Genomic DNA, 72,089 nt, shown 5'->3' on the forward strand with positions numbered 1-72,089 from the left:
GTGAACATGCATTTACTCATCTCACTTGCACAAATACAGATTCAGTATTCCTCAAGATGAATGTGAACTGCAAACTCAGAATATTATGCAAACCTGCAATATGTTAAATTACAAAAATATACTTTAGCCTATGTATTTAATCTCACTTTATTAACCAATGTCAGGCGTAAATTTGCATTTCCATCAGCCTGAGGCTTCTTCATTTCACTTTTGGTGTGAAAAGGCCTTTACATTTGCCAAAAATATTAAAAAACAAACAAGCAAGCCCCGCCCAGACAGTAAAATAGTGTCAGCCTAGATCCGGCCCACATCTTGGACGTGTGGATTCAATGCATATAACCAGATGTGGGCCGGATCTGGGCCGAGATTGTGTACACAAAAGTAAAGTAAAGCATTACTTTCCATAAAAAGTAACTAATGAAATTAGTTACTTTTTTAGGGAGAAAAGCATTATTGAAATGCATTACTTTTAAAAAGAAATTTTCCGCAATACTGGTTATTGTTTTTTCTTGATAGAATATCTATTGAAAGTCATTTGAGAGGAGCAATTTAGATTATTTTAATTAGGACATTTAAAGACTTTTCAATACTAAAGCATCACGGAATCAGCTGGTGGACAAGAAAAGCCAAGCTAGTTTGGTATGAGCAATTAAAATATCAGCTTCAATCAGCCCTGTGGATTCTTCTCCGACTGCCCTGACCTTGCTTTTAGTCGACAAGAAAAAAACAAAAAAAGAGAGACAGCAGTGGAATTTTCCGGACCAGCTGGCAATGAAGCCTGTCTGCTGAAGCTGAATATATTGGCGGTCCCAAAGGATCCCCTCAGTATAACACTCCTGCTGCACTCTTATAAGAACACACTTGAAAAGGGACAGACACACAGACACAAAAATAATGCGCTTGCTTTGTTTTGTTGTTTTTCCTTTTGAGAGAAAGCGAGAAAATGTATTTATGTTGCCACATAAATATTTAAAACATTCCTTCAAAAATAATTCATACTCTGCAGGAGTAAACAATGTGGCATCTAACACGAAAGAGTGCGGGGAATCCAAAATAAACCTGAAAAGAGAAAGCAGGTAAACGTGTTTAAAATGCAGACTAGCATGGCAAGTAGTCAATTTTCACTACTTAAAAGTTAATTCTTGATTTCAGGAATTACAATTATACTAGTAAAAATATTCATTCTTGATATCAACAATGATGTCATCACTTGCAGAAATACATTTCAACAATGTAATTCTTGATATCTGTAATATCTGTAATCACAACTTAAATGTCACATAGGCTGCCATTCAAATTCAATTGTTGATATCAATTAATTTCTTATAGGTTTACATAGTTTCTTACTAGTAAAAATCATAATTTTTGTTATCAATAATAGTGTTTATTCTTTATATCAGCAATTGGATTGCAACTATAGTACAAATGTTTATTTTTAATATCAGTTATGCAATTGTCACTAATGAATGTGATTGTTGCTAGTAAGAAAGACATTTTAGATCATTTTAGATTTTCTGAAATTACTCTCCTAATTATTGATTTCAGAAATACATTTTCAGATATCAAGAAATGACAAGTGTAACATGTTGAAATACATTTACAGATTTCAAGAATTAGCATTTCAACTAGTGATAATTGAGTTCTTGATATCAGGAATTTATGTTTTTACTAGTAACCACATAATTCTATCAATAATGATTTTTACTAGTAAGTTTTGTATTTCTGATAGCCGATGTGAAACTGGAATTTCAACTAGTAAGAAACAACAACTGAATTTGAATGGCAGCCTATGGTGACATTTAACTACTGAAAATACAATTACAGATGTCAAGAATTGCATTTTAACTAGTGAAAATAGAACAGTTGATGTCAATAATTCATATCCTTGGAATTAATAAAAGTCAAAACGGCTTGCCATAGTCTCGTGGCATGAAATGAGTCGGTGACGTTACAACATGCAAACGCTAATAAGCAAACGCTTCCATTTTTTTTTTAAATGTTGGCCAAAAACATTCATCACAGTTAAACTATTCTCTGAGGTGTATCCGGGCAACATCATTTGCAAGTTTTCACATTTAAGCATCTAATTACCTTGGCAATGGTGCAGTGGGAGCGCATGACTTGAAATTTTATATTTAAGTTGATTTTCATCACGCTTCCTGGGAAAACAAGAGCTTAGTGCTGGCAGAGTCTCCGTCGGCCTCCAAGACAAAATACAATTCCGACTTAGTGACCTGATAAATTGCTGAAGCAGTGTTGTCTGAGCAGAGCTTTCTATTTCTCAGAGACTTAAATTAAACTCATTTCTCACTTTGATGTTGTTACATCATTTCCATGCATCACGTTCTGAAGGGAACGAGGAAATTAAGTCAATGGACTCATATTTATCACGATATTACCTTAAATATACTTAACAAGAGACGAGTGAATATTCCCTTTTATTCTTTTAAGGAAAGTGTTGTGGAATTGTATTACATTACAACATTATGAAGTACATAATTACTTATTAAATAAATCAACCAAAAAAATCAGCAAAATCAGATCAAATAAAAATAGAAAAATTCTTTTGAAAGCTCTTTTAAAGGAATCTTAATGCTTAAAATAGGAAGAATCCAACTGTGAGTGCAAAACAGATACTATAATGCTGTTCGAGATTCATTTCTTGATTATGTAACATTTGGCTGAACCTCACAAAAACATGAGAATATTTCAAGTCCATTGCTATTTTTTGCCTTGTGCCACATTTTAGCCCTAATTCCTCATTTTAATTTTTTATGATTCTCATAAAATTCGTATTACTGTAATGTAGTAAAAAAAAAAAAAAAAAAAAAAAAAGGTTTTATTGAAATCAAAATAAATTAGTTATGCTGTCTTTAATATATTCTGATTTTAAAATATATGGAAAACAATATTAAAGTATTTTTCGATGTTATTCCTTTTTATTTTATTCTTGTAAAATTAGTGTATTTTAGTACAAAATACAGCAGTACATTTTTTTTAAAATCAGAATAAAGGCAATATAACAAATTCTACCATGATGCACAAATACTTTCCCATTTTTTAAATAAATTATATTTTCACATTACAGTAATGAGAATGAGAATTATGATCATGATAATTGGTGGCAATATGTCAGAAAGCAAAAAAAAAATATTCCTTGCCCTAAAACAGGCTTTATTTTCTGCCTTTCAGTTTTTGATGAAGCATGTCCAGACGTGTTCTTGACAGGTTTTGTAACATAAACATTCCCTTTATTGTGAAACTAGAATCACATAATCCCTTTTGATTTCAACCCGCTGCTGAGAAACATTATGTGATGCTTTAAACTCTCTGTCCATGACGGCAGCATGCCAAGCTTGTGCAATACAGTGGCGTGGTCGAACTCGTCAAACACGTTATTGTCCTCTCCCGGGTCTTCAGCCAGGAGGTACATCTCTCCCGCGTGGATGTCCGTCATGTTGGGCCGACAGTGGAGCGGGTCAAAGCCCACCCATAACGTGTAGCGGTAGTCAGTGGAGCGGATGGAGTAGCCCATGACGCGGATGTCGGCGAGGTCGGGAAGGTCAGAGTTCTCCTGGATGGAGTCGGAGGGCCGAGGGAACTGGCTGAATGAGTAGGCTTCTCTGCGGGGGCGTCTTTCTGGGATGCGGATGAGATCGTCAAGGCTAAAGCCCTCGGTGCACAGCTCCATCTTAAAGGATGACGCGGGACAGCGGTGCAGGGGACGCAGTCCGGCCAGGTTCGACAGGGTGGGGAAAACATCCACCAGCTCCACCACGCTCTCAACTCCTTGACCTGAGAGGTGCAAAGAAGGACAAAAAGGCAAACTATGATGGAAATTCTCACTGTGAGATTCAGATGCATAGCATTATTCTGTAATGATTATGAGAACAAACCATTTTTACTCAAATTTCACAATTAATTATAAAGAAGAGGCAAGTAACACATTGAATTAAATGTGAAATTCGGAAGTAGAAGCACTGAAATAGTTTTTCTTGTAGCCTAAAACATACTCCAATAATCTTTATTTACAACTTCGAAAAATCTTTCTTTTTTTTTAAGTGTAAAAACAAAATGGTTAGCATCATATTCAGTGTAGACAGTTTTGATTCCTTATATATACACACACACATATATATATACACACACATATATATATACACACATATATATATATATATATATATATATATAATTCAATCTGAAATTATGGTATAAAATAAAACTGTATGAAATCAATGACTTATAAGCATTGATTATAAGCATAAAATGCAATATTGGATGATTATATACACTAACTTTAAAAAGTAAAAACAATAATATTGTGAAATTTTGTAGCAATTTAAACTAACTGTTATTCTATTTTAATACATTTTAAAATGTAACTTATTCCTGTGATGGCAAAGCTGGATTTTTAGCAGCCAGACTTCAGTGTACTGTTGGGGAAAGTTACTTTTAAAAGTAATGCGTTACAATATTGTGTTACTCCCTAAAAAAATAACTAATTGTCTTAGTTACTTTTTATGGAAAGTAGTGATACATTACATTTGTGTTACTTTTTCTCACCTGGGCTGGGCTTTCTTGTTTGTTTTTTAATAATAAAAATTCTATTTTTGGCAAATGTAAAGGCTTTTTCACAGCAAAAGTGAAATGAATAAACCTCAGGCTGAAGGAAATGAGAGGAAGAAGGAAAAGAATAGGACGCAGGAGAAGAAAGTTCAACACTTCAGCAATAATAACAAAAACTAAAACACAAATGTGATGTATATCTAAAGTTATTTTTGCTTATCCGTATGGTTGAATTGGATCATCGAAGGTCAGCAGCAAAGATATTGAGTAATAAAGTGAGATTAAATACATAAAGTGTATTTGTGTTATTTAACATTTAATAATTGCAGAATACTGTATCTGTTTTTGTGCAAGTGAGATAAGTTTGTGGAAACAGTCATGTTTTTTTTCAGGATTCTTTAATGAATAGAGACATTTGCTTTGCCTTGATTCTGGTTTCTAACAGTGACTCTTCTAATTGTGCAATTAACACAGAATTATAAAAATGAAGCTGAAATCGCGGTGACGGTCTGAGTACAGTCCACATTAAACAGCCAAAGGGCTCATAACATGTCTGTCTTTAAACTGTACACATTACTGCTAAAACATTTCTGTATGGAGTAAATTAATGTTGTCGTTGTTGTTTTTACTTATGAAACCCGAGTGTTGCCATAACAAACCATAAAATATAAATAAATGCATGAAATCCTCACACTGAATTCAGCCACTATTCTGGCCCCAGCTCAGAAATTTCCATGACATTTACTGATACGGTTACTGAATATAGCACAGTTTATTAGAGCAACAAGCGGCAACAATCCAGAGCCCACAGTGAGAGCAATAACTCTCAGGACTTATTAGCTTCTCTATGCTGTGGCATTATCATTACAGTCATTACTCCAGCTGCTTATGCTCAGTGTTTTCTAAAGATTGCCACAAATGTGCACTTGAGAGCTGAAAGCGAGAAACACCACCAGATGCGAGCGCTCTCGGTAAAACCTTTGCACTGCACAAAAGCAAAAATAAGAATCAAAGCTCTAAATGGGCCGATACTTTAGCCATAACATCGTTTCCAGTAAGTTGATATCACACGCTTGAGTGACTTCGGTTGGAGTCTCGGATTCTTGTGAAGGACCCTTGCGGTCTTTTGCGTGATGACAGCTGCTTTGAGTAACATTACCTTTGCCAAACTGCTCCCGTGTGCCCTGAAACACGTCGACGAAGGGGAACGTCTTCTCCCCGGGCCGAGAGAGAGGTGGGGTCACACCTGGCTTGTACACGATCAATGGCACTCGGGTGGCCACATCAAAGTTGCTGTATTTGGCCCACTCGCCGTGTTCTCCTAATGACCAACCTGAGAGAGAGAGAGAGAGTTAACCGTGAGAAAACTGCTCCCAGTCACACAGAGCGAGCAGTTCAAACGCTCTTTGAGGGCAGTTTCTCTCATTTAAGGTATTACATAATTGTGGCATAACGAATGAATGCAGAAACTAGAATTAAAAAGGAGTCAAATTTGACTCATTAGCTTATACAACATATGGGGTATTTCCAGAAACATTAGATATTGAAATAGCATCAATAATGTGCAATATGTGTTTAATTTATAGTATTTGGTAAGACTTTCATTTGTTAACAACTTTAGTTAACATGAGCTAAGAATAAACTGCACTTCTACAGCATCAATGTTAATCACAACACTTATTGATACATTTTTAATAGCAAAATTTGAATCTGTTAACATTAATGCACTGTGAACTAACATGAACATGAACATTTGTATTAACCAACATTAACAAAGGTTAATAAATGCTGTAAAAATATATTTACTAATTGTTAGTTCATGTAAGTCAATGAATTAACTATTGTTAACCAATTAGTAAATTGTTGCCATGCATTTATATATAAATGTTGCAGCTGCTTATTATAATTAATGTAATATTGTTATTGAAAAATGTAATAGTATAAAATGTTCTTAAAATATTACATTAGACATTATTATTATTATTATTAGTAGTAGTAGTAGTAGTATAGATCTTTTTAAGAGGTTATCTGTTTTGTTCATGTCAGGGATACTATTATTTTTATTGAAACATTTTGTAGCTTGAAATAAAATAAACGTTAACTTAAATAAAATTTTAAATAACTTTAACGTATTTTATCTCAGCTAGTTGCCAAGGCAACATTTGTCATTTTTATATAGTTTAATTGCTAAAACTTTAACTGAAATGGAAATATAAACATAAAATCCAATAAAAACTATAATAGTATCTCATTGATACTAAATCAAACCTGCTTCATGTTGCCAATGTTGAATTTCTTTGAAAAAATATTATCTTGCTGTCATTTCAATCCAGCATTGTGGGCCAATTCAATAAAAAAAAAAAAAATGCATTAAAAGTGAGCCTATTATATTCAGAATTATGCACTTGCACAACCTTGTATAAGAGCCACTTAATGCACTGCATGAATGTTTGCATTATGACAAGAAATAATAAAAAAACGTCAGCCATATGACGTTTAGCCAATTTATGCTAAATGAAACAAAAACGTGACAGCATCATTTCTGAAAAGAACTTGCCAGGATGTGAATTCAGAATAATATGGAAGCCAACAGATCAGACTGAAAATCTCAGCATTAATATAAACCAAACGCATCAATACTGCCATCTAATGGATGTACGGTAACACTTTACAATAAGGTTCATTAGTTAACTACCTTAGTTAACATGAACAATACTTCTTCAGCATTTATTAATCTTAGTTAATATTAATTTCAACATTTACTAATACATTATTAAAACCAAAGGTTGTATTGTTAACATTAGTTAATGCACTGTGAACTAGCATGAACAAACAATGAACAGCTGTATTTTTATTAACTAACATTAACAAAGATTAATAAATACTGTAGCAAATGTATTGCTCATTGTTAGTTAATACATTAACTGATGTTAACTAATGAACCTTATTGTAAAGTGTTACCGGATGTACAATCTAACAACAGGCTGAATTGATTCTTCAACAAACCGTGATCGGAGCTAAACACAACTATAGTGTTCTTGGCGAGGCCGAAATCATCAAGGGCTTGCAGAATTATTCCCACCTGAGCATCCACATATGACACCGAGGCAAAGTAGTGCTGCCGGATCTGCAGCTACAAGATGAGGAGGAAAAAAACAGATCAAATTAGCCATAACAAACCAATGATATACTAGTACAAAATATCTAAGTGTGACTGTTGTTTTTCTGCATGGTACCTGAAAGTCTTTAGGAATGGGGCCATAAGGAAAGCTCAGATTTAACGCCTGAACATCTTCCCTCTTGCGAATGTCAGTCCAGGGGTTGTAGGCCACATCAGGAAGTTTCTTAGGAACATCTGGGTCTGGAGCCAGAGTCATATTCTCAATAGGATAGAGCTTTAGGTACTCCTATAAAAATGCAATATTTCCCAGATTTAACAGCTGCTCATACAGTATGTCATATGCTTCTCTAAAAACAAACACACACCCGTGGGATTCTGAAAGGAATATGAGGCTTATAGAAACCAACAGCCAGGAAGAATGGATTCTGGGAGTCCTTCACAGAGTCCAGGAGTCGTACGGCCTCTGCTGTATTCTCCATGTCAGGAAGGGTTCCTAAAGGCATCTCGGACACATCCACGGGACACAGTAAATTACTGTGCAGTGTGCCATCTTTATCTTTGCAAACCTAACAGATGAATATAAGATACTGGTCATTGGTAATTGCGACTTTTTATCTCACAGTTCTGAGTTTATTTAAAAAAGGTCAGAATTGTGAGATATGCGAGGTGGAAACAAGTGAGAATTTCCAGATATAAACTTGCAATTTCTGTATTTATTTCTCACAATTCTGAGTTTATCTCACTAAATTGTTTCTATAGTGAGATACTGTGGAGAAAAGAAAGTCAGAATTGTGAGATTAAAAAAAAAAAAAAAATCAATTGCCCTTTTAATTGTTTTATTCTGTGGTGGAATAAAAATACACATTACCCGAGTCCATAGGAAATACACATTACAAGAATACCTATTTGTAACTCACTAAATACTACTTAATTTTTGTCCTTTTCTTATCAAGCTAACAAGTTGAATCATGCTCTCATGAACTTTACATTTAGAAATTAAGTATTCACATTTTTTAACCATATTAAATGTTATTTATATTTAAATGTGGCTAATTATTCTATATAATATATTTTACATTGAAGGTGATCCATGCTTTAACTTAAAGGGATATTTCACCCAAAATGGAAGTCAGTGGGTGCCATCAACTGTCTGCTTACAAACATTCTTCAGAATATCTTATTTTATGTTCAACAGAAGAAGGAAATTCAGGTTTGAATTTCCCTAACCCTAACCCTAACCATGATTTAAATGATGACAGAATATTACTTTTTTGGTGAACTAACCCTTTAAGTATAATGTCTAATAGCATCGAATAATTTCTTTACCATTTATTTTTTATTACATTAATTATTTTATTTACTTGTTGTACTTGTATCTGATACTACCTTAATTTGCACACAGACCATAGAAGCACAAGAAACTCTCAAAGGATTATGTGACAGATTAACCAGCAGGTGTCAGAATTGTATAAAAGAGAGAGAGATATGGGATATATATATATTATATATTATATTCAACATTATATATAGTAGTTTAATGTAGTATTGACACTAAAACTCTGTACATTTGAATTTTTCACACACAGTAACTATACACAATACATATTGTCACTATCCATGACACATATTGTTGCATTTTTTTATTGCAATATATTTTGACACGATATATTGTTACACCCCTAATATATATATATATATGTTTATGTATGTGTGTGAGTGGGTGTGTACAGCAGGACAGCATGGGTTTGAAAGCACAGACATTGAGGAAGTGTGTACACATATCCACACTACCTCACACACTAACCTTCCTCTTTTCATATTTAAAAGAGGGTGGATGATACGGCGGTACAGACCAGCTGTACGGGTAATCATCCGAGTGGTTGGAGGCAATGCCTTGAGGACGAGGACGAGCAAGTAAAAGAGAAACAATATTAGATAAACATCAAACCAGACAGTTAACACATGAAAGGGTCACAGGGCAACTCTCATCAAAAAGAAATGCCAAAACGAAAAAGAACAAAATTTGGCATATCAAAATCTACTTTTTTAGGATTTTGTGCATTTTGACATCATGCATACAGTACACCATGTGGTCTAGTTACCAGGATGGAAGACTTTTCCCACTGATAAAGTGGTGTATCCATTAGACTTGAAGTATTGAGGGAGTGTAGTGTAGTTCCCTGCATGAACTCTCCAGTATGAGTTGAAATCATACAGCTTTGTGGTGTCTGGTCTTCGACTTGTTAGGAAAGACACCCTACTAGGTCCACAAACTGCTTGCTTTAAAAGAACATAATAACAATGTACACCTGTAACTAAATGTACACTACTAATAAAGCTTTATATAGTATCATGCATCTTTTTGTTTTTCATGACCAATATTTCAACATACCTGCGCATAGGCGTTATGAAACACCGTGCTCACAGATGCAAGCTGGTCGATGTTTGGTGATTTGACCACTGGATCAGAGTAGCAGCCTAAAGTTGGTCTCAAATCATCAGCAAGTAGATACAAAATGTTGAACTTTTTGCTGTCTTTTGCAAACACAGCTTGCTCCGAGTCCGAAACGTGTAAAATTAAAACATACATCCACATCTGAGTATTAACAAACATTGTGTTAATATATGTGTATTTAATAATGCGATATATAGTCTAAAGTCAATACTATCGCATCTGCATTTTTATTTCTGTCCTGCTACTTCCAGTGTTTTTTGTTTTGCTTCCTGGTTTTCATAGACTGGCTGCGATCAGTGGGACTGTCCTTAAAGGCGCAGTACACTTTTTTCTCTTGTTTGTCTACTGTAGTCAGGGTTGGTAGCAGAGGAAAAAAAGCTTGTTTGAGCTGCACATTTTTTTTTTTTTTATAAAATGCATCTCAGTCAGAATAGAGAGTAATACAGTACAACATATAAAATATTAGATCTCCCGAGGTTGACAACACTGAATGTATCTTACAGCCAATGTGTTTGGAAAAGCTTTTTAATCTCTGCATTTTACTTTGCATTGTCTTTTCAATGGAGAGCATGAAAATAATGATATTGTTTTCGCATTGTGTCGGAATTTACGCAGGTCTTATGCAATGCGAAAAGTGTATTGATTGTAGGCTAACCTATTCTATTCCATAAATGTTTGGTTAATGCATTATAATGTGAACCAACAATGAGTAATTGCAGCATTTATTAGCCTTTTACTAAATAAAAATGTTTGTGTTCATATTAGTTCACAGGGAATTATAACAACTTTTGCTAATATTTTTTTTTTATCTATTTTTTTGCTAAACTTTCATTAGCTAAGATTAGCTGATATGCTATAATTAAGATAAGATAAGCTAATAAATTATGTAGATGTATTGTACTTCATATTAACTAAAGGGGTAACAAATGAAACCTTATTTAATCTTCAACCCATCTCTGGTGACTAAACAAAAGGGAATTCCACAATGTCAGCACTTGTTTTGCCCCACCTTCACAGAAGAACTGCGAAAACAGAAAGAGAAATCAGTTCAACTACGATCACAAGTTCACACAGATCAGCGGTCTTGATTGTTTTGTTTTGCTTTTTTCACAACATTTTCGAGTCATCATGGGTAAGACAAATAATATGTTATGCTAAATAATACCTCGCTTAATGTGATACTAATAGTAGCCTAGCAGGCAAATTACATAAATTTTCTGTTTGTAAATCAATTATTTATTTACTTTTTAAAGGCTTTCAGACGATACTTGCCATGTTTTCTCTAGCATGTATTTATGGAGACATCATGAAAATAGACACCACCGGTGCTTCAGACGTGACAGCAAAACAGGATAAATTAACCGTAAAGGGTATGACTGACTAACTGTGTCAAGTAACCAAACTTTGCCAATATATGCACCTTATTGCATTTTATATTAACAATGATTTATTCTTCTCAAAGGTGTTGAAGCCTCCAAAAAGCTGGCTGAGCATGATCTGGCCCGCATGGAGAAATACAAGAGTATAATCACTAAAGTTGGCAGAGCAAAGCAGATGGACCCGGCTGTGATCGCGGGGATCATATCTAGAGAGTCCAGAGCCGGAGCCGCTCTGAAGGATGGGTGGGGCGACCATGGCAATGGCTTTGGTCTCATGCAGGTTGGTTAGAGGAATAGATCTAGTTTATTTGAAAACAATAACTCCAGGACAGGGAGATCTTAGTATGAGGGATATACTCAAGTGCACATAAGATGACTTTTACCGTGTTTAAACTAAATCAGAAAATAATCAGAGACAATACATGCAAAGTTTTAAAAAAGCATTAATGTTGTATATTGTTTTGCATTAAGGAACCTAAAAATAATGAGCATTCTTTGATCTTTTTGTAGACAGTTCATGAGAAAATGTTTGGATAGTTTGGAGGGACTGGGAAATAACACAATGTCATTAACCGCATGAATTCAACATATCAAAGCATGTACACAGTTTGTCAGGCCATGTCTCCACCTAATGAGTCAATCCGAAGACTTGTGTTACATAAAAAGTGTAAACTTGATTTTCCCAACTTCCCTTTTCAAAGCAACAGTTCCCCTGCAGTGCTTCCTTAATTTGCCACATGTTGACCCAATTTATTAATCTGTAACATATTTAGTTGTTATTCTCTTTATTACTGATGTTTTTTTTTTTTTTTTTTCAGGTTGACAAACGCTACCACAAGCTAGTAGGTGCATGGAACAGTGAGGAACATGTCACACAAGGAACTGAGATACTCATTAGCTCCATTAAAGAAATTAAAGCAAAGTTCCCCCTGTGGACCCAAGAGCAATGCTTTAAAGGTCGGGTTAGGATACACTCGTATCTCAGATTATCCATAAATTAACTCTATTAAAACTTTGATTAACTTACAATTAGTAGATAAGTACACAAGGTCTTGCTCTTTCCTGTTTTTAAGATTTTTATTTTTGGATTTATGGATTAATTGGATTGTTGAATTTAACTGTAAAATGTACATTTAGAAGATTTCACAAAGGTTTTAGAAGTAAATGTTAACTTTGCAGAGTATAAATGTAAATAGTATGTGATCGCCTAGTTTGATTTGAAGTGAGTGTTTCATGTGTAATTTATAATGTCTGTTCCAGGGGGAATATCAGCCTACAACGCAGGTGTGAAGAACGTCCGTACATACGAGCGCATGGACGTGGGCACCACAGGAGATGATTACGCCAATGATGTTGTGGCCCGAGCCCAGTGGTTCAAACGCAAGGGTTACTGAAGAACAGCAGTTATAATCTTTTAACCAAGTGAACCACTGTTCACTGTTCTGTATTCAGTTTTTCTGTATTTTTGGGAATGAAATAAAACTCATTTATTCATTTGATCATGTGTCTTTCATGTAACAAATTTAATGAACAGCCTTTCTTCTCTGTGAAGCACAAAACATCTGAGAAGGGAACGAGACGTCTGACTTTTTACGCTATGTTGAAAGCCTCATCATGAATGTGTCTGAAGCACGTGTGCAACTATTCCAATCCTGATTGCTGCAGCGTCACTGTGACGGCAGACTGCATTTTATTAGGTGTTGTTTGTCCCGTATAGGCCATTCACTTTTACCTGATGTTTAATTAAAGGGGTCATATGATGCTGTTTTCAAAGATCATTATTTGTTTAATAGTATAATTATCTCTTTCCCCTTCCGCAGAGGATGGGGAGGCTAATTTGCTCTGTCCCGTTAGAGCACTGAAAATCTATCTGGAGCGTTCTGTGTCTTTTAGACAATCAGAACAGCTCTTTGTCTGCTCCGGTGGCCGATCCAAGGGATCTCCAGTCACGAAGCAAAGGCTATCCAGATGGATAGTAGATGCTATATCTCTGGCATATAGCTCAGTGGGTCAGGTTTGCCCTATTGGTACTAGAGCCCATTCGACTAGAGGCATGGCCTCGCCTTGGGCTTGGTCCTCTGGGTTTCCTATTCAGGACATTTGTGCGGCGGCCGGCTGGTCCTCGCCTTCCACATTTGTGAAATTCTATAACATGGAGGTACCTTCCCTGCAGGCGAAGGTCCTTTCTGTATGATTTAGACTCGACAGGTGTCTGGTCTTATCCACATGTCATGTCAATGTTCATAAGCACACCATTCATTTTTTATTATAAAACCCGCCTCTGGCCGGTTATGATATCCCTTATACATAAAGACCCGAGGGTGTCCGGTCTTATTGGTATATTAGGTTGGATATGGGTGTATGGACATATATACATATATATATTATCAGGCCGCAGCACAGCCAATGAGTGAGCCAGACACTCGCTGTGCTAGCTGTGCAGCTGCAAATGCGTTTTACATTTTAGACTTCAGAATTTTCGAGGAAAAGGATTTTCCCACTACGCAATACTCGTTCCCTAACTCTCATGGAACCGAGGTTACGATAGTAACCGAGTACATTTGTTCTGTATGTGTCTGCTTCTTCCTTGTTTCTCCAGTGTTTGTCAATGTCTTCATCTCAACACATAGCCTTATTAATTAATTAATAAACAAATTAATTAATTAATAATTCTGTTTGAGCCAAATTGACCTGTTTCCCTTACATTAGTTAACTACTTTAGTTAACATGAACTAAGAATTAACAATAATTCTACAGCATTTAGCCTATTAATCTTAGTTCATTTTAATTTCAACATTTACTATTACATTATTAAAATCAAAAGTTGTATTTGTTAACATTAGTTAATGCACTGTGAACTAACATGAAGGACTGTATTTTTATTAACTAACATTAATAAAGATTAATAAATACTGTAACAAATTTACTGCTCATTGTTAGTTCACGTCAGTTAATACATTAATGTTAACAAATGAGACCTTATTGTAAAGTGTTACCAAATAAATCAATAAAAATTACTTAATCTGGCTTTGTATTAAGTGCTAGAAGACGGCTGCCAAATTTGATACATTTCTATTGGGGCCCATAACTAAACAAATTGTACAAGCATTTGATCAAGGAAGTTGAAATTTGGCATGCTTTTACACTGGTACGAGTGCCAACATTTCCAGATAAAAATACTTTTTTACCACAACCTTTTATTTCTCTTCATTTTCTTCTCATGCCTAATAGCAAAGTTAGGGATTCACTTGTCATCAAGTTGGTGCATCAAAAGTAGCTAAACCTTTTGAGGTGTATGAAATGTCCACCTGATAAATCTGCAAACTTATGATTCCCTAGACAACAACATAGTGTTGGCCAGATCCAGCCCACATCTGGTACCCGTTGAATCCACATGTACCAGATGTGGCCCTGATATGGGTAGACACTATGTTGCTGTCTGGGTCACTTTGCTTCGGTGTACTAATAATATAAAAAGGATTCAAAATTTTGCAACATTCACAGTTGCAAATTTTGTAACCTTACATTTCTCCACACATTTCTTTTTTCTTAAAAAAAAAAAAAAAGAGAGACCACACCCTCTGTGATCGTATATAATCACGTCCTGCAGCGGTCTGATTTAGTGACAGGACTCATCAAACTCAGTGATTTGATCTCACACAGCAGTTCTAAGTCATGGGTAAGTTATAAAATATCAGGTACTGCGTGTTTTTATCTGATATTGTCTGAATTATGAGGAACTTTTTGTGATTGTGTGCATAGGGTTAGGGTTAGTGCTTGTGTGCATATTTACTTAATGATTGAAAGAGCTTCATGACATATTTTCCATGTTGTTTCTAGCATGCATTTATGGAGACGTCATGAAGATAGACACCACCGGTGCATCAGAGGTGACAGCAAAACAGGATAAATTAACCGTAAAGGGTGAGAATTCATGACTGCATCCAACTCACATGTGATTTTTTTATTTTTTTATTACCAATATATGGAATATATATTAACAATAATTTAAACTAGGGGTTGAAGCCTCTAAAAAGCTGGCTGAGCATGATCTGACCCGGATGGAGAAATACAAGAGTATAATCACTAAAGTTGGCAGAGCAAAGAAGATGGATCCGGCTGTGATCGCGGGGATCATATCCAGAGAAACTAGAGCTGGAAATTTACTGAAGAATGGATTGGATTCTACAGGCAATGGCTTTGGCCTCATGCAGGTTTAGATCTAATCTATTTGAAAATAATTCATAGATAGACTTTATGAGGTTCATGTAAGAGTTTGCATAAAACAAGGTTCAAACTAAAGTTTTAGTCTAAACATAGTCTGAACATAAGTGTTTAAATTAAAGTTTACTAATCACCCATGCAACCAATTACCTTTTTCTTCTTCCAGGTTGACAAAGGCCACCACAAGCCAGTAGGTGAATGGGACAGTGAGCAGCATATCACACAAGCTACTGAGATTCTCATTGGCTTCATTAAAGAAATTAAAGCAAAGTTTTCCCAGTGGACTCCAGAGCAATGCTTTAAAGGTAGGCTATATTTACTCAAGAGATAAATAAAGATAAATAGCATTACAAAAAGACGAATAAATGCAGATAGCAAATTGTGCCATCCAGTCTTGAATGGGTTACATATTGAATCTCCTATAAACTGCTGAAAGTATGTTTATGTGTGATCATGTTAAAGATAAAAAAAATTCAGCTCAGAGAAACCACAGATCCAACTTATTTTAGAAACTAGCCTACATACATCAGACATATATCACCAAAGAAGTGCAAAATATTATGCTTTGATAGCTTTTCATAGATGAATATTGATAAATGTATTTACTTTGATGCATTAATTGAAAACCTTTATTATAAAACTTACAAAAAAATAATAATTCTTTATAGGTATTCAAAAATGTAAATAGAATGTAATCTATTCATCTATATATTCTCTAACTTCTGGTTAAGTTAGTGTTTCATGTCTCAGTTATGGTATAATGTTTGTTCCAGGTGGAATAGCAGCCTACAACAAAGGTGTGAGTAGAGTCACTGCTCAATATGAGAATATTGATGTGAAAACGGCACACCTTGATTACTCCAATGATGTTGTTGCCAGAGCCCAGTGGTTCCGAAGCAAGGGTTACTGAAGAACAGCGGTTTCTGAGCTGTTAAACATTTATTAAATAGACCCAGTATATTAACTTCACTTGATTACTCCTCTTTATTGCAGTTTATGTATTAGTATGATCAGTAAAATACACATACAGGTCAAACGTTTGGAATAATTAAGATTTGTTAATGTTTTTGAAAAATGTCTTATGCTCAACATGGCTGCATGTATTTGATTAAAAATACAGTAAAAACTGTAATCTGAAATATTATTAGTATTACCATTTAAAATAACTGTTTTCTATTGTAATACATCTTAAAATGTATTGATTCTTGTGATGAAAAAGCTGAATTTACAGCAGCCATTATTTTTCTTTCAGTATTTTTTTATTTCCAGTAATCTAGTAATCCAGTAATCATTGCATATGGCATGATGAAATAAACAAATCTTTCTCTCAAATCATCATTGTTATGAACAGTCTTTCCATATCCACATTAAAATGACCTCATATTCTACATCAGTTTCTGACCGGCAGAGACAGGCCAGCAGGTTCACATTAGGAAGTACATTAGGATGCTTTCATTGCTTGGTTCAAAGCTACCCTTCCCCTGCCTCCACTAGATTCTATTCAAACTCTGTTTTTGGGTCGGAACTGTACATTTGCATCATCAAACATTCAGATTTCAAAAGCAGTTTGCTTTCATTGTGACAAGACTGACTGGGTTGATTTCATTAAATAGACAAGTATCTTTACACTGGGAATTCCAACATGAGATCTTGACATCTAGTTTCCCCTATTTGGACCTAATGAGTGGAGTTTGAAGGTTTAGCCAGACCTTAACTTTACCCCTAAACCTAACTGTGTCAAGCTCCACACATTTGGCACTGCTGTGAGCACCACTTGATTTCAGCAGAACTGATTACAACATGATTACAATGGGAAATACGCAAGCTTTGTTTCCAAATGTCCAAAGTACAGATACCGTGACAATGGTGAAACTATTACATGCACAATTGAACAGGCTGTAACTATCAACTCTGCAGCAGATTTTAATACCCAAACTATAGTGAAAACACTATTTATTGGTATGGTAACAAGATCAGCAGTTTAAGACATTAAATTCGTAAGCAAATAACACAAGACACTTCTCTTTAAATACAAACAAGACTTTGACTATTCTAACGCATAAACTAATATCTAACGTATAAACACTCGCACATACACATTCAAACGAGTTGCAAAAAGGAAGAAAGTGAGGAAAGAATGAATTTTAAGAGAGTGAAATAATGAAATCCCAAGTTATTAGCAATGCAATTTATAAGACCTAACCTGAATGAACCATAAATCATAAATTTAACCCTTCTATCTTTTCTTAGGTGAGGCTATTGAAATTTTATATCAATGCACCAGTTCGGAGACGTTACTTGCTTTTGTTGTTTGTGTCTTTGATGGAAATTCCCTTCTGTGGCGTCCAATGTCTTGGGAAGCCAATCACGTTGTAATGTGTTGCCAGATGAATGGAAAAGGAAGCTGTGTCCCAATGCAAAGGCCACGTCTTCGAAGGCCGCGAAGGTCGGACTGTGTTGTTAAATGGGACGGTCTAGCATACGGAGGATTGTACTTGTCGCCTATCAACTGTGACAGCTACCGTTGATGAGTGACAGTAACGTTTAGACTTTTTTTATGTTTTTTGAAACATTTTGGAAAGTTTGTACTAGACTTTTTTTATGAACCCTGTCTGAAAACAAAACAGGGTTCACAAACTCTCTAAATATGTTCAGCATGGTCCATTTATGTATATAATAAAGATATAAACATAGCTATATAGTATAAACTATATATAATCGCATCTTAGTAAGATATTATTACAGATTTTTTTACATTTGTATCATTAGATATTTGAGTAAGTTGAAACCCAATTCTTACGTTTAAAAGTGTCATTCGGCAATTTCTCTCAAATCCCGTTGTCACTGGTGCGCAATAAATTTTGGCTAGGCCACGAAGGAACCATCTGTTGTATCCTTCATTTCACAGGAAACGAAGGACGCATTTAGAGGCCGCATTTGAAAGAGCCTTCGAATTGGGACAGCCTTCGTCACGCCACAGTTACGGAATCAGCCTTCAAATGCAGCTTTCGAAGGATGCAGCCTCTGAATTGAGCAGCAGTCTCGTGGCTAAAGTTTGAAGTTTGGGGTGAGGAAAGACTAGTCATTGACTGAAGCTTTGTGGCAAAAAAGCTTTCGACTTGACATAACTGTTTTATATATATATATATAAATATAGGTTATATGTGTTTGGGCACGTAATATCAGGAAGCAACATAATACACACATGACGACAGGAGGGTGATGACGGTGCGCAAATCGAGTTTCCTCTTCCACTTCTGCTGGTTTTACTGAGATCTCTTATCCCATGCAAATTGCCCATTATTATTACAGACGTCCTGTGGTAAAATTACATTACTCCATCTACCCTTGTAAAGTTAATCCTGTCCGAATAGGGCTTTAGAAAGCGAGAAAAGAAAAATAAGTGAGGCTAGATCAGTCGGCTTGTTTCTTCATGTGTTTTCTCCTCCTCTTACTGTACAAAATGGGGCAAAGTCAATTAGACTGTGATCAGGCACGGCACACATTAGCCATCATTTTAAGTTCATCATCAACAGCAATCATAATGGAGCACATTTTAATATCAAGCAAAAGACAGAGGCTTCAAACACATCTCAGAATAGCTCAGAATATAACAACATACTTACTGTTCTCTTGTAATCTTCCATTGGTGAGTAGCTACTTTGGGGGCTTAAAAGCCCCCATAAACTCACAGTGAAATTCTTTTTTGTTCTTTGCTTAGGAGTCAAAAGAAGTTCGAAAAACCTGAGCAGCAGTACACTGTTAGCAAACATCCCAGCGCTCCCCACACTGCCGAGAGCAGCAATTAGTAAAAGTGCTGCAAGCTTTCCCCTCATCAACAAAACTGTCACATTAGCATGGTAAAGCAAGGAGGTGAATGAAGAGAGAATAGTCGCGGTAATCCATTTACTAAAGAGGGTCCAGGAAGTAGGTTTCAGTCCTCCATTAGGCAGAATCCATCTGGGAGCCGGCAGAGGAGGCCACACCTGAACAGGCCAAAAAGTGTGCTCTTACAGAGCCAGAGGTCTGAAGATCCATGGTAGAGCCTTGAGAGGTGTGGACTAGGGTGATGCCAGGGGGCAGAAGACCAAGGCAGAGTCAGGAAGGTTGGAGACCAAAGTTTGGAGGACCAAGTTGGACCCGGGACCAGCGAAGATGAAGGACCTTTGGCTTGCCACAATTAACAAAATATTTCACGTAATATAGAAACCACACTGTAAGATTACATGAAATATAACTTAGCAACAGTTTAACAAGCTAAACAGTGAATGATTATAATTTATTATAATGACATAATAATAATATAATTAACAAATGTCAAATGACACTCACTGTTTTTAATGATGCACATTCAAGAATCTTCACGAAGCATCAGCGAGAAATGAATAATTATGCACCAACACCTGTCAATCAAGATCACAAATATTCTCCCTGTAGTTCACAATGTGTAGGAGCTGCAGAAAGAGATATTATTCTGTCTTAATTTGCTGCTTTCATATGTAAGAATGCAGGACCTCATGCTTTCAACTCCACTATTACCAAACTTGAGATACTTCACTCTACTTTTGATTGATGATGTTTATTTCAAACCTGCATTCTAATTTTCTTACAATCAACATAACAGGCAACATAACAAACAACTTATACAAATGCATGGTTTGAAAAGGAGGTGGACGAAGCAAACGCTTGTATGATTCCAAACCCCCTCACATTCAACACAAAATACAATACAAAAACAAAATAAAAACAGAAAAATTCAAGAACAACATTATTCCTATACAATACATACAGTAAAACAATTGTCACTATATAAATGGTATAAGACAGGCTAGACAAAACCAACGCAACGCACAACACACACACTTACAAGAGACACCGGCCCACACACTCTCTGACCCAACACCCTTTCACCACTGACTTCCTGCTGAGGGCATCACTCTCTGTCCTCTACATATTTCTTTAATACATTTTTTTTAAACAAATATTTGAAATGAATAATATTTGAACAGGTTTTTAATTCATCTACCAAATCATTCCAAATCCTCACTCCCCGCACTGAGATACACATTGATTTTAGAGTGGTTCTAAATATGGGCAGATATTTATTTTTATTTCCTCTTAGTGCGTAACTATGATGAGCATGTCTATCACGGAATAAATTTTGAACATTAGGAGGCAGACAGTTTTGAGATGCCCTAAACATGATTTGAGCAGTTTTAAAGTTAATCACGTCCTGCAGTTTAAGTACTTCCAGCTCTACAAACAATAGATTGGAATGATGTCTGTAGTGAACACCAGAGACAATCCTAATAGCCTTTTTCTGCAGAGTGACCAAGGGCTGTAAGTGAGTTTTGTAACAGTTCCCCCAAATTTCAACACAATAATATAAATATGACATAATAAATGAATGATACAGTAGAAGTCGAGCTTTAGTGTTCAGTAAATTACATGATCTTTTCATCATTCCAACACATTTAGCCACTTTTGTCCTCAGGTAACTTATGTGGGGTTTCCAAGAGATCTTTTCATCTATTATAACGCCCAAAAATGTGTTTTGTTTAACCTTTTCTATTAATGTGTCATCAATAACAATTTTAACAGGTATATTATATTTACGATTACTAAACAACATGATTTTTGTCTTTTTCAAATTCAATGACAGTTTGTTAGTATTAAACCAGGTTTTTAACTTTACCAGTTCCACAGTTACCGAGGCCAATAGTTGCTCCAGGTTATCATCAGCACAGATAATATTGGTATCATCAGCAAAAAGGATAAATTTCATTTTTGTTGATAATTTACATAATTCATTTATATACATTAGGAATAGTGTAGGTCCCAATATTGACCCCTGCGGTACTCCACACGTTATATCCTGAAACCCTGATTTATATTGATCAATCTCAACAATCTGTCTCCTCTCACATAGATAGCTCTCCAACCATTTTTTTGCTATTCCCCTTATGCCATAGTCCTCCATCTTTTTTATTAAAATCTGGTGATCAATGGTATCAAAGGCCTTTTGGAGATCTATAAAGATCCCCAAAACAAATTTATTTCCTTCAATACCATCTGTGATTTCTTCCAGTAGATCAATTAATGCATGTGAAGTACATCTATTTTCCCTGAACCCATATTGACAATCAGATAGTAATTGGTGTTTATCAATGAAGCTCCGGAGTCTTTTATCATATAATTTTTCTAAAATTTTAGAGAACTGTGGCAGGAGGGAAACAGGCCGATAGTTATTAAAACAGTGTTTGTCCCCCGACTTTAAAATTGGTATAACTTTAGCAGTTTTCATTTGCGATGGAAATTGACCGAGTTGAAAGGATAAGTTACAAATATATGTAAATGGATTTATAATGTCTTCTGCAACTTTACGAACAATCCTCATTTCGATGTTATATATGTCTTGGGATGTTTTGTTCTTGCAGTCCCTAATTACTTTCATAACCTCCCTCTCATCGGTTGGAGCGAGGAACATGGTATTAGAATTAATATCAATTAGTCCCTTAATCTGTTCATTGGTAGATGGAATTTTTTGTGCCAGTTCAGGTCCAACGTTGACGAAAAAATGATTGAATCTATCCGCGATCATTGTTTTGTCTCGTATAATTGTGCCATTTTCCACAAAGTACTCCGGATAACATGAGCTGTTGGAACTACGACCAATAACGGTGTTCAAAACTTTCCAAATTGCTTTTATGTCATATTTCTTATTTATCAATAAATCAGTATAATATTCTCTTCTACTTACTCTCAATATGCTAGTTAATTTATTTTTATATATTTTATACTTTTGTTCAGTTTCACTAGTTCTATACCTAATAAATTGTCTATATAGAAAATTTTTCTTTTTACACGAGTTCGCAAGCCCTTTTGTTATCCAGGGAGTTTTTATATGTTTTCTTATTGTACATTTTTTGATCGGACAGTGTTTATTATAGAGTGTAATAAAAATGTCAAGAAATGTGTTGAATGCTGCATTTACATCGGACAATTGATAAATAAATTCCCAGTTTTGGCTCGCCAACTCATTTTTCAGTTCTATAATTGATTGATCATTTATGACTCTACGGTAATAATCACTTTGTACAGTTTTAGATAATTTACAGTTAAGATCGTATACCATGAACACTGGTAAGTGATCACTGACATCATTCACTAACAAACCACCTGTTATGTTATTTTCAAAAATATTACAGAATATGTTATCTATAAGTGTGGCACTATGAGATGTGATTCTGGTGGGTCTGGTAATGAGTGGGTACAAACCCAATGAAAACATGGTATCAAGAAACTCATCTGTACTTTTGTGTTTATGGGGATTTAACAAGTTAATATTAAAATCCCCACATATAATATATTTTTTATTATTGTTAGTAAATATTTTTTCTATCCATTCCCTGAATGTTGTCAAGTCAGATCCCGGCATCCTATAAATGCAGCTTACAATAATATTTCTATTTTTTGGAAGTACCAATTCAACAGTCACACATTCAAATAGATCATCCACCACTAAACACATACTGTCCACAATACTACAATGAATATATTTATCTATATAGAGAGCCACACCTCCTCCTCTCTTGTTTATCCGGTTTGTGTAAAACATTTCGTAACCATTTATAGCAAACTCATTTATTTTTTCATCATTCAACCATGTTTCTGAAATAGCTATGATGTTAAATTGAGACTTAAACTGGTTCAGATAGTCTTGAATGGCTTCAAAATTGGATTGTAAGCTCCTACTATTAAAATGAATCAGAGAAATGTTTTTATCTAAAGTAAATGTTTTGTCATATGTGCTATCAGTATAATATAAACAGTCATTTTTTGAATTTAGAAGGATATTGCTGTCTGGATCAATTGAATCCATGAATGTTAGTAATTTATAGTCAATATGGTCAGATGAATTATTCATTGTTTCTAAGTTTGGTGCATTTGTATAAAGATCATCCTCAGCTTCAGAGGAGCTATCATCACTATCAGGATTATACATCTGATATTATTTCAAAAACATGCTTAAAAGTAGAGGGTGTATGATCATCACAGAATGAGGGCCCCAGACACACAACAAAAACAAGCACACAGCAACATGAACATTTAACGAGACACATACACAAACTCTCACTCACAAACACACACACGCACAATTACATACACTCTCACACAACCCAGGCAATAAAGTAGAAATAAGATAAATAAAAAAAATAAAAATAAATAGAATGCCATAAGGCACTGACTATTGATAAGTATTTTATTATTTAATTTAATGTTTTTTGCTGCATTATTTTAATTAAAACTAAAACAATGGAGAAGAGAAAAAAAAAAAAAAAAAAAAAAATTTGAAAATATAAAAATAAAATAAAAAAATAATAATTTTGTAACTAAACTAATGTGACGCAAGTAACTCACAAACATAAACACAACGTCATCCAAAACTTCTTTGCGAAAGTTCGCTACAGCACCAGTGTTACATACGTTACTTTACGGCAAACACAAAAAAATTCTGAAATTCACCCAGCTACACATCGTCCTTTACGAAGAGGAAAACAGAAAAAGTCCGGCTAAGCTTAGACTTTATAGTTAACAACAGTCCTCGGCTGGTACGTGCTCACCGTTTGTTTAACGTTACTTACGTCCCCTCCGGATGGTCACGATAGAACTTCTCAGCCTCCTTGGGACAATGAAAAAGTTTTGGTTTCCCTTCCACAATTACCCTCAGCGTGCTGGGATACTGCAGGGAGTATTTGATATCGGCGGCACGGAGCTTTTTTTTCACCGGATCAAACTCCCTTCGTTTTTTCACCAGACCAGGACTGAAATCCGGATAGATGTAGATTGTGGATTCTCCCATCTTCAGATTCCTCTTCTCCCGGGCCAGTCTCAGGATCTTCACCTTGTCCTGGAAGTTCAAGAACTTTACCAGGATAGGTCTTGGAGGTCCGTCAGACCTAGGCGAGCGGACGAATGCTGGTATGCGATGCGCCCTCTCCACAACAGGCGCCGTGGGGAAATGTTCCTTCCCGAAGAGCGTGGCAACCAGCTCTCCAATGAAAGCGACCATGCCTCCCCCCTCTTTCCTCTCCGGTATATTAATAAAGCGCAGATTGGATCTCCTACTCCGGTTCTCAAGATCCTCCATTTTCTCCTTCAGGTAAGAATTGTCCTTTACCAGAGCACACACTCGCTCCTCCAGATTACCAATCGTGTCCTCATTTGTGCTCACACGCTGCTGCAACTCATTGATTTGTCCAGTAAGAAAGCTCAATGACTGTTGAATGTCCATTAGGCCTGCCTGAACAGACCCAATTTGAATGTCCAGATGGGTTTTTACTTCAGTTGTTACTTGCTCTTTCACTTGGTGCAACGCATCCCAAATGGATTGAAGCGAGATCTCCGCCATGACGCACAACAAAACCAAACTTGAGATAGCGTCCTTAATACTGCTATATTGCAGCCAAATCTTCAAATAATAAAAATAAAGGTTTGCTCAATCACTCAAGCAAGTGGCTGGCGGTGTCTCGATAATTTAGCAGCAGTTATTAATAAAATAGTCAGGCGCCTACATCAGGCATTCAAGCGTTCACGCGGCAGCCGCCATTTTGGAACGGCTTCACTCTAATCACAATCACTGATTAGACCACACCTCCTCAAGTCAAATCAATGACCGACCTAATAACTGCACAGCCCTTATAGTAAAAGAAAACAAAATGAACATGGGCTTTGGGCCGCCCCCAAATCTGGTAGACAAAAAAAAACAGTGCCCACTCCTCAGAGCACTCTCTGCAATTGCTCATCAGTGATAAGAACTACAGTTCCAACTGTAATGGAAATGCCTGTAAGGTCGGTAGGAAGTCCTGCATGAAATGCTTCCATAAGTAATCACTGAGTATCTGTCTGTGTCTCCACCTCTTCTAACTGAGTAGATCAGACTAGGAATAGACCATCTGAGGTAGGGAGGAGTCAGTCCACCCAATAAGCAAAGAATTCAGAATCATGGGATCTGGATCTGGATCTGCCACATCATTAGAGACATAACCCCAAGGGTTTTGAATTTAAGAGACCATCAATCTCGACTAAGATGTTTCTCCATACCTATTCAGTGATAATCTGAGCACCCAGTGTCGTCCGTAGGGCTGATTTCATTCACATCTCACTTCTCTTTCCTAGGACTCACCAAAGTGAGGTGCGCTGGGAGGATTCAAATGGAACCTGATCTGTTCTTTGGCAAGCTGATCTCTAAGGGTGGGTTTGCATCGGAGTAAATAATTCTACCAACAACAACTTCCCCCTGTGAAATTGTTTCCTTGATCGGATAGAAGCTTGTAGCTGTTCCCCTACATAAAATAAAGCATTGGAGAGAAATCAAGTATAAATTAGTATCCATATGGACCAGAAGAAGTGGACTGCTCGAGTGGTGTGGCACTAAAAGAGGATATCCCACCTTTTCTCTGTACAACGACACAATTTGATAATAAAGGAGCCGGAACAATCCTCCCCAGTGGAGTAAAAGGGGGGTTTGAATAAAATTGAAAAGGAATTTCTGATCGGCCTCTCCACTTTTGGCATTCAGGACAATAGCGCTGATGTTTCTAAACTGCCTCACTTTTGCCATAGCTCAGAATATACCCTTCAAGGTCCTAGATTAAGTAGCTGGGTATTATAGTGCTGAATTATGAAATGAACAGGATGTAAAATGTCTTTGCCCAGGTTGTCACATATTCTGAGTCTGCCACCCACTCTGATCAGGTCGAAGTCTTTGTCATGTTCAGGTGCAAGTTTTATCAGTTGACTGCTGGTTAGGAGAGTCTTTGCAATCCTGAATACGGCAAACACATCAGGGAAGTCTTGCATCTGACAGTGCCTCAGAAGAGTCAATTCTGCATCATGGAAGTCATCTGCGTTTAGCAGTTCTCTACTGTCTGCCTTCCCACCCAAATGCAATATATATACATTTATGAAATATCAATATATGAAATATATGCTAAAATAAAGTAAAAACATATGTACATATATGCACATAAATCAAAAGTAAATAAACAAAAAGGGCGCACGTAGCGCATTCACCGTGCCACGCACAGCTCACACAAAAATACAAAACAAAAGACAACTTCCACTCCAAACAGGCAATAACGTTCCGTGAGGTTTCAGTCCAACTCTCTCTCTCCCCTCCTCCCGAACGCTGGCTTATATCCGGTCTCTCCACGCCAATCACTGCAATCAGACACAGGTGTTCATCATTTTGCACTTGACCTACTTACTCACCGATCGGCCCCCTCCTTTCTCTCCTGCTACAGACTTCGCAAAACCACGCCCCCCTCGCCACATACCCCCACCGCCCGACTCAGGCCGGGGAGCCATCCGGCCTGCAGCCTCCCCCCCCCTCCTCCTGGAGAGGAAGTCAGCCACAACCATCTGTACACCCGGCCTGTGGATCACCTTGAACTTAAAAGGCTGTAAAGCGAGATACCAACGAGTGATCCGCGCGTTGGTATCCTTCATGCGGTGGAGCCACTGTAGGGGAGCGTGGTCCGAACAGAGGGTGAACTCCCGTCCCAAGAGGTAGTAGCGGAGGGTGAGAACGGCCCATCTGATGGCCAAACACTCCTTTTCTATGGTGCTGTACACCGTCTCTCTCTTAGAGAGCTTCCGACTGATGTACAGCACCGGCCGCTCCTCACCCTCCACCTCCTGGGACAGGACCGCGCCCATCCCTCTGTCCGACGCGTCGGTCTGTAGGATGAAAGGGAGAGAAAAGTCAGGGGCATGTAAGAGCGGTCCGCCACATAAAGCAGCCTTTATCTGGGTAAAAGCCCGCTGACACTGCTCCGTCCATTGGACCGTATCTGGTACCTCCTTTTTAGTTAGATCAGTCAGCGGGCTGGCGAGGTCCGAATAATTAGGCACAAACCTTCTGTAATAACCCGCCAGCCCCAGGAACTGTCTAACCTCCTTTTTGGTCTTGGGTCTCGGACAAGTCGCAACCGCTGCTGTCTTATCAATTTGGGGACGCACTTGTCCATGACCCAAGTGGAAGCCCAGATATCTTACTTCCACCCGCCCAATTGCACACTTCTTCGGGTTGGCCGTGAGCCCAGCTCGTCTCAGCGTCTTCAGGACAGTCCGCACCTGCTGCATATGACGCTGCCAGTCACCACTATAGATGATGATATCATCCAAGTAGGCAGCGGCATATGCAGCGTGCGGTCGGAGAATCCTGTCCATCAGACGCTGAAACGTTGCCGGAGCCCCGAACAACCCGAAAGGAAGAGTGACAAATTGGTGTAACCCAAACGGCGTGGTGAAAGCTGTTTTTTCTTTGGATAATGGAGATAAGGGGATCTGCCAATATCCCTTGGTTAAGTCCAATGTCGAATAAAATCGAGCAGTACCCAGCCGATCAAGCAATTCGTCCACCCTTGGCATTGGATAAGCGTCGAACTTCGACACAGCATTCACCTTCCTGTAATCTACACAGAACCGGATCGAGCCGTCCGTTTTAGGAACTAAAACTATCGGGCTCGCCCAGTCACTGTTAGATTCTTCTATTACTCCCAACTCTAGCATCGACTCTAATTCGCTTTGCACAACTTTCTTTTTGTGCTCTGGCAGTCGATACGGCCGGCTGCGAACCACCACGCCCGGCTCTGTCTCAACGTGGTGCTGAATGAGGTCCGTCCGACCAGGCAGGGGCGAGAACACATCAGCAAAATCTGCTTGTAAATTATGCACATCAGTGAGCTGGGATGGTGAGAGGTGGTCTCCCCCAGCGGCCAGGGCGAGAGATTTCGTTTTGACATTCGCCTCTGGACCGAGATCCTCCTCTCCGCTCACCACCATCGCCAGCATCACTGATTCCACCTCAGACCATTTTTTAAGCAGGTTGAGGTGGTAAATTTGATGTGCCCCGCCCCTATCTGTTCGTATTACCTCATAGTTGAGATCTCCAATTCGCCGTGTAACCTCAAAAGGTCCTTGCCACTTTGCGAGTAATTTTGAGCTAGAGGTAGGAAGTAATACAAGCACTTTCTCTCCCGGTGTGAATTGACGCAGTCTAGCCCCCCTGTTGTACAGCCGACTTTGCTTGTCCTGAGCCTGTAACAAATTCTCCCGTGACAGCCGCCCCAAAGTGTGGAGTTTTGTTCTCAGGTCCAGGACATACTGAATTTCATTTTTACTAGCTGAAGGTCCGTCCTCCCAAGTCTCCCTAAGGACATCTAACACCCCGCGGGGCTGACGCCCATAGAGAAGCTCGAAGGGGGAAAACCCCGTGGAGGCTTGCGGGACCTCCCGTACAGCGAACAAGAGGGGTTCTAACCACCGATCCCAATTTTTGCCGTCTTCTTGTACGAACTTTCGAATCATGGATTTCAAAGTGCGGTTAAATCGTTCGACCAGCCCGTCTGTTTGTGGGTGATAGACACTGGTCCGGATCGATTTAATGCCCAATAATCCGTAAAGTTCGCGTATCGTTCGTGACATAAACGCCGTGCCTTGATCGGTGAGAATCTCTTTCGGGATTCCCACCCGGGAGATTAGTTGAAACAGAGCGCTCGCCACACTATTTGCGGAAATATTGCGAAGCGGAACTGCTTCAGGATATCGCGTTGCGTAGTCCACCAGGACTAAAGCAAAGCGATGTCCCCGTGCTGACCGTTCTAATGGCCCGATGAGGTCCATACCAATTCGTTCGAAGGGGACCTGCATCAACGGAATAGGGCACAATGGTGCTTTTGGGTTGGCCGGTGGATTCACCAACTGACATTCACGACAAGACGCACACCACTTGCGTACATTCTCGTGAATGCCCGGCCAAAAGAAACGGGCCATGAGACGGTTAAGTGTCGCTGTTTGTCCTAAATGCCCTGCCATTGGATTAGAATGAGCCGTCTGGAAAAGCATTTCCCGACGGCTTTTAGGTACCAACAACTGAGTTGTATCCTGCTTTGATTGGGCATCTTGGGTTACCCGATACAACTTATCTTTTATGATTGTAAAATACGGATAGGTGAGCGGTTGGTCTGTGTGGAGAAGCTGGCCGTCGATAGAGCGAACCTGATCAAAGGCATGTTTGAGCGTGTCATCCTGGGACTGTTCCAGGGGAAAATCATCGCGCTCTGTGAGGATGGTTCTCTCCAGTGCGCTCTGTTCCCCTGAACCAGTACCCAGAGGTTCCGGATCAGCTTCTCCCAACTGAGCAATCGCCACCTTCCTCTTATCTTTTTTTACCCAAGAAGCATCCGCACATAAGTGACCCAATAACTCATTAAACGCTGGCCAATCTGTCCCCAAAATCAGCGGATGCCGGAGGTGCGGGTTAATCGCCACCTCCACACTATGCTTTTGTCCCCTAAATTGAATATCCACAGGCATTAACGGATAATTCACCACTTCCCCGTGCACACACCGTACCTTAACCATGCGGCCATTATCCAATGCTTTAGGTTGAATCAGGCTTTGGTGGACAGAGGTTTGGTTACAGCCTGAATCCACCAGAGCCTGAAAAGTACCCCCCTTTATACTCACAGGTATTTGGTACAGGCCAGCTTGATCAGGGGCAGCTTGCGGCGCGTCGGGGACCCGGATCAGCGTCCCCACCTCCATCACCGGACACCGGTCGATAAAATGACCCGGGTCCCCACAGCGCCAACAAGCCGGCCCGGGCTTCCCCGCCGCTCCAGTGGCAGGAAGCGGGTCAAGGGATTGGCGTGGAGAGAGAGGTAGCGCAGCCTGTGGAGGGAATCCCCCCCTCGATGGGCCCCCTCCCCGGGGAAGAGGCCTGGGGGAAGCTACCGGCTCCGCGGTTCCCCCTGTCCTCCACCTTGGAGCTGGCCTCGGCGGAAGGTTTCCCCGATACCTGGGAAGGGGAGAGGGCTTAGGAGGGGGGTTAGCAAGAGAGAGAGAGAGAGAAGCGGATGGTAGGGGTTCGCCGACCCCCGGGCACGCCACCATTTGGTCCTCCGCCAGCTGGATGGCCTGGTTCAGCGACGTCGGGCGGTGGCACTGGACCCACTGCGCGGTCTCTCGTGGCAACCGCGCCACGAACTGCTCCAGTACCACACGGTCGATGATTTCCTCGACGTCGCTTCCGTCGGCCATCAGCCACTTGCGGCATGAGTCCCGGAGCTGTTGGGCCATGATGAAGGGTCGGCCAGACTCCTCGAGGTTCAGTGTCCTGAACCTCTGCCGATGTTGTTCTGGAGTCCGGCCAACCCGCTGAAGAATGGCCCGCTTGAGGTCCTGATAGACCAGGAGATTCTGGACTGGCAGTTGGTGAGCGGCCACCTGCGCCTCTCCTGACAGCAGGGGTATCAGCCGCATTGGCCAGTCCGTCGAGGGCCATCCCCGGTCCTCAGCCGACCTCTCAAATAGCTCCAGGAATGCCTCCGGAGCATCCTGGGGACCCATTTTATTGAGAGGTATCGGCGAGGACGAGTCTTTGTATGTTGGGGGGACGGCCCTAACCTCCCGGTCTATCCAGCTCCGGAACAGCTCGCGGTCTTCATGCTGGCCACGGAGGAGCGCCTCGAACCGTTTGTCCTGCTCCTCTTTTATGGCCAGCAGATGTTGGTGATGTTCCTGGTGAAGACCCGCGAGCGATTGAATGATGTCCGCAAATGGCGTACCTGGCGGAGTCTGCATAGCGGCGGCGATCTTCTTCCTTCCCGGGTTTGGGCACCAGTGTAATGAGGTTCAATGTTCGTATGGGTAAGGAAGGAAGAAGACAGGGGTCGGCGTGACTGAAACACTTTATTGTAAATCAAAAGTAAATAAACAAAAAGGGTGCACGTAGCGCATTCACCGTGCCACGCACAGCTCACACAAAAATAAAAAACAAAAGACAACTTCCACTCCAAACAGGCAATAACGTTCCGTGAGGTTTCAGTCCAACTCTCTCTCTCCCCTCCTCCCGAACGCTGGCTTATATCCGGTCTCTCCACGCCAATCACTGCAATCAGACACAGGTGTTCATCATTTTGCACTTGACCTACTTACTCACCGATCGGCCCCCTCCTTTCTCTCCTGCTACAGACTTCGCAAAACCACGCCCCCCTCGCCACAGTGGCATGCTACTACACTGGTACGAGTGCCAACATTTCCAGAAAAAAGTACTTTTTCCAACAACCTTTTATTTCTCTTCACTTTCTTTTCCTGTCTGTACTAGCAAAGTTAGGGATTCACTTGTCATCAAGTTGGTTAATCAAAAGTAGCTAAACCTTTTTTATGGAAATAAAATATTGACAAATGTTTTTGAAACAAAAAAGCTTGTTTAATTGCACTACTTGAAAAAAATATACATTGCATTAACCCTGCTTGCATTTTAATGCTATTTTTAGTGCGAATTTGTAAAACGAAATAAAATGGACCGAAAATTGCCTGTCGAATATTATAGGTTGTATTTTATAATCAGAATGAATATTTTGGAAGTGAAATCTAATAGGTGAATATGGATTATTGAATTTTTTCAAATGAAAACGTGTGTGAAATGTTTTGTGAATTTGTGAATTGAAATAATCACAGCTTAAATATACAACCATGTTGAATTTCAGCCCATAAAAATGCAAGCATTAAAAATATAAGGGTTAATGCAATGTAAGGGTTATAAGGGTTAATGCAATGCATATTTTTTTCAAGTAGTGCAATTCAACACGCTTTTTTGTTTCAAAAACATTTGTCATTATTTTACTTCCATACTTTTTGAGGTGTTGAAGCCTCCACATGATAAATCTGCCAACTTACAGTATGATTCACTGCGCTCGTGTGTAATTTGCAGGTGGGACATGTCCCCACCACTTTTTGCTAAGGTCGATATTGTCCTCACCACTTTTGAAACATCTCTCGGCACGAATGTACCAATACAAATACAATACAAATAAAACATCTCCAGTTAACTAGCAGAGCATTCATTTTGTTCGATTATGGCAAGCTGTTTTAAAATGTAATCCTTAATATCTACTAGTATCTATTTTCATGCTACTAGTTTGATTGATTTGTTTATTTAAGTGTAAAACCCAATGGTGCCCCGCCCTCATGGGCTTATTAGACACTACAGTAATAATTTAACATCTCCAGATAGCCTAGTACTAGTAGCTAATCAGGCATGTAAACAGGTCAGGGGTAAAAAAGGTGAGAAGGATGCGGCATATATATACCCCCCCCCCCCCCCCCCCCTCAAATAAAATAAATAAATGTAATGAGTGAGTAGGAACGCATGAGAGTTAACACGAACAGATGAAATAAGTACAAAATTCTCACTTATTAATAGAATTGAACTATACTCCACAGTGATGAACTGTGAACCCCGTAAGAAAATTTTGTGCTTTTTAATGTTAAATTCATCAATCTGGTGCAAATTAAACAAAGAAAAATTCAAAACTCTTTTAGTTACAGTGTCTGTCTACATTACTACTACAATAATAGTTATAATATTAATCCCATGATAGTAATAGCCATATATTGTAAAACAAATGCACTGAAAAATAAAGGAAACTTTCATAATTAGTTTTGCACTCATTTCTATACTTGATAGAGTATATTTCTATACTTCACATTAAAGATGTGATTGGGCTAGCCCAGTGTCAATCAAGAAAAGAACCAATGGGCCGCTGATCTACGTGTTTCATCGGGTGTCAGAAAAAAAAACTAGCACTGACTTTTTTTTGACCAATGCATTACACACTAATTACGCACTGTCTAACCCAGCGCCGCCAAATAAGCAAAACAAAACGTATGGGCCGCCGATGTATGAGTTTTATCGGCCGTTAAGACAAAAAAACAAAACAAAAAAGTATGACATGTATCGGCCCAAAAAGCACGTCGGCCCACCGGGAATCTCCCGGTAGTCCCGATGGCATTAGCCTACATGCCTGGACGTCACACAAAACAAAATCCTACCTGTAGCCTTTCACCATCCACTTATTTAGCTGCTGTCGCATCAGTTGACATGCCATCTCATTTCCCCTCTTTCTTTTTCTATTTTTAGCCCCCGACAGCTTTTTAGCGTTAACCATCTTTTTCTACGACAACTCACTAACTGTTACTCGTTCCTGCTCGCTCAGAGCTCACGGCGCCCGCTCGCGATATTATCCTGCCCACTTCTATGTCAAAATTAAAAATAATGACATTGGCAACATCGCTGTCTGTATCTGACAGGACAGTTAACATTGTAAGCTAACTTACCTCAGGCTTGCTTTCCGACGTGCGGTTCTTTGTTCGGCAGTGTGTCCAGTTGTCAGACTCGCGGTGTAAAAGACTTTGAAAACATTTCTGCCCTAACGTTACTCTGACTCGTATTGGCTGTCATGTTTCGGCATTAGGAATGATGATTGTTTTTTAAAGCTGCGTATGGTAACTTTATAGCGGGTAAATGCTGGCCTCGGCCTCGACCACGACACGACAGTTGTCGACAGTTGTTTTTGATATTTCCATTTATTTTACTTTGGGTTGAGTTTTTTGTTGGTCCCAACAGATTCTGATGAGGAGAGGCCTACAGAGGTAATGTTAATAGTATGTGTCTACACATCAAACAATCTACACATTCAGATTATTTCACATTTTATGTAGAGTAGCCTATAGAATATAAGTTTAAATCTAAGTATAAACGGGTATTCTTATCTCTCCCCCCGCCCCCACAGTGTGGAAGAACAGCAGGAGGACGGTCCATCAACTTCTGTTGCACAGTCAGTCAAGTCAAGTCATCTTCATTTATATAGCGCTTTTAACAATGTAGATTGTTTCAAAGCAGCTTTACAGAGATAAACGTATAATTTAAGGTAACAGAGATTGTTTTGGCTTTATAGCGGTTCTTTAAAAAAGTTATTTTCCAGCTAAAGTTAGTTTTGATTGATTTGCTTCCGTCGCAACGATCATTTGTTATTAAATTAGGGGCTGCTAAGACGACAACATTCTCTCTACACAGACTTTAAACGCGAACCTGTGAGAAACGCAGATGGCGGTCACATGCGCATTAAGAATTGGTTCTATAGTTATGTGCGTTTGAATATATGCGCGCAGGTTTGGAATTCCCTACAAACCAAGCCTAAACAAAGTACTGGTGTTTCCTTATAATTTTTGATACAGAATTTTATTTTATTTTATCAATTCGGGGTAGGTACGCGAATTGAGTTTCCCGAAAACGCTTTATCTGTAGAGTGGTAAAGGGATCCTCCATAGGGAGAGACTAGTTGGCACTTCAGCACTGCGTTGGATCGGGTCCAGGCTAAGGTCCTTCATCAGATCTGGATACGGCCTGGATCCGGCTGGCTGCGGGAAAACCTCGGGATAAACAAAGACACTAAAATTAGCGTAGATGCCATTCTTCTTATGATGTAACGAGTACATCAGGATTTATGGGAAGTGTTCCCTGTTGCAGCTAACCTAATCTATGCAGCCTAACATTGAATTATAGAAGTCTATAATGTATTATGTGAATGCTAGGTCAAGGAGATGCGTCTTTAATCTAGCTTTGAACTGACAGAGTGTGTCTGCTTCCCGGACAATGGTAGGAAGACTGTTCCAAAGTTTTGGTGCTAAATAGGAGAAGGATCTACCGCCAGCAGTCGATTTTGATATTCTAGGTATTATTAACTGGCCGGAATTTTGAGATCGCAATAGACGAGAAGGACTATAATGCATTAAGAGCTCGCTCAAGTACTGCGGAGCTAAACCATTTAGTGCTTTGTAAGTAATCAGCAATATTTAAAAATTTATGCGATGTTTAATAGGGAGCCAATGCAGTTTTGACAGAACCGGGCTAATATGGTCATTCTTCCTGGTTCTGGTAAGAACTCGAGCTGCTGCGTTTTGAACTAGCTGTAGTTTGTTTATTAAGCGTGCAGGGCAACCACCCAGTAGAGCATTACAATAATCTAGCCTTGAGGTCATGAACGCATGAACTAATTGTTCCGCATTTGTCAATGAGAGCATATGGCGTAATTTAGATATATTTTTAAGATGGAAAAATGCGGTTTTACAGATACCAGACACGTGACTTTCAAATGAAAGATTGGTATCAAAGAGCACACCCAGGTTCCTAACCGACGACGAAAACTTGACAGAGCAGCCATCAAGTGTTAGACAGTATTCTAGGTTATTACGTGAGGAAGTTTTTTGTCCAATAATTAAAATCTCTGTTTTTTCAGAATTAAGTAGTAGGAAATTACGAGTCATCCAATTTTTTATATCAGCTATGCATTCCGTTAATTTTGTGAATTGGTAAGTTTCGTTAGGTTTTGAAGAAATATAGAGCTGAGTATCATCGGCATAACAGTGAAAGCTAATTCCATGTTTCCTAATGATATCTCCTAATGGTAGCATGTACAGAGTGAACAGCAACGGTCCTAGTACTGAGCCTTGTGGTACGCCATACTGAACTTGTGATCGATGAGACATCTCTTCATTTACTGCTACAAACTGATAACGGTCAGATAAGTATGATTTAAACCATGCTAGTGCAATTCCACTAATGCCAACATAATTTTCGAGTCTATTTAAAAGAATGTTGTGGTCGATAGTGTCAAATGCAGCACTAAGATCGAGTAACACTAATAGAGAGACACAACCACGATCGGATGATAAGAGCAAATCATTTGTGACTCTAACGAGAGCTGTCTCGGTACTATGGTACGGTCTAAATCCTGACTGGAAATCTTTGCAGATATCATTTCTTTCAAGAAAGGAACACAATTGTGAAGACACTGCTTTTTCTAATATCTTTGACAAAAAAAGGTAGATTCGAGATCGGCCTGTAATTGACTAATTCTGTAGGATCAAGTTGCGTTTTTTTAACAAGCGGTTTAATCATAGCCAGCTTAAAGGTTTTTGGTACGTATCCTAGAGACAAAGATGAATTAATGATATTAAGGATCTATGACCTCTGGAAGCATCTCTTTCAGTAGCTTAGTCGGTATAGGGTCTAACATACATGTTGTAGATTTAGATGATTTAACGAGTTTAGTAAATTCTTCCTCTTCTATAACAATGAACGAATCAAATTTTCCCTCAGGGACACTACAATGCACTGCCTGATGTGATACTGTAGTAGACTGTTGCATAGTTATAATTTTCTCCCTGATATTATCAATCTTATAAGTGAAGAAGTTCATAAAGTCATTACTGCTGTGTTGCTTGGAAACTTCTGGGCTTGAAGCTTTATTTTTTGTTAGTTTAGCCACCGTTTCAAATAAATATTATGTTTATTTTCTTCTAATAGGTTTGAAAAATAAGCAGATCTAGCAGCTTTTAAGGCCTCTCTGTAAGCAATCGAGCTCTCTTTCCACAAAATGCGAAATACCTCTAGTTTTGTTTTCTTCCAGTTGCGCTCCATTTTTCTGGCTGCTCTCTTAAGGGCCTGAGTGTGCTCGTTGTACCACGGCGTTGGACTATTTTCTTTAATATACCTCTAGGTATTTCTAGAAATACCTCTAGTTTTGCTTTCTTCCAGTTGCGCTCCATTTTTCTGGCTGCTCTCTTAAGGGCCTGAGTGTGCTCGTTGTACCACGGCATTGGACTATTTTCTTTAATCTTCTTTAAGCGTAATGGAGCAACTGTGTCTAAAGTGCTGGAAAAGAGAGAGTTAAAAGTTTCTGTTGCAATAGAGTTCTTCTAAGCTATCTGGGAGATGAAACTGATCAGGAAGATTATTAATAAAGCAATCTTTAGTGGCAGAAGTGATAGGTCTAACATATTTGAAACACGGAGTCGGCTTTGCAGCCTTGGCTAAATGAAGTTTGCACGAGACTAGATAATGATCTGAGATGTCATCGCTCTGCTGCAGAATTTCAACGGCAAAAAACATTGATTCTGTGTGATAATATTAGATCTAGAGTATGATTACGACAATGAGTAGGTCCTGACACATGTTAACTCCAATAGAGTTTACAATGTCTTTAAATGCCAATCCCAATGCATCTTTTTCATTATCAATGTGTATATTAAAATCACCAACAATTAGTACTTCATCTGCAGTCTATATTAATTCTGATAGAAAGTCTGCAAATTCTTTGATAAAATCTTTATGGTGCTCTGGTGGCCTGTATACAGTAGCCAGCACAAATCTCAAGTGTGATTTATCGTTTATACTATATATATTAACACTTCAAAGGAATTAAATTTAAAACTTGATTTCTTAGTGGTTTTGAAAATATTACTAAATTACAGCAACTCCTCCCCCTTTGCGTTTCAGACGAGACTCATGTTTATAACAGTAATCTTGCGGGGTTGACTCATTTAAAGTAATGTAATAGTTTGGTTTTAGCCAGGTTTCTGTCAAACACAGCACATCTAGGTTATTATCTGAAATCATATCATTAACAATAAGTGCTTTTGAAGTAAGCGATCGAATATTCAGCAACCCAAGCTTTAGCATTTGCTCATCTGTATTATAGCTGTTTTTTATTTGTTGAACATCAATTAAATTTTTAACCTTAGATGGGTTAAAACGTTTTTTTGGATTTCCAAATTCGGGGAACAGACACAGTCTCTATATGATGATAGCTAGGTGAAAGAGGCTCTATGTGATGGGATTTATCTGACCTTGGTGACGCGAGGCCGCTAGCAGACGGTCGGTTTAGCCAGTTTGTCTGCTTCCTGACCTGAGCCCCAGATTGTCATGTTTGAGCTCTAAGACTATGTGCCATATTACTAGAGAGAAGAGCAGCACCATCCCAGGAGGGATGAATACCATCTCTTTTCAACAGGTCAGGTTTGCCCCAAAAACTTTTCCAATTGTCTATAAATTCTATATTATTTTGCGGACACCACTTAGACAGCCAACCGTTAAGAGAACACAATCTACTAACTATCTCATCACTCCTGCGAACAGGAAGGGGGCCAGAGCAAATTACAGTGCCTGACATCGTACTTGCGAGTTCACACACCTCTTTAATATTAATTTTGGTGATCTCCGACTGGCGGAGTCAAACATCATTTGTGCCGACGTGAATAATGATCTTAGAGAATTTACGATTAGCATTAGCCAGCACTTTTAAATTTGCTTTGATGTCAGGCGCTCTGGCTCCCGGCAAACATGTGACTATGGTGGCTGGTGTCTCTATTTTCACGTTCCGTGTAATAGAATTGCCAATAACTAATTGCCAACAACAGAACTCTCAGTGGGTGTTTCACTGAGCGGGGCAAATCGATTTGTTATGGTAATCGAAACGGAAGAGAGGTTTTTTGATCCGCGACTAGAGCGATCCCTCACTGTCACCCATTTGCCCGGCTGCATGGGCTCTACTTCAGCTGGAACCGAATCATGAAAAGAGTTCACTATGCTAGACGCATCCAAAATAGTATTTAAAGCACTAGTACTCTTACTATCCTCAATTAAAGTTTGGATGCGTGTTTCTAGTTCTGAAATCTTCTCTGTCAGCCTAACTGTCTCCTTGCATTTATCACATATAAATCCTATATTGCCAACAGAGAAGGCTATGCTAAACATGTGACATGAAGTGCAGGTGACAATAACAGGACAAGACATTACTCACCGTGTTTGTTGAGTGATTCTTACTCACCTGAGCTTTTTATGAATTCAAAAGCGCGGGCGCGCGAGAGAAAAATAAATAAATAAAAATAGCTGAGCGCACGGGTGGCGCGTTAACAGGCTAGCGCATTACTAGCGTGTTGTGCTAGTAGTAACGGAAGCTAGCGATGTCAGGTTAATCTGAGATGTTGGGAAAGCTGTATTTAGTAGTAGTATAAACAACTAGAAATTGTAGTAAATGATGGTTCAAAACAAGGAAATACGAGGCTAAGACGGAGCTTACAGCACCGAGGCAGACAGGAGCAATCGATCAGCGATCGATTAGCAAATGCTTTTCTGAAGCATTTCTGAAGCACAGATGAACAGTTCAGTGATTTTCAGTAAATGCCACAGTTTAATTCTGTAGAATTTGTTTAGAACTACATTATGTAACTCTAATCTACTACTGTATTTTCAGTTGCCAGTTAAGGAGTTATATAGACTTCATCTTATTTTTTTTTTATTTTTTTTAAAACAACAGTAAAAATAGCAATCTTTTATTTATTAATAAAATATGAATTTTATTTATAAAAATGTACTGAAAGAATGAATGAGGTGTTTAAACACCGCTTCCTCTTTAAAAAAGGGGAGGAGACCGATAGAAACTCTGGGTTTACCGAAGAAAACCTGCTCCCGACCAGGTTAGGTTCACAGAGTAAGTTACCATGGTAACTGACTCTGAGTATAAGTTACCTCTCTTTCAGAAACGGGCTTGACTTACTCTGCTTTCTCAGGTTTGACATAGCCTACCTCCCATTCTGAAACAGAAAACACAGAGTTTCCCTCATTTCAGGGTTAACATTCTCAGAGTTTTCACTTAACCTCCTTTCTGAAACAGGCCCCAGGAGGGAAGCAGCATAAAAGCAAGCAGAACTCTCAATCGTGGAGAACTTTTCTCCAGAACATGGTCTGTGTCCTGCCCAGTCCAGTTGTTTGGAACTATTGTGCACCTTTTGTGGACCTGTGCTGGACCTGTGCTGTAGCCTGCTCATTGTTGAATGCTGTTGCCTAAGGGCCTGTTGCTTCCTTGTGAGACGCCCCGTCTACAATCTAATATTATAAAGCCACCTTGTGATTTGTTTTTCCATTTAAGCTGTTATGCTCCTGATTGTTTGTTTTTTTGTTACTTGGGAACTGTAGGGAGGTGGGCGCCACTTTATTTTGTAATCCCCTTTTTCTCCTGGTTTGTGGTTAGGTAGGGAATGAGTGTACTTTTCTGTTATTTATTTGTTATATTCTTTGTGAGGCTTAAGAATTTAACTACCAGGGGCCTGTTTCAGAAAGGAGGTTCAACCAACTCTGAGTTAAAACTTGAACTCTGAGTTGACTTACCCTGAGATGGGAAACTCTGAGTTTTCGGTTACAGAACAGCTGAATTGAGTTAGTTCAATCAACTCTGAGTTGACCTGCTCTGAGTTAAGCGCGTGCACCACAACTATAAAAAGCCATTATCAATGGAGCGCAGATATTATGAGTCACCATGGCAACAGCGCCAGACAAAAAGAGGTCTTCATATTTCTCACCAGTACGAACATTATTACTGTAATTTTACAGTATTAGAACATTAATACTGTAATTTAATTAAAGGGATTACTCTTAATTCTTCTGTAATTAAATCTGATGTAATTGCATTAGACTATAGAACAATTCTGTATATTTAACATACATTTTTAAAAGGAATATTTTAATGTAACCTTCTCCCTCTACACACTTTGGTCAATTCAAGAATAATTCATGCAATTGTATATTGTTTATTTGAAAGCATTAAAAGTGCAGTTTCTTGTCTCTCCTTGTATTGTTCAAGTGGTTGAGGTTGATTTAGTAATAAGTAGACCAATACTTTCTAAAGATAGTCATTATTACATTAATCTAATTACACTGTTGAAGATGTCATTTGTAGTTAGTAATACAAGTAACTTACCCAACTGTTATAATATCAGAGGTGAAACTGGAAGAACAGTATGTTATTCAATCTAATTTTAATTTTCATGTAGGGACAATCCTGCAGGCATTAAAAGAACATGGCAGCAGCTGAAAATTAAATATAAAAACATAATTCAATCAAGTAAGGCTTGAGCATATCATGGGTGTAGGCTACCTGACTTTACAAACATTTGACATATTAAATAACTAAAGCATCCAGTGTCTAGCAGTGCAACAGGATTTTTGGCTGAGGGAATTTCTGGAGGGACTTCAGAGCCAGTCCCAAAGATCCAAGGGCCTTCATAAAATGTAAGAGGTTTACATATGTGTTATTTTTTATATAGGCTATTTGTGATATTTCCATTTATTTTACTTTGGGTTGGGTTTTTTGTTGGTCCCAACAGATTCTGATGGTAATATCTGTCTTTTGGAGCCTCCTGTCCCAACAGAACCACAGGCAGTTGTAAGTCGCCTACTCAACACACCAGAAATTATGACAAATAGTGTTATAAAGTGTACTCAACCAAATGCTCATCTTGACAGGACGATGGGGATAAAGAGTTTCTGCTGCCACAGAGAGGCCTACAGAGGTAATGTTAATAGTATGTGTCTACACATCAAACAATCTACACATTCTGATTATTTCACATTTTTATGTGGAGTAGCCTATAGAATCTAAGTTTAAATCTAAGTATAAACGGGTATATTTATCTCTCCCCCCGCCCCCAGGGTGTGGAAGAACAGTGAGAGGACGGTCCATCAACTTCTGGTGCACAGATTAACACAGTTCAGTGATTTCCAGTAAATGCCACAGTTTAATTCTGTTTATACTACAGGGCTGTTGAATGCTTGAATCTGATTGGTTGAAGAACGTTCTAAGGTGTGCATTATTTTCAGGGAAACGCACGGCTAAAGTAGTTCCAGGCAGGTCTTGACCGCATTACAGTTCCATATCACTTCGCGTAGTCAACTGTAATAACGGAAAATAGGATACAATTCAAAACAAGAAAAAACATGCAGCCCCATGCGCTTGATCTGCAATTTTCAATGTCTAGCTTCACAATCAATGGAAACATGCAGTTTAATTTTAATATATAAAGTATATAGTCCTAGGCTATCTATAATCAATAGAAAATTAAACTGAATATAGGCTAAATAAATGGACAGTCCTGCAGCACGGATTTTTAGATAATATATAACAAATAAATAATTATTGATAGGCCTACTTGTTAAAATGACTTTGTGTTTCATTTATTTGGCTAGTCTACTGTCATCTGTCAATAATATAAAAAAAGAATGAACAAATTAATTATAACGAATTGAATTAATAAATAAATAATAATATTGACGCACATGCTTTTCTGTCTCATTATTGCAACATCTCTCTCTAATAACTGCTGCATTAATAACTGCATAAAGTCGGGGACACACTTTAAGGCCGGTTATGATGTAATTTGATACTTATGACTGATCATGCCCAAACGCGCGTTCAGTCTGTGTTCAAAGTCGGTGTTTAAAATCTGCTGCAGTCGATGAAAACAGTCAGAGAATGTGTCAGCTAGTCGTGTGTCCCAGCATTAGTCTGCTATCAGTGGCTCAAACCTCCGTTACTAACTCTAAAATGACGTTTTGGAATTAGCAACGGAGGCATGGGATTAGATGCGTAAGAAATTAGTCCTACATACAAGAGCGTTTTAATGACAAAACTTTACAAACGTCTTGAAATACATAATCTGAACAATGTTTCGAGGTGTGGTAACTGTAGTATAAGCGGAATAATTGACTTCAGGCCGTTGAATTATTAGAAAAATAATGCACACCCGAGGTGAACGGCCACTCCGCTTCGCGTCGTGACCGCATTACCACCTCGGGTGTGCATTATTTTTCTAATAATTCAACGGCCTGTCGTCAATTATTCCTTACATAAATTTGTTTAGAACTACATTATGTAACTCTAATCTACTACTGTATTTTCAGTTGCCAGTTAATGAGTTATATAGACTTCATCTTATTTAAAAAAATAGAAAAAAACTGCAGTAAAAATAGCAATATTTTATTTATTAATAAAAGATTAATGTGATGAATAAAAATGTACTGAAAGAATGAATAAGGTGTTTAAACACCACTTCCTCTTTAAAAAAGGGGAGGAGACCGATAGAAACTCGGGGTTTACCGAAGAAAACCTGCTCCCGACCAGGTTAGGTTCACAGAGTAAGTTACCATGGTAACTGACTCTGAGTATAAGTTACCTCTCTTTCAGAAACGGGCTTGACTTACTCTGCTTTCTCAGGTTTAACATACCTCCCATTCTGAAACAGAAAACACAGAGTTTCCCTCATTTCAGGGTTAACATACTCAGAGTTTTCACTTAACCTCCTTTCTGAAACAGGCCCCAGGTAGACCCAACTTTTGTTTATTATTTTGCCATTGCCCCTTCTGAAATATTTGTTTCCTCCCTAAAGCTTTACTTTCTAAGTAAATTGTTACATGTTAAGAGCCTCTGAATAAAAGAGTTAAAAAAAATCTTGTTGTTGTGGTGCTGTGGCAGGGCCCAGACAAATGCTCTTTAAAACCTTACAATTTGTTACGTTCTGTTAAGAAAAGAACCCTAGACACTCATAGGACGTAACAAGTACTATTGAATAAGTACTAGCTAATTAATAAGTATTAGTCTCTAATGAATAAGTACTAGTATCTATTGAATAAGTACTAGTAGATAATGAATAAATACTAGTATCTAGTAATAGGTACTAGTATTTAAAAAATACCAGTACCTAATAAATAAATGTACTAGTCACAATTGGAATACTAGTCAGAACTGAATAGTTGATATCTGAATATCCCCATAGAAGTCAATGGCCAAAATTAAAAATTTGTTACTAGTAAAAAGAATAGTTACAAGTCACGGTAACACTTTACAATACGGATGCACTAATCTGCATTAATTCATGCTTAACTCATGACGAACTAAACCATTAATTAATGATTACTGCATCAGCAACTAATAAAGATTCTAAATGATTAATAGATTAAGTAATAAATGAATTGTTATTAATTAAATGTGTCATAATGTATTAATTCCTTAATAACTTATTTTATTAACTAAAAGTGTAAATTAATGTGTTAATTACCACAGTTGGTCAAGGCAATGTACTTCAACTTCCAGCTATCTGCTTTAATTAATCATTAACTAATGATTTGCAAATGTATCATTATGTTATGACTTTACTTGTTGAGGCACATGACTATTAACTAATTGTTAAGTAATATGCCATTTTGGTGCCATGTAAACCCATAAATGGCATATTACTTAACAATTAGTTAATAGTCATGTGCCTCAACAAGTAAAGTCATAACATAATGATACATTTGCAAATCATTAGTTAATGATTAATTAAAGCAGACAGCTGGAAGTTGAAGTACATTGCCTTGACCAACTGTGGTAATTAACACATTAATTTACACTTTTAGTTAATAAAATAAGTTATTAAGGAATGAATACATTATGACACATTTAATTAATAACAATTCATATATTACTTAATCTATTAATCATTTAGAATCTTTATTAGTTACTGATGCAGTAATCATTAATTAATGGTTTAGTTCTTCATTAGTCATACATTAACACATGATTATCTGTGCATTAGTTAAGCATGAATAAATGCAGATTAGTGCACCTGTATTGTAAAGTGTTACCCAAGTCACTATCAAAATAAGTACTAGTATCTAATGAATAAGAACTAGTATCTTATTTAATAGGTAGTATCTAATAATAAATACTAGTAACTAATTAATAAGTATCTAATAAATAAGAACTAGTATCTAATGAATAAGCACTAGTATCTTTAAAAAGGTACCTAAAGAATAAGCACTTTAATGAATAAGTACTAGTACTAAATGGAATAGTATCTAAAAAAATAAGTACTAGCATGAAAATAGATACTAGTAGGTTTTAAGAATTAAATGTTAAAACGGCTTGCCATATCGTTTGTTAAATAAGAGGCGATCTGGCGCTGAAATGTGTTGTTTTTTTAATCAGTCAAAGTGCTCGTTGCCGCTGCTATCAGGGGCGCGGATACTGTGTTCTCTTGTGGCTCGCGCACAGTCTTCTCTCGGACGCGCGCTTCAATCCGTTGTGGAGACTCTATTCGTTCCGGTGAACTTACAAAACAAACGTTTCCCTGCCTGATATACAACCCCTGATAAACATAACCGGTTTTGATGAGAGGGAAAAAAAAACCTACGAGTGCGGATTAGAACCCAGAACCTCTGACACGCTTGGCAAAAATTCTGCCACTGGACCATTCACGCTTAAAATAGTTGCTCAGTTTCATCAAAACCGATTATGTTTGTAGCTTAATTACTATGTATTTATTCACGTGAAAATTCTCGCCACTAACAACATGTAGGCTATTAGACCTCATTAAACGACAAATTAACCCTTGTGTTATGTTGCGGGTCAATTTGACCCGTTTAGATTTTCTAGTTGTTGGAAATAGGCTACTGGTTAACCTATGTTTTTTTCTTGATATTTTGTGACTTTTTCTCATTTATCATTATGAACATGCATGCAAAGTTTCAACATGCTGGTGTCTTTTGACATATACAAACAAAATTACTATTACGTTCGTGATGTTCACGGGTCAATTTGACCCGCATATTTTAACGCTCTAAGGCAACTGTATGGACCCAAAATAATAACATTTCTTGGTTATATTTTGTTATTTTATTTTTTTACTACCTTATGAAGCTAAAAAATTAGGTTTTCCACACGTATTTCAATACAGAAAAATATTTTGTCAGCCACAGATGGTAAAAATTACCTATCATTTATTTTTTCAAGCTACCTGAAATAATATTAAACCTTTTTTTTTTTTTATATATATTTTTATATATATATATATATATATATATATATATATATATTGTGACTTTTTCACATTTATCATCATGAACATGCATGCAAAGTTTAAACATGCTGGTGTTTTTTTTTTTTTCTTCTTTTTTGGACATATACAAACAAAATTACTATTATGTTTGTGATGTTCGCAGGTCAATTTGACCATCATAGGCAGCTATTCAAAAGCAACTGAAGAGTTTAGATGCAAAAGCCTCTAAATGCCATCTGAAATTTTCTTATAAAATGATAATTTTTATCAAACTTGTATATTTAAGTTCAGTAATTTCACTTAAATGACAATTAATAGGTAACCTTCATTGCCATTTAAGTGAAATTATTGAATTTAAATATACAAGCTTGATAAAAAAGATCATTCTATAAGAAAATTTCAGATGGCATTTAGAGGCTTTTGCATCTGAACTCTTCAACTGTACAGACACAAAATAAAAACATTTATTTTATGTATATCAGGGCATCAACTCCAGTTCTAAAGTGTAAGTGTATGTAAAAGTGCTCTAACCCAAACCAAACACACTTGAAAAAGCTAAATCATGGTGTTCAGAATTAATTGCAAATTACAAATGAAAATCTTTGACAGACACAGATAGTAAAATAAGATCTCATTTATATATTCAAGATATCTGAAATATCTTGAGACTTCGACATAGACAGCAGGAAAAATGAGCTCAGATTAATTGATTAATTGTTCAGTTATGATGTTCTAAGCAAAACAACAAAAAACATTTTTTTTTTAAATGTATATGCAAAACAAGTCAGCATACTGTTTATTTTCAAATTTTGTCTTGTTTTAAAAAATGGTTAAAAAAACATTTTCATTAAATCATATCTGCAGATATATATTTTTTGAAATATTTGACAAATGTTGATAATAAAAGTTTACAGTTTGTACCTGAATCTTTGTTGTTTTTCATATAGTGTGATTTTTGAGGAATTGTATTGAATCCAATTAGGGTCAATTTGACCCGAACCATACGGGGAGTACACAGAATTCCAACATAACACAAGGGTTAAACTGTCCCTCCCCACCCACTTCCCGTCCCACTTCCCGTCCCACCCCACCCACTTCCCGTCCCAGCAATAATAAATAAAAAGAGGATTCTAAATTTTGCAGACACAGTTGCAAATTTTGTAACCTTACAATTTTCCACACCTCAGTGGAAGAGATCTGAATAAAAAAGAGAGACCGCACCCTCTGCAATCATATTATCATATATAATAATTTAGTGACAGGACTCATCAAACTCAGTGATTTGATCTCACACAGCAGTTCTAAGTCATGGGTAAGTTATAAAATATCAGGTTGCTTGTTTTTATCTGATATTGCCTGAATTGTTAGGAACTTCTTGTTAGTGTGTAGCATTGCATAAATGTGCATACAGTATAATTACTTGATGATTGAAAGAGCTTCAGGACATATTTCCATGTTGTTTCTAGCATGCATTTATGGAGACATCATGCAAATAGACACCACCGGTGCATCAGGGGATACAGCAAAACAGGATAAATTAACCGTAAAGGGTGAGAAATGCATCACTGCTTAGAACTCACATCTGACTTTTGTTTGATTGCCAAATATGCAGCACTGCATTACAGCTTATATTAACATTGATTTAAACTTGTTATAGGGGTTGCCGCCTCTAAAAAGCTGGCTGAGGTTGATCTGGCCCGCATGGAGAAATACAAGAGTATAATCACTAAAGTTGGCAGAGCAAAGCAGATGGACCCGGCTGTGATCGCGGGGATCATATCCAGAGAGTCCAGAGCCGGAGCCACTCTGGAGGATGGGTGGGGCGACTATGGCAATGGCTTTGGTCTCATGCAGGTTGGTTAGAGGAATAGATCTAGTTTATTTGAAAACAATAACTCCAGGACAGGGAGATCTTAGTATGAGGGATATACTCAAGTGCACATAAGATGACATTTAGGGTGTTTAAACTAAATCAGAAAATACTAATCAGAGACAATACATGCAAAGTTTTAAGAAAGCATTAATGTGTAAAATATTGTTTTGCATTAAGGAACCTAAAAATAATGAGCATTCTTTGGACTTTTTGTTGACTGTTAATGAGAAAATGTTGGATAGTTGGGAGGGATTGGGAAGTAACACAATATCAACCGCATGAATTCAACATATCAAAGCATGTACACAGTTTGTCAGGCCATGCCTCCAGCTAATGAGCCAATCCGAAGACTTGTGTTACATAAAAAGAAGATGATGGATTGTTGTTGTTTTTTCAATTATTGTGTAAACTTGATTTTCCCAACTTCCCTTTTCAAAGCAACAGTTCCCCTGCAGTGCTCCCTTAATTTGCCACATGTTGACCCAATTTATTAATCTGTAACATATAGTTGTTATTCTCTTTATTACTGATGTTTTTTTTTTGTTTTTTGTTTTTTGTTTTTTTAGGTTGACAAACGCTGGCATACTCCATTAGGTGCATGGAACAGTGAGGAACATGTCAGACAAGGAACTGAGATACTCATTGGCATCATTGAAGAAATTAAAACAAAGTTTCCCCAGTGGACCCAAAACCAATGCTTTAAAGGTCGGGTTAGGATACACTCGTATCTCAGAGTATCCATAAATTAACTCTATTAAAACTTTGATTAACTTACAATTAGTAGATAAGTACACAAGTTTTCCAATTTTTAAGATTTTTATTGATTTATTGATTAATTGGATTGTTGAATTGTCGAGTGTTTCATGTGTAATTTATAATATCTGTTCCAGGGGGAATATCAGCCTACAACAAAGGTGTGAAGAACGTCCATACATACGAGCACATGGACGAGCACACCACAGGCGGTGATTACGCCAATGATGTTGTGGCCCGAGCCCAGTGGTTCAAACGCAAGGGTTACTGAAGAACAGCAGTTATAATCTTTTAACCAAGTGAACCACTGTTCACTGTTCTGTATTCAGTTTTTCTGTATTTTTGGGAATAAAATAAAGCTCATTTATTCATTTGATCATGTGTCTTTCATGTAACGTAAATTTAATGAACAGCTTTTCTTCTCTGTAAAGCACAAAACGTCTGAGAAGGGAAAGAGACGTCTGACTTTTTACGCTATGTTGAAAGCCTCATCATGAATGTGTCTGAAGCACGTGTGCAACTATTCCAATCCGGATTGCCGCAGCGTCACCGTGACGGCACACTGCATTTTATTAGGTGTTGTTTGTCCCGTATAGGCCATTCACTTTTACATAGGGTGACCACCCGTCCCGCGTAGCGCGTGCGCGCACAGCGTTTGAAGCCCAATTCATGCGTCCCGCAAATTGAGACCGTGTCACGCATAATCTATGCTTGCTCAAAAAAAAGTTGGTCGCTCTATATCCTCGAGCCCCAAGCAGACAAACGAACATTACTTGACATTTCAGCACACTATTGTTGCCACACCCACCCCTCAGTTGAACTGCAGCTGACTAGGTTGTTGTCAACTTTTTCGTTGTTGTCATGACAGCGCACGCACGCGCATACCAGACACACTGGGAAGGAACTTTTAGATGCGCGCTTTCCAATTCGAAAAATTCGAGAAAGAGACTGAGTTTGAGAGGCACCGCCATCATCAATTAAAAAGAGAAGGTGTGGGTACAAGAAAGACTGGGAAAATTAATATTTGTGGCTGAAAGGTGTTGAGGGGGATACCGAGAGGGCTTTTTGTGACCTTTGCAAAACGTCCTTCTCAATCGGACATGGAGGGGAATACGATGTCAATCGGAATTTTTTTTTTATACTTTTTTTTTTACTGTTCCTGTGGTGTTGAGCAGCTACAATTCCTGTTAATCCTATAATTTTATATTATCATTTATTTAAAGTGAATAAATTGTAATGAAAAATAAATAAAATTAAATAGTAAATCTTAAGTGGAAGTACATCTGTCAATTCATTGAATGTTCAAAATATTATGAATCTTTATTTAGAAAAAAAATACACATTGGTTGGCCTATTCATGAGCATACATCAGCAATTACTCATGTTTAGGGGAATAGGGCATTATTACCATGTAAGGTGGTATGTGCTAGAAATGGGTAAACCACTATCAGTGAGTCTGCCCTTGGGGTGGGGGCACCGCCGCGCCAGGCAGTGTCCCACATTGTCCCTCAGAAACATACCCCTTGTCCCCCCTTGGGCTTATTAGCAGGTGGTCACCCTACTTTTACATGATGTTTAATTAAAGGGGTCATATGAAGCTGTTTTCAAAGATCATTATTTTGTATATTGGGTATAATAGAATATGTTAACATGCTTTAAAGGAACACGCTGACTTTTTGGGACTTAAGCTTATTCACCGTATCCCCCAGAGTTAGATAAGTCCATACATACCCTTTTCATCTCTGTGCGTGCCGTAACTCTGTCTGACGCACCCACCGCTAGCCTAGCTTAGCACAAAGACTGGAGGTAAATGGCTCCAGCTAGCATACTGCACCCAATAAGTGACAAAATAAGGCCGACATTTTCCTATTTACATGTTGTGATGTGTATAGTCACAGCGTGTACAAATAAAGAGGTCACATGAGACACAGCCATCTTCAAACCGTATACATACTGGGAACTATATTCTCAGAAGGCGAAGCACTGCTACTTGGGCGGAGTGTCTCATGCATGCGGCAACATTCTGATCTGAAAAATGAAGCCTACCCGGAAGTGCAAAAAACTGCAATACATCGAAAATCCGCTAGGGGAAGGTCCCAAAAGGGAGCAAATGTCCATAGCCCCCATGTTAAAATGTCCGTTTTCACAGCATAAATTCATGTTTTTACAGGTTGGTCCCATGGACTTTTATTGTATTTTTCGATAGGTGCCGAGTGCCTGACAACCATGAGGGCTGTGAATTTTTTTCTAACTCGTTAATTTAGATCGTATTTAGATATAAAATGTATGACAATAAGGGCGTGGTTAACTCTGATTGACAGCTTGATTGACAGCTGACAAGGCAGCGCCACGGAGAATGACAACATAAGAAGCGCCATTTTTTAATACAGTTGACATAATACTACTGTTTCTGTATCATGAAATGTAGTTTTAAGAGTTTTTCAGGCGAGAATGTAGTTGTTTAAAGCTCAAATCTGTGGTTTATTTATAAAGATTTATGAAAATTGTATCCAGTTGTGAGATCCCGCGATGACCGGGCGCTCGGCGTTCATGTACCCCGCCTGGAACAGCCTTTCCTCGGCTTGTCGTTATGAGGTTTGCCGCTGTTTCTGGCGTCTCTGTAGTGGTTAAACATGAGATATAATTCGTCTTGTGTATATCTAACGGGCGATTTTTGGTTTCGTGAATCTATAATTTGTTCCCTGGCCAATCGTTTTGGCTGAGGGGAAGTTTCATAACTTTATAAGCTATTTAACTTTACCGTTGTATGGTTAGACTAGAGCGCTGACTTTGTATATTATACTGAATTGTTTGCTTTATTTGTATAGCTTCTTGTAACTTTACCTTTTACTTTTATAATGGCTGATATTGATAAAAGTGAAATTTAACAAAAAGAGACTTGACTTGAGTTTTGTCATTTTAAATTTTAATACAACGAATATGATCTGTAATGTTGTTGTTTATCTGTTGTTTAGTACAAACGCACATATTGCCTGGACCATATTAAAATGTTTAATATTTTTATATTATATCTAAAACGAAAAGAGGCAGGTTTGTGTTTTATATATATATATTTTTTATAAATAGGCAAACGTTATGTGCAGTGAATATAATCAATACTGTGCCTGAACCACATTTGTGTGGCTATAATGTTTAAGATTTCTTTAAATGAAAACGAAAAGAGTTAGTATGGTGTTTTATAACATATTTCGTTGCCTAAAATATACACAGAGATAACCGGAGTAGCAGAGCGAGCTGAGTGACACGCGCTGCGTCAGAAGGTGGGCGGGGTTAGGATTTCCCAAGATTTTCCAAGATGGCGCCGCCCATACCCCCCATAAACGGCTTCAAACCCGTTCTTCAGAAAGTCTATGGGTGACGTCACAGACGCTTTTGTCCATATTTTTTACAGTCTATGGTCTCATGTGACCTTGTTATTTGTACACGCGTGACTATACAAATCACAACATGTAAATAGGAAAATGTTGGCATTATTTTGTCACTTATTGGGTGCAGTACACTAACTGGAGCCGTTTACCTCCAGTCTTTGTGCTAAGCTAGGCTAGCGGTGGGTGCGTTAGCTGACAGCATGCTGCTGAGTTTGGTTCATTTCTCTGAGGCGCGGCGCCTCACAAACAAGTTGACGGAAAGGAAACCGAGACGGCAGTTTGTTTGTTTTCTTTATTTTACAAAAGCACAATGTTGTGTTTTATTGCGAGTGTACACAAATATAAATAAATACTTTGCAGTTTCGAATAATGTCCTGTATGAACAAAATAACAGAGTAGCCTATATTTTTATGATTCCATCGCGCTGGCGCCTCACATGCACACACAACATATTCCAGCATTGCAATCTTGACATTGCAGCCGTTCATTATCAAAATAAAATAGTCAACCTAACATAAAAATTACACTGCTCTGTTTAAATACTCAGTAGCCTACAATCCATTCAACGTAAGCACCGCTCCACTGTGATGTTTCCAAGCACATTTTTGCGCATGTGAAGAGGGTGGTTTTTTTGAAGAGGGATCGATATTGGAACGTGAGTGAAGTACAAGCCCACGGGCGTAATTTCCTATGGGAACAGGGGGGACATGTCCCCACCACTTTTCAAATTCTAAAATCCCGTTTGCTATTTATTTATATAGTGTGCACGCCATGTTCCTGGACGTGGACGCGTGCATCGACAGGCTCGGTCCTGCTCCACCGTGGTATCGCGGTTGCGGCACAGGCGATGAAACGCCAGAAACAACAAGGTGACTTTAGCTATCGTTATATGATCCCGCTCTTATTCATGCAAATGCTTTTAAACCATTCATGCGCGACAAGACAAAAGAGAACGCGCTGTCAGTGAATGTCCTCCTGACACACACACACATACAGTAGTAGTGGGAAGTTCGGATCATTTTACTGACTCGGATCTTTGAGTCTCGTTCAGCAAAATGAACGAATCTTTTTTCGAGTCATTTCGTTCATTTCGTTCATTTCAGCATAATATAAATAAAATGGCATGTTAAATATCCCAACACATCTAGTACTTACGAAAATGTTGATTACATTTGTAAAAAGAATAAAAATAAACTATAGGGTAAGGAAGCCAAAGCCAAATGATAAGAAACCGAAATGTTTTATTAATTGATTAGTTGTTGGGTCTTAAGTTCAGACTATTGCAGTCTGACTCTGTCAGTTCACCTCACCTCCTGATCCGAGACGTTCTTTCCTTTGCAACTTCATATTTATCACGTTTGTTCTCCTCCTCTCGTGTCTCGAGACGTTAGTTGCATCGACTCGTCAGTGTCTGACTCGGATCTGTCTGCTGGGCCGTGCGATACAGCAGGGCCGGAAACAGAAAAGATTAGTTCATCTTTCGAGTCTCGAGTTCGGGTTCGGGTCTGAGTCTTTCGTTCTTCCTGTCAGTCCCATAGAGGCTATGCTGTCAGTAACGGAAAGAGAAATGATTAGTTCATTTCTCGAGTCTCGAGTTCGGTTTCGAGTCTTTCGTTGTCAGTCCCATAGAGGCTATGCTGTCAGTAGCGGAAAGAGAAAAGATTAGTTCATTTCTCGAGTCTTCGGGTTCGAGTCGTTCGTTCTTCAAGCCACAAACCCATAGCACTACTATGCAGAAACAGAAATGATTAGGCTAGTTCATGTTTTTCGGGTTTGAGTCCTTTGTTCATTTGTCACGTGGCCGCTGGTATCTCGCATCAAATACAACATTAGATTCGTATTGTTGACTGCGTCTGAATGTATATTGTTTTATATTTAGGAATTAAATTACAAAATATGTGCAATAAACATTATCTGAAAAATAAAAGTTCCATCTTATTGCCCCTGTCTGTCTCTTTTCTAAATGTTTCTTGTGCATCTGTGGTGTGTTTTATTATTATTATTATTATTATATTAATATATAGGCCTATAAGCTATGTTACAAAGGTGTAGGTTTAAAACTTTAGGTGAAAATCACTAAAATAACACTAAAAAACATAGTGAATGACTCAAAATTAGGCATGAATCCAAAATACATAACACTTCAATTCAATTTTTTAAACTGATTTTTATTCATTATAACACAAGGACAAAAAAATCATATAACAACTCAACAGAGTAAAATAAAAAAACAGTTGTTTCAAAATTAGTAATAGTCTAATTGACTTGAATTTGTGAAGTTATACTTGAATAGTCAAAATATTTCCCATATTTGTATATGTCTATGATATTAACTAAAAATGAATCCACTGTAATCAAGTCTCATCAGAGTGGTTTCCCCTATCATAAGGATAAAGCTTTGCATTAACCAACTCTTAAATATTCAATGTTACTGAAAATAATCTTCATGACAGAAATTCACAAATATAGCCTATATACATCTGAGAACAGAAACGCATCATGTAACTGTAAAAGTAAAAAAAATAAAAAAATAATAACAGCGCGCTTGTTTGTAAAAAGGTTGTGAATTAGTATTTAAAACGGTGACAAGTCACGTGACAAAAGAATGAAGGACTCAAACCCGAAGACTCGAAAGATGAACTAATCTTTTCTCTTTCCGTTAGGCTACTGACAGCATAGCCTCTATGGGACTGACAGGAAGAACGAAAGACTCGGACTCGAAACCGAACTCGAGACTCGAAAGATGAACTAATCTTTTCTCTTTCCGCTACTGACAGCATAGTCTCTATGGGACTGACAGGAAGAACGAAAGACTCGGACCCGAACCCGAACCCGAACTCGAGACTCGAGACTCGAAAGATAAACTAATCTTTTCTCTTTCCGCTACTGACAGCCAGTGGTTAAATTGGGCCGGGGCTCTCCGGGGCTCAGCCCCGGCACATAAGCCTGCTCGTTTGCAGTCAGTTGCCTACTGGAAATTATGTCACATAAAATTTGATGAAAGTGATCCTTTTGAAAACATATTTCTGATTATAAATGAAAGATTTTGAAATGGCATGTCTATTTTGTCTCGGCGGAGCTGAGATGAGAACAATCGGGACACGGCCGTATTCTTGTTCAGCTGCTTAATCTCAGTCGACCATGATCGTGCACCGCTCGCGCTGCCATGCGCATCTAGGCTATTAGCTACTCAGAACTCCGACACGGATAAAAATGTACGCAGCAATAATGAATGTTCCTGGGAAATCCTTAGTTGCGCGGGATGTGGAAGCGCGCAAAAGTTCCAGAACCTTCGATCTACTGCCTTGAAAAAAAAGAAGAAGAAAAAACCCGAGCTGCTGGCCGCCGCTGCAGCAACAGATCAATTTAGTCAAGTTTGTTGGTTGTACAAAAAGTGCCCTGGCCTTGAATGACATTTAAGGTAAGGAAAAAATGCTTGGCACATTGTATGGGTCACTATCATAACAAGGTAATACAATGTGTAATCAAGCGTTTTATATGTAATATGAGGGAAATAGTCTACACATGCCGTGGACGTGACACAAAAAATCTTTAACTTTTAGGTGGCAAAATATTTTTTTGTAATTCTGTGAATTACACTGCAAACCAAAGTAATACTACCCACCGGATGAAGAAGGGTTGGCTCTCCACAGAACATAACATATTCATTTTATTTTATTTTTCATGTTTGCATTTATGAGGAAAAAACAATGTTACGGATGGACCGCTCTGAAAGTGCCACTAAACGACTGTTTAAAACGTTCACTGAGACCTCAAACAGAAAGCACAAAGCCTTTCTTTAAAAATGAATTTCGTTTTGTATTAATTGTATCTTAATTTTAATCAATGTTTCATCAACCAATTGCCTGGATGATGTAATAAATAATAAGTAAATATAGTAGGCCTATAGACAATAGATAATCACGACACGGACGCGCCGGCGAGTGAACTGGACTCTCGTCTCTTAAATGAACCGAAACTCAGTGTATAAGGGAGCCTACTTGCCTGACAGACCTGATAAATATATCTATAAGCTTGGAAGGTCTTCTTTTAAACAGAACAATTCAAAACGAAAGAAAACAGACCGCTCCTTGAGTAGCCTAATCCATATGAAATGTGCATTTCTCTCTGGCGCGTTCACTACTGCGAAGATTGCGAGGATAGCATCGTCAACTTCATCTATGCAGGGCACTGACACAGAAAACACTTGTTTATTAATAAACAATTAAATTGTCTCCTTGCTATATTTTACATATTCATAATCATTACTTTTGCCGGTTCTTTGTGACAGCTTTTAGGTGCTTTATTGGCAGCGCCACCCTTACATGAACGTGTCACCACCGCGTCAGCACCGAAAACAGGACATTTTTTTCAATCCCTGTTTTGGCAGGGGAAAAACTGATCAGAAAATGTAACGAAACGTTGTAGAAATGTAGTGGAGTAGAAAGTATAATAATAGCTGCAAAATGTAACGAAGTAAAAGTCAAAAGTATGCACTATTGATACTTAAGTAAAGTAGGCCTACAGAAACGAAGTATTTGTACTTCGTTACATTCCACCACTGCTGATTAACAGTAGGCTAATGTCCTAATACCTGTTGATACTACAACAATGCAAATATGCTCTTAACCTTGCAGTTTTTCACATATCATGTAAGACTCAATTTCTCCATTTCTTTGCACAAAACTCTCCAGAAAATGCCATTTGATAGTTTATTTTTCAAAAAAAATTCACGGGGGGGCATACCCCCGGACCCCCCTAGGGAGAGCCCCCCCACATAATAAATCCCAATTTAACCCCTGCTGACAGCATAGTCTCTATGGGACTGACAGGAAGAAAGAAAGACTCGGACCCGAACCCGAACTCGAGACTCGAAAGATGAACTAATCTTTTCTGTTTCCGGCCAAGCAGACAGATCAGAGTCACTGACGAGTCACTGACCCATATGTTGCGTAATGCGCATGCGCGATCAACACAAAATGAACGAATCACTCTCCGAGACAACTCAGTAGTCCCGAGTCATATTAAAGATTCGTTCAAAATGAACGAATCGTTCATGAACGACGTCACATCACCACACACATACACACGAGTCACGACCATAGACTGGTCACGACCCACAGATAGACGCGCGCCAGTATCAAGTTCTCTTTCGCGCTAGAACGAACAACACACATGCCAAAATGTCCGTTATGTCGAGTATCCTCACAAGAACAGTCTTAAATGAGTTAAATAAAATCTTAAATGAAAGTAAAGAGTAAAGAGTAGTGAGAGAATCCACGACGTAAAGAAGAAATAGGCTTGTTTGAGATGCGCCTCGCCTCGCCTGAAATGTATGCGAGAGTAGGCGGCTGCAGTGAGAGGAGGAGTGAAAAAAGCGCAGGCAAGCCGGACAGTTCTCTCTTCTCGCAGTGGATCTGACACCTGCGAGATCAAAGACGGATATCACGGGATTCACCGGATTCACGCTCGTGCACAGTGTTGCTAATAACCTGAATGGAATTTAAGTTCTGTTGCTTTTATATGAAAATAAATATAATGAACAAGACACCCAAAGTAGCATACTTATTTAATTCCATTCCAAATACATGTTTTTCAGTCTTTTTTCTTTTCTTTTTTTTTTTAATAAAAATTACATTAACCCATCGCACTGAGGTAGTTTCGGAATATTACCACATAACGTACACATAAACATGATATCAGAGTTTTAAAATCAAACATTTTAAATAAGAGCAATACATCACGGTTGTTTAAACCAATGAACATCAAGCTGTGTCGTCAGCAAGTCGTTTCCCATCATGCTTCTGATCAGCGCAGTCAGTGGAGAGCAACTGCGCTCGACTGCAGAATCCGACACGTGCGCCTTGCACTCGCGAGGGATTTTTGACATACGTCAGCATGACATCAGAGCAAGGCGGACCGCACTCGGAAACATTTCTAACCGGTATGCATCTCGCGCTGATCACCGGTGATCGATTCTGCGCAGATTTTGCTCATCTCAAACAAGCCTAATGTTTTCGCGGGTATGGTAGTAGGCATTGCGTGCTGTACGTGCTGACGAAATTTGATGTACGTCATGTGAGTGGTTTTCAAGGAAATCTCAGTGTTTCATCCGTCCCGCGTTTCAATCGTCCCGCCTCTCCCCTACTATTTGTGTAATTTTATGGACTAAACATACCTTAAAGTAGTTAAAACAACAGTGAGAGACGGAGTTTCGCTGATTGTCAGTTGAGCTGCTGCCTCGTTTCCATGGTAACGCCCTCTGCTCCAGTTCAAATGCGGCTTGAATGTTCAGCGCGCGCGCCCATTAAAACACGGTAGAAGTCACGCAGCATTTACATAAATTTAGAATTGATGGAGTGAATTATTTGATAATCAGCAAAAAATATCATGAAACTTGATACATTATTAAGTGGATAGTAGGCCTGTGACCATAGCAAACGATACTCGGTTACTCACGTAACCTCGGTTCTCTCTAGAGAGGGAACGAGTATTGCGTAAGGAACTTACGCTACGGGAAAAGTCATCTTTTCTCGAGATACTGAAGCCAAAAAATTATCCTTAATTTTTCATAATTTGTCAACGCAGTGCAGCAGGCAGCACAGCAGAGCTAGAGCGGGCAATACTGCGTGCTCATTGGCTGCCGCGCGGCAACTGCTTAAGCCTACCAGTGAGCCCCGCGTGACGTCACGCCCAATCAGGGTGCGCGCGCCCTCGCGCGTCACAGCCCGCCAGAAGGGGCGACGTCAGAGCGTATAAAAACAGGGCACGGAGGCTTAATTCTCTGGTTTCTGTCGAATGAAGCGACATGAGCTCGAGGCGCAAGCACGGCAGGGAACGCAATACTCGTTCCCTCTCTAGAGAGAACCGAGGTTACGTGAGTAACCGAGTATCGTTCTCTTACGAGAGGTTCTCTCGTATTGCGTAAGGAACTTACGCTACGGGAACCCTTTGTCAACGCCGTGCGCGCCATGCATCCACACACAACTCCAGGGGGAGGGGACCCAGGGAGTGAAGAGTGGGGAGAGAGGTGGCCAGCAATGCGGGCCAACACATGTACATAAGCACCCGTAGGGAGAAACAGAGCGGCGCAGCCGGTCTGTATATAAAAGCTTTCCCTGAAAGTGCGGCTCGACCAGAAGAGTCAAATCTAATATCCAGCCTGCGAAGAGCAGGGCATGAACATGATTTTAGACTGCAAGAAGTTTAGCCTGCAGGGCGGGAACTTCCAGGTTATAAAACCTAACAAATGTAGACGGGGAGGCCCAGCCTGCTGCCGTACAAATGTCATAAATGGAAATCCCACTGGACCATGCCCACGATGAGGCAACGCCTCTGGTGGAATGAGCCCGTATGCCCAGAGGGCACTGCAGGTCTTTGGACGCGTATGCTGTCGCAATAGCGTCCACTATCCATCTGGATAGCGTCTGTTTCGAGGCGGCGAGACCCTTGGTGTGCCCACCAAACGAAACAAAGAGCTGCTCTGAGAGCCTGAAGGCTGCAGAGCGCGTAATATAAAGCCTTAACGCCCTGACAGGGCAAAGGAGGTTATTATCGACCTCGCTGGCTGCCGGCGGCAGGGCTGAGAGGGAGATAACCTGTGCTCTGAAAGGAGTACCCAACACTTTAGGGACATAGCCATGTCTAGGTTTGAGAATGACTAACGAGTCGTTAGGTCCAAACTCGAGACACGACGCGCTAACTGATAGCGCATGCAAGTCACCCACACGTTTTACTGAGGCGAGGGCCAGCAGAAAAACGGTTTTGAAAGTGAGGTATTAGAGACCCACAGAGTCTAACGGCTCGAAGGGAAAAGCTTTAAGGGCCTCCAGGACCAAAGACAGATCCCATATCGGAACCGAAGGTGGCCGCGGAGGGTTCAGCCTCCTGGCGCCTCGCAGGAAACGGGTAATGAGTTTGTTTCTTCCTAGTGCGCGGCCGCGCGCCGAGTCGGCGAACGCAGCAATCGCCGCAACATACACCTTGAGCGTGGAGGGGGACCTGCCCGCGTCCAAGAGCTCTTGGAGGAAGTTCAGAACCTGTGGAACCCCACAGGACTGAGAGTTCAAACTCTTCCCTGCACACCATTTGTTAAACACTGACCATTTAGACGCATAGAGCCGCCTCGTCGAGGGGGCTCTGGACTGCGAGGTCGTGTTAACTACCCCTTCTGGCAGATCAGCGAATATTCGTTGATTACCCACGCATGCAGAGACCAGCGCTCTGGATGGGGATGCAGAATTGACCCTCGGGCTTGAGAGAGACGGTCTCTCCTCGCCGGAATCGGCCACGGGGCTGTGTCTGACAGGCTCACCAGCTCCGGGAACCAGGGTTGGTTCTCCCAGTGCGGGGCTATGAGGAGCACTGCGCAGCGCGTTTCCCTGATCTTTGCTAATACCTGAGGCAGCATTGAGATCGGGGGGAAAGCGTACAACGGGACACTGGGCCAAACTTGGGCCAGCGCATCCTTGCTCTTCGAAAAGAACCTTTTGCACTGAGCGTTCTCGCTTGTGGCAAAAAGGTCCAATTTCGCTTCGCCGAAGCGGCGCCACAACGTCTGTACCGTCTGGCTGTGTAACGCCCATTCCCCTGGGGTAACATTGTCCCTGGACAGTTTGTCCGGGTCGTCGTTCAGGTGCCCGGGCACGTGCGCGGCTCTCAGCGAGCGCAGCGAGCCCTGAGCCCAGACCAAAAGGCGTTCTGTTAGAGCGCGCAGGGCTCTGGATCTGAGTCCGCCCTGGCGGTTCACGTAGGACACCACTGACATGTTGTCTGAGCGAACTAGCACGTGGTGTCCCCGCAAGTATGGGAGAAAATGCTTCAAAGCCTTCTCGACCGCTAACATCTCCAGACAGTTTATATGGAGGTTCCGCTCTGGGCCCGACCAGGGGCCGCAGATTGGTCTGCCCCCGTAAAGCGCTCCCCAACCCATGTTGGACGCGTCTGTCGAGACCACTTTGCGGTGTGAGATGACTCCCATTGTCACTCCCTGTCGGTACCATTCGGGCGCTAGCCAGGGCTGCAGGGCTGAGACACAGACCTGAGTCACGCTGACTTGAGCGCTGCCCGAAACCCACGCTCCGCGGGGTATTTTCGATTTCAGCCAGCATTGAAGCGGGCGCATTCGAAGTAAACCCAGCTGTAGGACCGCTGCGGCTGATGCCATATGGCCTAACAGCTTCTGGAAACGTTTCAGAGGGAGGTATCTGCCCTTTTGGAAGGATGCGGCGAGGTGTCGAACACAGCGCGCGCGCTGTTCTGACAGCCTGGCCGTCATCGCCACCGAGTCCAGTTCTATTCCTAGGAAGGAAATTGACTGACTGGGGATAAGTGAGCTCTTGGCCCAGTTCACCGAAAGACCCAGGCTTTCCAGATGACTGAGAAGCGCTATCTTGTGAGAGATGAGTTCCTCTTTTGACTGCGCTAGTCTTTCAGATCGAGAGATATGAACCAGTCCCTCGGGCGAATTAGCGCGAGGATCTGCCTGGTCGTAAGCATTTTGAACGGCCGTCTCATGAGAGCCCTGTTCAAATGTCTCAGATCTAATATGGGTCTGAGCCCACCGTCCTTTTTGGGCACGAGGAAATAACGGCTGTAAAAGCCCGCCTCGGTCAGAGAAGGAGGAACTCTCTCTATCGCCTTTTTCTTTTTCTTTTTTTTTTTTTTTTTTTTTTTTTTTTTTCGTAGCAGCTTCGCTATTTCTGCATGAAGCAGATGGGCTGCTTCTGCGTTCACTTTCGTTTCGGTCCGGGCTTGAAAGCGCGGAGGCCGACGACTGAACTGTAGCGAATAGCCCTGTATTACCGTGTCCAGCACCCATGTCGACACACCCGGAATAGCTTTCCATGCATTCGCACTCATAGCTAGGGGTCGAATGGCCTCTGAGTCCTGCCCGCTGCATAGCGCGGGACGAGGGACCTGCAGTGGCGGGCGCGCGGTGCGCGCTGAGACAGTGCTGCGAGACGGGGACTCGCTGATAGCAGTGACCGGCCGGATTGCGCTGAGAGAGCGCGCGTGAGTGTTTATAGCAGAGTGTGAACGCAGGGGAGCGGGCACAGGACTCTTTATTAAAACACGGCCGGTGGCAGTGGCGATATCTGAACCCTGAACGTGTGAGACAGAGCGAACAGCGTGTGGTTGTGAGCACTCGTGAGCGGGCACCTTTCCTACACTTAACACTCGAGCGGCAAGTGCGCGCTTTATGTGAGTGTGCTCTGTGGGGTACACAGGGGGAATTGTGCTTGTGTGTAGAAATGAACACTGGGTCGTGGGCATATTTACTACACTCAAACACCGTCGGCGTGAGCCGAATAACCAGAATTAACACTCTTTGCCAGATTTTCTGGGCCGCTGTACGAACAGCGTTTGTGTGCAGGCGAGCGAGTTGTATAACTGACTCATTGGCTGCAATACACACACTTTCTGCGTGTGAGAAGCTCGCCGCGAGCTTGGATCAGCGAACAGCATAAAAAATTTTGCTGCCAGAGCCGGGATCGAACACGGGTCTCTGGTGTGAAAGCCTGTTATTCTGCCACTGAACCACAGGGGAAGAGTGCATAGGCTATCGGTTCGCTCGAGCATAAGAGAGTGCGGGTCATGTTTTTCGTCGGCGATAGCGTGCAGACATGCGTGTATTATAACAGGCTCGTTGCTGCAACATTAACATTTTCAGCCGCCTAAACTCAGAGGGGGCTGAGAAACGTATGGGAATTGGAGAATGGCCCGGCCTCAGCGGGGCTACAAACATCTCCCTCCTCATTCCGCCGGTGAGTGAGGCACGCGGGGTGCTGAGCATTACTCGTGACCGTCCGCTCTGACATCCCTGAGAACGGCGCAGTTTGCGCGGGAAGCGGGGCGAGTAGCCGGAGCGTCGTCATGTTTTGCAGGCGAGCGTGTAAGGTAACAGGCTCGTTTACTGCAATATTAATATTTCCAGCCGCCTGAACTTAGAGGGGACTGAGAAATATGAGAGAAAGGCGGAAGCCAAGCCTCGGTGGGACTCGAACGCTCTCTTTCCTCCTATCACCGGCGAGTGACGGACGCGGGGACAGTAGCTTTCTTGTAACGTAAAGAAAACTAACCCCGCGACTGTCAGCTTCTGCAATCCCTTGTGAGCGGCGCAGTCCGCGCGGCTCGAACAGAGGGAGAGAGTGCGGGGAGAGCGAGTAGCCAGAGAGCGTTATCATGTTTGCAGGCGTGCGTGTGCTGTGACAGGCTCGTTTACTGCAATATTAATATTTCCAGCCGCCTGAACTTAGAGGGGACTGAGAAATATGTGAGAAAGGCGGAAGCCAAGCCTCGGTGGGACTCGAACGCTCTCTTTCCTCCTATCACCGGCGAGTGACGGACGCGGGGACAGTAGCTTTCTTGTACGTAAAGAAAACTAACCCCGCGACTGTCAGCTTCTGCAATCCCTTGTGAGCGGCGCAGTCCGCGCGGCTCGAACAGAGGGAGAGAGTGCGGGGAGAGCGAGTAGCCAGAGAGCGTTATCATGTTTGCAGGCGTGCGTGTACTGTAACAGGCTCGTTTACTGCAATATTAATATTTCCAGCCGCCTGAACTTAGAGGGGACTGAGAAATATGTGAGAAAGGCGGTAGCCAAGCCTCGGTGAGACTCGAACACTCTCTTTTCTCCTATCACCGGCGAGTGACGGACGCGGGGACAGTAGCTTTCTTGTACGTAAAGAAAACTAACCCCGCGACTGTCAGCTTCTGCAATCCCTTGTGAGCGGCGCAGTCTGCGCGGCTCGAACAGAGGGAGAGAGTGCGGGGAGGGCGAGTAGCCAGAGAGCGTTATCCTGTTTGCAGGCGTGCGTGTGCTGTGACAGGCTCGTTTACTGCAGTATAGATATTCCCAGTAGCCTGAACTAGGAGGGGACTGAGAAATATGTTAGAGATGGAGGTTAGACCGGCCTTGGCGGGTCTAGAACACTCTTTTCTCCTTTCGCCGGGAGACGGCGGGCGGGGGGAGGGGGGGTAGCTTTCTTGTAACGTAAAGAAAGCTAGCCCCGTGACCGTACGCGTCTGCGATCCCTTGTGAGCGGCACGTTTTGCGCGGCTCGAACAGAGGGAGAGAGCGAGCCCCGTAATCATCCGCATCTCTAACACACCTTGTGAGAGGCGCAGTTGCGCGGCTCGACAGAGGGAGAGAGAGAGCGGGGAGTGGTGCGAGGCATTTGAAACAACGCCTCGTGTAAAGATACATCAGTAAAACACATAATGAGAAAGGATATATCGCCGGATAGCTGAGCTGGCACGGCAGGCTGAAGGCGGCGAAGATTCGTCCGGCTTCCTCAGGCTGTCCTAGGCTGGCTCGTTGCTGGTTTCGACGGCGACGGCTTCTCTCAGAGAGCAGCGATGCGAAGAGCTTCGCTGAAGAGACAGAAATCAGAGAATTAAGCCTCCGTGCCCTGTTTTTATACGCTCTGACGTCGCCCCTTCTGGCGGGCTGTGACCCTGATTGGGCGTGACGTCACGCGGGGCTCACTGGTAGGCTTAAGCAGTTGCCGCGCGGCAGCCAATGAGCACGCAGTATTGCCCGCTCTAGCTCTGCTGTGCTGCCTGCTGCACTGCGTTGACAAATTATGAAAAATTAAGGATAATTTTTTGGCTTCAGTATCTCGAGAAAAGATGACTTTTCCCGTAGCGTAAGTTCCTTACGCAATACGAGAGAACCTCTCGTAAGAGAACTGTAAATGTAATGAGGATATGAAAGCATTGAAAATGTAAAACAATGTTTGAAGTCATTTATATATATAGGCTACATTATAATATAATATAGGCCTACCTTTAGAAATGGTAAATGTGGTGTAGAAACAAAATAGCAAAAACTACATGAACATATTTTCTCATATACACAAATTTACAGATGTAACATTATCAACAATTGATAAGCTTTATGTTCTAACTAAGTATTTTTTAAATGTATTTCAAATATACAAAATGTATTTCAATATATTTAACAGTGCTTCACATATACAGTGAATATATTAATATGCAGTTATTAATATGCTATTTAAGTGCTGTTGTTTCGGTGTTTAAACTACTGTGATGTTTAATGTTTTTATGGATGCATTATAGGCATATTTAATGTAGTAATTGTTAAGAAAATGTTCAGAAATAGGTATTCAGCATCATGATGATAATAATATTCAGCAAAAGCGTTTTCAACGAGATATAAACCACTAGGGAGCGCTTTTTGCTGGATTTATGCCAAATCATGTAGGTATTTATATGGTTTGCGAACGTATGATATTAAAATAATAACCTGCAGAGAACGTTCCCAGAACGTTCTCTTTAGGTTATAATAATAACCAGGAAACGTTCTGGGAACGTTCTCTTTAGGTTATAATAATAACCAGGAAACGTTCTGGGAAGGTTCTCTTTAGGTTAGAAAATAACAACCTGCAGGGAACGTTACCAGAACGCTCTCTTTAGGTTATAAAAATAAAACCTAAAAATAACTTGCAGGGAACGTTATGGGAAGGTTCTCTTTAGGTTATAAAAATTAAACCTACAGAGAACGTTCCTAGAACGTTCTTATTTGGTTCCCAAAAAAAATAACCAAATGGGAACCATATGGGAACGTTAGGGGAACGTTCTGTGTTTACTGGGTAGTATCTAAAGAATACACTAGTATGAATAAGTACTAGTACTTAATGGAATAGATACTAGTATCTAAAAAATAAGTACTAGTAGCATGAAAATAGATACTAGTCGGTTGAAATGATTAAATGTTAAAACGGCTTGCCATACTATGATCAGTGGCGCGGATACTGTGTTCTCTTGTGGCTCGCGCACAGTCTTCACTCGGACGCGCGCTTCAATCCGTTGAGGAGACTCTCTGTCTGATATACAACCACTGATAAACATAACCGGTTTTGATGAGAGAGAGAAAAAAAAACCTATACAAGTGCGGATTAGAACCCAGAACCTCTGACACGCTTGGCAAAATTTCTGCCACTGGACCATTTAAATACACGCTTAAAGTTGTCGCTCAGTTTCATTAAAACCGATTATGTTTACAATTACTGTATTTATTCACGTGAAAATTCTCGCTACTAACAACATTAGACCTCATTAAACGACTAATTAAACCCAATGTACTATTTAAATCGATTGCTGGACATCGTAATGTTATTGTGTACATACATCTGATTTATGATTTAGCATTGTGTTAGCAACGCCCCCCTCCCTGACCCTTTTTGCAGACACAGTTGCAAGAGATCTGAGTAAAAAAGAGAGACCACACCCTCTGATCACGTCCTGCTTCTGATCTAGGCTGCGTTCCAGTCCAAAATTGTCATGCCCTTCACTTGCTAACTTCCCTTCGTCTCGTTCACTCGGATGTACGTCATTGCGAGTGCCCACTACTGGCGGAAACTGCAATGGGCTGAACTGGAACGTCCTAAACCCTTGATCACTTGGAATCAGCTGTGGAGTTGATTTATTATTTACATTTTTTTCCCTTTAAGAATTTGTTTAATGCAGCATCCAAATGTTTATAGGTGTGTTTGGGTTGTTTTAAATTTAAAAAAATTATAATTAATATATCATAGAGTTGTCTGTGTGGTGGTGATTAGACGAGATATGCGGTGACTTCACAATCGTGTTGCATTGTGGGACATATAGGTGCCTGAAGTGTACATTTGAAGCAGACTCGCTCCCTCGGTCAAAATCGAGGGAACGAGGGTCTGTCCATATAAACTTCCCTCGTCCACTTCACGAAGTGGAACGCACTTCAAAATGGCGGCAGGGATTCCCCCGAGGGGAAGTGCTTAGGGAAGTTCGCAAGTGCGTGTCTAAAGTGGACTGGAACGCAGCACCAGGCTGCGTGCCAGTCCATTTTTAGACACGCACATGCGAACTTCGAAGCACTTCCCCTGAGTGCCTTTCACTTCATGAAGTGGACGAGGGAAGTTTATATGGACAGACCCTCGTTCCCTCGATTTTGACCGAGGGAGCAGTGCTGCGTTCCAGTCCACTTTTAGACACGCACTTGCGAACTTCCCTAAGCACTTCCCCTTGGGGGAATCCCTGCCGCCATTTTGAAGTGCGTTCCACTTCGTGAAGTGGACGAGGGAAGTTTACATGGACAGACCCTCGTTCCCTCGATTTTGACCGAGGGAGCGAGTCTGCTTCAAATGTACACTTCAGGCACCTATATGTCCCACAATGCAGTACGATTGTGATGTCACCACATATCTCGTCTAATCACCACCACACAGACAACTCTATGATAAATTAATTATATATATATTTTTATTTAAAACAACCCAAACACACCTATAAACATTTGGATACTGCATTAAACAAATTATTAAAGGGAAAAAAATGTAAATAATAAATCAACTCCACAGCTGATTCCAAGTGATCAAGGCCTTAGGACGTTCCAGTTCAGCCCATTGCAGTTTCCGCCAGTAGTGGGCACTCGCAATGACGTACATCCGAGTGAACGAGACGAAGGGAAGTTAGCGAGTGAAGGGCATGACAATTTTGGACTGGAACGCAGCACGAGTCTACTTCAAATGTACACTTCAGGCACCTATATGTCCCACAATGCAGTACGATTGTGACGTCCCCACATATCTCGTCTAATCACCACCACAACAAACAACTCTATTATATATTAATTCTAATTTTTTTTTTTTTAAACAACTCAAACACACCTATAAACATTTGGATGCTGCATTAAACAAATTCTTAAAGGGAAAAATAAATAAATAAATCAACTCCACAGCTGATACCAAGTGATCAAGGGCTTAGGACGTTCCAATTCAGCCCATTGCAGTTTCCGCCAGTAGTGGGCACTGACATAAGCAATGACGTACATCCGAGTGAACGAGACATAGCGAGTGAAGGGCATGACAATTTTGGACTGGAACGCAGCACTAGTGACAGGACTCATCAAACTCAGTGGTTTGATCTCACACAGCAGTTCTAAGTCATGGGTAAGTTATAAAATATCAGGTTGCATGTTTTATCTGATAGGCTATTGCCTGTATTATGAGGAACTTCTTGTTAGTGTGTAGCATTGCATAAATGTGCTACAGTATAATTACTTGATGATTTAAAGAGCTTCAGGACATATTTCCATGTTGTTTCTAGCATGCATTTATGGAGACATCATGGAAATAGACACCACCGGTGCATCAGGGGATACAGCAAAACAGGATAATTTAACTGTAAAGGGTGAGAAGAATGCATCACTGCTTAGAACTCACATCTGACTTTTTTATGATTGCCAAATATACAGCTCTACATTACAGCTTATATTAACATTGATTTAAACTTGTTATAGGGGTTGACGCCTCTAAAAAACTGGCTGAGCATGATCTGGTCCTCATGGAAAATTACAAGAGTATAATCACTAAAGTTGGCAGAGCAAAGCAGATGGACCCGGCTGTGATCGCGGGGATCATATCCAGAGAGTCCAGAGCCGGAGCCACTCTGGAGAATGGGTGGGGCGACTATGGCAATGGCTTTGGTCTCATGCAGGTTAGAGGAATAGATCTAGTTTATTTGAAAACAATAACTCCAGGACAGGGAGATCTTAGTATGAGGGATATACTCAAGTGCAAGTGCACATAAGATGACATTTAGGGTGTTTAAACTAAATCTGAAAATAAAATGGAAATATTTTTCAGAGATAATACATGCAAAGTTTTAAGAAAGCATTAATGTGTAATATATTGTTTTGCATTAAGGAACCTAAAAATAATGAGCATTCTTTGGTCTTTTTGTAGACGAGAAAATGTTGGATAGTTTGGAGGGATTGGGAAGTAACACAATATCAACTGCATGAATTCAACATATCAAAGCATGTACACAGTTTGTCAGGCCATGCCTCCAGCTAATGAGCCAATCCGAAGACTTGTAGCCTAGTTTCCATCCACTTTTTGCGCTGTTATATTATCGACAAAGTGAATATGCGATAAAAAAAACATTACGAACTTTGCCGTCTCCAGACTGTTTCCATTCAATTGGCCTTTTACCGATAAGATTGTGTGCGTGATGACGTCACGAATGACGAAAGCGATTTGTCGCATATGTTTTGGTGTATCGCAAAAAAAAGTGCCCTTGAGCCGTTTCCATACATCTTTTATTTTATTTTATTTTTTTATCGCAAATTCTACCTTTTGGGGTTCCAGTCAGCACACTTGATAAATGTTGCAGATATGTTTTACATGCATGCACAAACAAATGCCTTTCAACTTATGTGTGCAAAATTCAGAATAAAATGAATGTGCAGCAATTTGTACAAATATAGAGTCTGTAGGCCTACTGTGTTGTTGCTATTAAATAAGCGCATTTTGTTTCATATTTGTTAAAATATTATAATGTTATTTTTTCATCTATGTTGATTATGAAAAGTGAACCGCACGGGATGAGCAATATCGAGAGACATGGAGCGGGTCAGACATGATTTTGACCACTTAATTAAGTTAAGTTTTGCTGAAAGACTTTGTTTAAAGTGAATTTCGTTTTGTATAAATTGTATGTTAATTTTATTATTTTTTTATCAACCATTTACCTGCATTTAATAAATAAAAATATTTAAATATAGCAGACAACAATCATAGAGGCGCCCGTGCGGTCACTTGCATTGCTCGTGAACAGGAGCGCATCTCATCCTAACTTAACGAAACTCAGCATATGCCTCACAGACATGAAATATATCTTAAGAAAGCTTGAAATGTCTTTTTAACAATTTAAAACGAAAAGAAATAGGCTACTCTCTGGTTATGTAATCCATGATGTGCATTTCTCTCTATAGGCGCGTTCACTACTATGGAGATGGCGATCGTCAACTTCATCTTTACAGTTGTTGTTGCTGTTAATAAACTAAAAATAATAGGCCTATAATTGTATTAAACAATACATTAAATGAAATTGTAATTGTATTAAAAAAGCAACAAAAAATCCCTGTTTAATTTTTTTTAAACCTATGCTAATTACGCATTATTTAAATTCAGGTAGGCTACTGAGTTGCTGTCCTCAGTGCTGCAGAAAAGCGCTGAAACGGAGATGAAGGGGAACCCGTTTTTTTTTTTTTTTTTTTGGCTTATTTTAACTGGCCCATCCAGTTTTCTTTGATTCACCTACAATCAAAATCCTGGCGCCGCTAGTGCGCACGTGATGAAAATCATGTGACACCACATTTATTTGCGTTAAAGCCCTTTTTTTTTCGACAAAAAGTGTTTCCAAACTAGTTTTTCGCGTCATTTAAAGTATCGACATAGAATGTATGCGCTAAAGTTAAACGGAAAAGGATTGTGTCGACATTTGCAAAAAATATCGATAATTGCCATTTCCATCAGCTATATCGGTAAACATTTTGATGCGCTAAGCCTTTTTCGCAAAAAAACACTTGGATGGAAACCTGGCTTGTGTTACATAAAAAGATGATGTTGGGTTGATGTTTTTTCAATGATTGTGTAAACTTGATTTTCCCAACTTCGCTTTTCAAAGCAACAGTTCCCCTGCAGTGCTCCCTTAATTTGCCACATGTTGACCCAATTTATTAATCTGTAACATATAGTTGTTATTCGCTTTATGTTTTGTTTTTTGTTTTTTCAGGTTGACAAACGCTGGCATAATCCAGTAGGTGCATGGGACAGTGAGGAACATGTCACACAAGCTACTGAGATACTCATTGGCTTCATTAAAGAAATTAAAGCAAAGTTTCCCCAGTGGACCCAAAACCAATGCTTTAAAGGTCGGATTAGGATGCTCGATGGTGTTTTAAGCCCCCAATGGCTCCTTCCAGGCAGCTAACCCTAACCTCAACCTTAAAGGGGGGGTGAATTGCTGTTTCATGCATACTGAGTTTTTTACACTGTTAAAGAGTTGGATTCCCATGCTAAACATGGACAAAGTTTCAAAAGTTAAGTTGTACGTTTGAAGGAGTATTTTTGTTCCAAAAATACTCCTTCCGGTTTGTCACAAGTTTCGGAAAGTTTTTTTCGAGTATGGCTCTGTCTTACGTAAGATAGAGCGGAATTTCCTTATATGGGTCCTCCTAAGGGCACTTATCCGCGGCCGCGCGCGCACTCGCAGACCAGAGAGAGAAGAGAGCGAAAGCAGTACGTTACCTCAAAGCGCTATGCTCGGCTTTTAGGGAAGTCAATGTCACCAAAGAAGTGGGTTTTTGGTTGCCAGGGCAAGACAACCCTGTACAGATTCCCAAAGAACCCAGCGTTAAGGGAATAGTGGATGGAGTTTGTTTTTTCGAAGCATCAACGGAGGTTGTGCACGACTCTTTGTTCCCTGCATTTCGACGATGATTGTTTTATAAACAAAGCCCAGATCGTCTAATGCTTAAGGATCGAGCAGTCACGGTGAGTAAACTACTTCAAATGTCTCTCTGTGTTGTTGTTAGATCAGTTAGCACAGCTATAGCACACCGCCCACACGGCCCGCCCCCAGCCGCTCGTTTTTTTCCGGAAAGACTCGGTACAGCCAATCTTTAACTTATAAATATAATAAAACTAAAGACGTTTTGGAGATATGAAGGATGCAATACTACTCTATAGGTACTCAAGATTAACAGGAGATTGAGTGAAAATGAGCATTTCACCCCCCCTTTAAACCTACCCATCCCCTCGCTGCCTGGAAGGCGCCGTTGGGGGCTAAAAACACCAAACACCGGTTAGCTCACACTTGTATTTCAGATTATCCATAAATTAACTCTAATAAAAACTTTGATTAACTTACAATTAGTGGATAAGTACACAAGGTCTTGCTCTTTCCAGTTTTCAAGATTTTTATTGATTTATTGATTAATTGGATTGTTGAATTTAACTGTAAAATGTACATTTAGAAGATTTCACAAAGGTTTTAGAAGTAATGTTAACTTTGCAGAGTATAAATGTAAATAGTATGTGATCGCCTAGTTTGATTTGAAGTGAGTGTTTTATGTGTAATTTATAATATCTGTTCCAGGGGGAATATCAGCCTACAACAAAGGTGTGAACTTTAT

At 39.7% G+C, this 72,089-nt stretch overlaps 4 protein-coding genes across 9 annotated transcripts in view; 3 read left to right on the forward strand and 1 right to left on the reverse strand.

Moving 5' to 3' along the window:
• Positions 1 to 2,425: 2,425 nt before the first annotated feature.
• On the reverse strand, positions 2,426 to 10,428 carry ids (iduronate 2-sulfatase). Of its 2 annotated transcripts, none has more exons than XM_079893414.1 (8): positions 10,083 to 10,428; positions 9,793 to 9,970; positions 9,495 to 9,583; positions 8,056 to 8,193; positions 7,806 to 7,976; positions 7,576 to 7,702; positions 5,729 to 5,902; positions 2,426 to 3,795 (listed from the first exon to the last, which is right to left on the reverse strand). In XM_079893414.1, exons 1-8 carry the CDS (start codon positions 10,302 to 10,304, stop codon positions 3,269 to 3,271), a joined length of 1,626 nt encoding a protein of 541 aa, XP_079749540.1. In that variant the 5' UTR covers positions 10,305 to 10,428; the 3' UTR covers positions 2,426 to 3,268. The 2 variants fall into 2 exon arrangements, with proteins under 2 accessions (XP_079749540.1, XP_079749539.1); XM_079893413.1 differs by having other exon boundaries at positions 8,056 to 8,256.
• Positions 10,429 to 11,171: 743 nt separating this feature from the next.
• LOC307171453 (lysozyme g-like) lies at positions 11,172 to 13,022 on the forward strand. Of its 2 annotated transcripts, none has more exons than XM_079893061.1 (5): positions 11,172 to 11,277; positions 11,432 to 11,515; positions 11,608 to 11,804; positions 12,343 to 12,481; positions 12,785 to 13,022. In XM_079893061.1, exons 1-5 carry the CDS (start codon positions 11,274 to 11,276, stop codon positions 12,916 to 12,918), a joined length of 558 nt encoding a protein of 185 aa, XP_079749187.1. In that variant the 5' UTR covers positions 11,172 to 11,273; the 3' UTR covers positions 12,919 to 13,022. The 2 variants fall into 2 exon arrangements, with proteins under 2 accessions (XP_079749187.1, XP_079749186.1); XM_079893060.1 differs by having other exon boundaries at positions 11,173 to 11,277; positions 11,399 to 11,515; positions 12,785 to 13,016.
• A 2,069-nt stretch (positions 13,023 to 15,091) lies between these two features.
• On the forward strand, positions 15,092 to 49,093 carry LOC307171454 (lysozyme g-like). 4 transcript variants are annotated; one of them, XM_079893065.1, is made up of 5 exons: positions 15,092 to 15,203; positions 15,365 to 15,448; positions 47,751 to 47,947; positions 48,533 to 48,671; positions 48,857 to 49,093. In XM_079893065.1, exons 1-5 carry the CDS (start codon positions 15,200 to 15,202, stop codon positions 48,988 to 48,990), a joined length of 558 nt encoding a protein of 185 aa, XP_079749191.1. In that variant the 5' UTR covers positions 15,092 to 15,199; the 3' UTR covers positions 48,991 to 49,093. The 4 variants fall into 4 exon arrangements, with proteins under 4 accessions (XP_079749191.1, XP_079749189.1, XP_079749188.1 ...); XM_079893063.1 differs by lacking the exons at positions 47,751 to 47,947; positions 48,533 to 48,671; positions 48,857 to 49,093 and adding exons at positions 15,542 to 15,738; positions 15,915 to 16,053; positions 16,522 to 17,077; XM_079893062.1 differs by lacking the exons at positions 15,092 to 15,203; positions 15,365 to 15,448 and adding exons at positions 47,208 to 47,405; positions 47,536 to 47,643.
• Positions 49,094 to 67,942: 18,849 nt separating this feature from the next.
• LOC307171458 (lysozyme g-like) overlaps positions 67,943 to 72,089 on the forward strand; it is a 4,340-nt gene continuing 193 nt past the window's right edge. The window contains exons 1-5 of the mRNA XM_079893070.1: positions 67,943 to 68,058; positions 68,216 to 68,299; positions 68,409 to 68,605; positions 70,688 to 70,826; positions 72,053 to 72,089. The exon at positions 72,053 to 72,089 is cut by the window's right edge and continues 193 nt beyond it. Coding sequence (XP_079749196.1) covers positions 68,055 to 68,058; positions 68,216 to 68,299; positions 68,409 to 68,605; positions 70,688 to 70,826; positions 72,053 to 72,089 — 461 coding nt within the window. The 5' untranslated portion in view covers positions 67,943 to 68,054. The remainder of the gene's footprint in view (positions 68,059 to 68,215; positions 68,300 to 68,408; positions 68,606 to 70,687; positions 70,827 to 72,052) is intronic.

Source organism: Squalius cephalus, assembly GCF_949319135.1.
Source record: "Squalius cephalus genome assembly, chromosome: 14".
In the NCBI taxonomy this organism is placed as follows: Eukaryota; Metazoa; Chordata; class Actinopteri; order Cypriniformes; family Leuciscidae; genus Squalius; species Squalius cephalus.

Bases quoted from the DNA above. Each gene is read 5' to 3' on its own strand.
- ids (XM_079893413.1), bottom strand. From the start codon at position 10,304: ATGTTTGTTAATACTCAGATGTGGATGTATGTTTTAATTTTACACGTT. The intron at 8,257-9,494 runs GTTAGTGTGTGA...TTCATCTGTTAG, and splicing joins TTAAATATGAAAAGAGGAAG to GTTTGCAAAGATAAAGATGG. The intron at 5,903-7,575 runs GTTTGTTGAAGA...TCTCTCTCTCAG, and splicing joins TGTGTTTAGCTCCGATCACG to GTTGGTCATTAGGAGAACAC.
- LOC307171453 (XM_079893060.1), top strand. The intron at 11,805-12,342 runs GTTGGTTAGAGG...TTTTTTTTTCAG, and splicing joins ATGGCTTTGGTCTCATGCAG to GTTGACAAACGCTACCACAA. The intron at 12,482-12,784 runs GTCGGGTTAGGA...TGTCTGTTCCAG, and splicing joins CCAAGAGCAATGCTTTAAAG to GGGGAATATCAGCCTACAAC.
- LOC307171454 (XM_079893062.1), top strand. The intron at 47,644-47,750 runs GTGAGAAATGCA...AACTTGTTATAG, and splicing joins GGATAAATTAACCGTAAAGG to GGGTTGCCGCCTCTAAAAAG. The intron at 47,948-48,532 runs GTTGGTTAGAGG...TTGTTTTTTTAG, and splicing joins ATGGCTTTGGTCTCATGCAG to GTTGACAAACGCTGGCATAC.